Source organism: Pecten maximus, chromosome 13 (assembly GCF_902652985.1).
Source record: "Pecten maximus chromosome 13, xPecMax1.1, whole genome shotgun sequence".
NCBI lineage: Eukaryota > Metazoa > Mollusca > Bivalvia > Pectinida > Pectinidae > Pecten > Pecten maximus.
The window spans coordinates 19,492,974-19,565,062 of record NC_047027.1 but is presented as its reverse complement, the minus strand read 5'-3'; the positions used below and the strand labels follow the sequence as shown (position 1 = coordinate 19,565,062).

The window sequence follows — 72,089 nt, the reverse complement described above, 5'->3', positions numbered from 1 at the left end:
TCAGATATAGCAAAATACTATTTTCTGTCAGATATAGCAAAATACTATTTTCTATTTTCTGTCAGATATAGCAAAATACTATTTTCTATTTTCTGTCAGATATAGCAAAATACTATTTTCTGTCAGATATAGCAAAATACTATTTTCTGTCAGATATAGCAAAATACTATTTTCTATTTTCTGTCAGAGATAGCAAAATACTATTTTCATTTTCTGTCAGATATAGCAAAATACTATTTTCTGTCAGATATACTATTTTCTGTCAGATATAGCGCAATACCATTTTCTGTCAGAAATAGCAAAAAAAAAATGACGTTTGACATTTGATTGTTACAAAATTTTGTCTTTCAAGGATATGCATACATATCAATCATTACCAATCGGGTCTAGTACTATCAACAGGACAGTGAACTCACTTTCTCATATTTATAGAACGTAACATCCTACACGAGGAAACGACAAAATACTCCTTATTTAGTTAGTTCGTTACATCGTCATCAGACTGTCGGCAGGAATCGTGATCGAGGCGCCATATGTGACACACAGATCAGTATAGAAACATTGTTTCAAGCAACGATTTATTTTACTGAATGTATCTATGTTGTCAGGGCACTGTTTTAAGCAACAAAAGTCTTTTGCTTAATGTACCTATTTTGCTAGAGCACTGGAAACAATGCGTCAAGCAACACAAATCCTTTATTGAACATATTAAAAACTGCTTCAAGCAACACAAATTCTTTACTGAATGCACCCATTTTGTCAGAGTACTTGAAACACTGCTTTAAGAAGCAATTAAAGATCTTTACTTACTGTGCTTATGTAATGTATAGGCAAATATATTTCTATCGGTTCAAAGAGACGGTTAAATGCTGTTTAATTGTTTAATGTAATAAAACGATCTCTACACTAGCGAAGCGATCGTGTATGTGTGGTTTGTGTGAGCTTGTGAGTTACAATGTACTTTGTATTTGTATTGTATGTTATTTGTAATGTCTGCACTGTATATATATGCACTACTGATAAACCGTAAGGTTTAAAGTAATAAAAGAATTGAATTGAATTGAATTGAATGTTGTCAGAGCGCTTGAGATGCAACAATAATTCGAGGAAAAGTGATAAGCAGTACATAATTAATTCAACACTGAGTGTTATTATTATTAAAAAAGTCTAAATGTTGATACTCACAGCGCAGATGCATTTCGGGCATTTGCAGCAGGATCCGGCACAACCGCAGACACTCAGTAGGAGCCCCAAACCAGTTACGGCCCACACAACGTACAAAAACATGGGGAAGAGGCTGAATTTTGTGATGTGCCAGTCATCTTCAATAGTGATTAAACTGTAATTCTTCATTTCGGTTAGAATTTCGCCCTCGTACATGTCCAGCACCAGAGGGATATCGGGGTAGATCCATACTGCAGTAAATAGCAGCAACACCACGGAAAAGACCACCTGTGTCAAGGTTAAACAGAGAATCAGGTAAAATAAACATAGTAACAAGACATATTTTCAAAAAACGATAACTCGTAAAGATGTAATTGTCTAACATTTTGATTTTTTTTCTCTCGACAGTTTCGTCCATTTTGTGGAATAAGCACACGAATTCGACTGACTTTATAAAGTTGAAATGTGCTTTGAAATCTATGTTTATTTTAAACCGTTTATTGTTAATACGAATTTATTTCTTTTCAATTCCTCAAACAATACTGCATTTACTTAGATATAGATGCCTGGCGGTTCCGGTATCACCACCCTTGTTCTCATGTTGAGAATCTGACATAGGGGTTTACCTGGTTATTTCCCGTCATCGTGGTCACTTGGTAATATAGTTCCCGTTTTTAAAAAAGGTGACGTTAATAACACAGATAACTATAGGGGAATTACCTTATTAAGTTGTGCGGGTAAACTTTTTACTGCTATTATAAATGAAAGACTTGTATCGTTCGAAATGAAATATAATAAAGTAACAGACGCCCAGTTTGGATTTAGGAAAAACTCTTCTACTGTAGACGCCATTTTTGCTTTACAGTCTTTAGTTAATCGTACGTTAAAAAAGAAAAAACGTCTCTATTGTTGTTTTATAGATTATACAAAAGCATTTGATTTTATCAACAGACAGAATCTATGGTATAAAATGATAAAGGAAGGTGTAGAAGGAAAACTTCTTAAAGTTATAAGATCATTATATAAAAATGTGAAATGTTGTGTTAAATATAATGGTATTCTATCAGATTTTTTTGAGATAGATAACGGATTATTTCAGGGGGAAATATTATCACCCCTTTTGTTTGCTATATATGTTAATGATTGTGAAATGCAATTTATAGTAGATAATTGCCCATCTATTGAAATACAAGATATAAACATGTTTTTACTTATGTATGCTGACGATATGGTGATTATATCTGAAACACCAGAGGGTTTGCAAACAATGTTAAACTCTCTTGCCAAGTACACAAAAAAATGGGATTTGACGGTAAATACTGGGAAAACTAAAATTGTCGTGTTTAGAAATGGAGGGATACTAAGAGGGAATGAAATATGGACATACGAAGGAAATAGATTGGATGTTGTCGACCAATTTAATTACCTGGGTGTGCTATTAAATTTTAACGGGAAATTCAAACAAACTCAGAAGCAAGTTGCTGACCAGGGGAGAAAAGCATTGTTTGCACTTTTAAATGTTTGTAGGAAAAATTATTTTAATATTGAAACAAAATTAGCAGTATTTGATACTTATGTAAATAGTGTTTTAAATTATGGAGCAGAAGTTTGGGGCTTCCATACCGCTCCGGATATTGAAAAACTGCATGTGAGATTCTGCAAGCAAATACTAGGATTACATAATAAAACTAGTAATGTTATGGTGTATTATGAACTGGGAAGATATCCCTTACAAATTATTAGAAAATTTCGAATATTCAAATATTGGATAAAACTGAGAAATGTAGAAAATTGTATACTTAGGTCATGCTATGACGATATGCTTTGTAATAATGACATATGGTTAATGAGTGTAAAACAAGAATTATACAGAATTGGTCTTGGAAATGTGTGGGAATCTTCCAGTGTAAGTAATAACACTTTTTATATTATAAAAGAACGTCTTTGTGACATATTTAGACAAGAATGTTTTGAAAAAATTAAATCTTCTCCGAAAGGAGCATTGTACCAATATGTGTGTAACTTTGGTCTCCAGTATTACTTATCAAAATCTGTAAATATAATTTATTTAAAGCAAATATGTAAAATTCGATTGTCTGCACATAAGCTAAATATCGAGTGTGGCAGATATAACAGAATCGAAAGACAAAACAGATTATGTACATTATGTGACTTGAATGATGTCGAAGATGAGTTCCATTTCATTTTGAAATGCCCCTGTTATATTGACATAAGGATAAAATTGATTAAGAAATATTATGCAAGACATCCAAGCATGTATAAATTAATTCAACTTCTTACGTGTGAGAATTTGTCGGAAATAAGAAATCTTGGCAAGTATTTGTTACAAGCAAACAAAAGGAGATCTGAGCTGATGACTGCGACTTAGTGTTTACTCTCCACTGTATGTGATGGTGTGTGTGGCGGTGTGTGTGTGTGTGTGTGGCGGTGTGTGCGAGTGTGTGCGTACGCGTGTATAACTGTTGTTGTCTTTGTATTATGTTGTTCTGTATATATGTTATAACTGATAAGTCAGCTGACTTAAAGTAATAAAGAACTTGAACTTGAACCTAGATTTGTATGGCGGGTGTCGTCGTGACCTAGATTTGTATTGCGGGTGTCGTCGTGACCTAGATTTGTATGGCGGGTGTCGTCGTGACCTAGATTTGTATGGCGGATATCGAAGATGAAGCAGAAGACGTTTACTCTTCCAGACCACCTGGTCTTATTCACCTTGGACTTTTTCAATGATCTCCATGCAAATCTACATTTTGTATTTATGTTTTGCACTCGATAAATTGAATTTGAGTTTTACGGTTTCGTTATTTTGTTGATATCCTCTGCTATTTTCAAGTTTCACTATATTCGTTGTATATATACGTATTTGCGTGCGTGTAGTGTACATGTATGTGTGTGTTTTGGGAGAATGCAGTATGTTCGTGTTTGTCTCCTTGTGATAGGGCGAAACTGATGAAGAAATTGATAAAACGAAGAAGTAGGTAATATTTTGTCCATCATTGCCATACTTTGGAAATCATAGAGTTTTCAACTATTACTGATTTTCTTTTTCGTCAATGCACAACCGTGAACTCTGTTACTCTGACTGTTGAATGCTATCTATTCGTATCACTCGAATTGAATTAACGGAATTTATTACATCAAGACTAATTGTGTTTTATACAGTTAATTTTTTTAAAACAAATATCTAGCTAAATATGATTCAATTTTGTCTGTGTACCTTTATTCAACAAGGTTTAAGTTATTGGATCAACAGTATTGACGTGGAAAATACATATCCAGGTTTCAGGGACACAAATCGTAGGTGAATTAATTTAATTAACAACGATAAGAAACATTTTCATTAAGTTTAACATGTTTATTTTACTCCAGACATTTAAAAACACATCGATAAATACAAAATCCCGTGAACAACGATTACTCCGCTGACGTTACAGTCATTATTTATGTTATGAGATAATAACATAATTTTTGAGCCAATGAAAATGCTTGTTACAAGCAAAATTAAATTATTACACAATATACTTTACATTATTGTGTTGTCATTGTCCTAATCGTAATTAAAGAGATACTGACGATTGTTTTCTATCAACTCATTATTATAGAGCCGATAACAATAACCTACCGGTTATCAACAAACGATAAACACCTCTAACGTTATATTCGAGGTAAAAGAAAGTTTCTTATTTTACTCGTCATATAATTATATCAGTTAAAAACAGACGATGTTTTTGTATGGAAATATCGTAAATACAAAGATGTACTCTGTGTTTAGAAGTCAACAATAACTCTGTAGATTAGAGATAGTTTTGAATACTTACGATGAGTAGAAGGTTGATTAAACACACACAGCACCTCCCCAGACCCCCGAAACACCCCACACATCCCATTGTCAGTCCGGCTTTAGGTGAGACGTGTATCAGAAAACTGAAAAAAAAAGATAAAAACAAAAACAAAAATTGGTAGGTCTGTTATGGAAAGGTTCGGGATACAAACCTAAAGCAGACAAAACATTACAACTCACTTAAAATTTGCCTGGGTGGTTGAAATCCCTATTTACTATAAGAATGAAATTGATGCTGTCTTCCAGCCTCATTTTTAATATTTTTCATCTTAATCTTCATTTTAATCTTTAATATCATAAAGCATGCACTTGAGTCCACATGCTGATCCTTCTTACCAGATCCTAACCGAGACCTACCCCATCGAGACCTACCCCGTCGAGACCTACCCCATCGAGACCTATCCCATCACAATCTAAAGTCCCAATTACTATAGCCATCTAACAATAATCATCGATTCCTGGGGCTCAGATATTTTACTTGATTTTTTATGTCACGTCTCGTGCTTTTCTTATTGGACTCGCACAAATTTTAAGAACTAACTATATCTCTTAAAACTAAGACTCAAAATCATTTTAAACTCACCCGTAAAAAAAATCTTTAAAAAATTATTGACATTTATTTATACATAAGAATATAGTAAAACTTTCTTAAGACGAAACTGCTTGATACGAATTTCAAATTCAAATCCCCGGTTATGGGGAATTCTATGTTTTATGTATCTCTGTATCCGTTTCAGATATCTATATTAGTTTGAGATGTATCGTCTACCCAACAGAGTATCTCTAAAACGTCTGGCTGTATGAGATATTTAGATTTCCTTTTGTTAGCTGATTTAATTTCGATAATAGAGCTATGTAAATAAAAATAGGTAGAAATCCAAATCATTAAGAAATAAAGTCGAATGTCATTATTTAGAAGTCAATTGGGACATTAATTGAACTTCAAGATATCCTAGTATTCGAGTTAACCGAGTATCTTCTTGAATTTTCACTTCGAGTAAAGCAGTAACGAATTCGAGATAACGAAATGAATAATTATTGTAAAAATATAGTTGAATGTTAAATACGGTATCATTTAATCACATTGTAGACTATAGTTATATTTGTTTGCGGTAGTGTTAAGACATTTTACACCTTTAATATTCATTATAGTATTAGTGTAAGAGAAGGAATTGTATGTAAACCAGATAGAAATAGATAAACGATAATCGCTCTCCGGTCACACACCTACTTCATCTCATGTACAAGCTTTACTTTTTACCATCTTCATTAAAAATAATAGTCATTTACAATCCCTCAACTGACACCGTATCGCCATCTGGGACCATCATCAGAGAACTGTGGACTGTTACCGAGGATAAACCATAATCTTTACCACCCAAAACAGACTGTCAGAATGCTAGCATTGACAAATGGTAGGTTTAACTAATATGACCGACTTTGCTTAAAATCAATTTTGAAAATTGAGTTTTGTGAAATGTAAAACCGCGTGATAAACATATGATAAACTGTATACTTAAAAAACTAAAATATATAAATATATACTCACTCTTATATATGTAGATCCAAAGTAATATGATTATTCCATGTTGATGTAAACTCCAAATAATATTCAATGGCGTTCAAAACGAAGATGGCGGCGTCTTCCCTCAACTAAGCGTATTTTAATACACAATCATGTGCGCAATAACAGACAACATCGAATAGATATCAAACGCTCCAATGATTTCTCACTCGAAACAATGACAGTCCGTCTGTTTAAGATCCTGGACTGTAGATACTAAAATATAATGAGGCATTTAACAAATGATTTCAATGACAATAGTTGATATTTAGACGACAATACAGTCGTGTTGTGTATTGCTTCAGAATACAGAGTACAATCTCGTGCCAAATTAAATACACAGTTGGACTTCCCTACACTGGAAAGGCTGTTCAAGTGATTCGCCTTTTCGGTAGTTAGCAATATATAATGAGTTTGATAGTGTTCGCGAAAATTACATCCCTTTGACTGAAACATTTGGTAAAAAACGCCAAAAATACCACCATTAAGAAAACCTTTGCATTTTTGGTTGTTTCTTTTTACCCTTTTTATCCGTTTTCAGTTGATGACATTTTATCAAAGAAGAAGTATAATTAAAAAAGAAAACATATTGTGTTTTGCGTCTAAAGTATCCTTAATGTTACTTAGTTTTTAGTAGTACTTAGTAGAAGGGGCCGCGGTGGCCGAGTGGTTAAGGTGTCCCGACACTTTAACACTAGCCCTCCACCTCTGGGTTGCGAGTTCGAAACCTACGTGGGTCAGTTGCCAGGTACTGACCGTAGGCCGGTGGTTTTTCTCCGGGTACTCCGGCTTTCCTCCACCTCCAAAACCTGGCTGTTGATAGGACGTTAAACAAAAACAAACAAACAAACTTAGTTTTTAGGAATTTTGGCTTTTCTTCTTCTTCTTGTGTTTTTGTGCATTCTTTTCACCATATCCTCAGTAATACGTTCCATGTCGCTCTCTGCACCCCTGTCATATGGCAAAGTGGGGCCGCAGTCACCGTCACCGTGCGAATAAAAAACTGGTTTGTTCATTTGTTGCACATCAACCGAATCTCGAGGTCGACATACCGTTGAACTGATTGGTTTTGAACTTGGATAAATACATCAGCTTAGCGATTGGTCAGGTTTTTTCCTGGCATTATCAGATTGCTTCATATGTAGTTGTATGTCTTCGAATTTGTCATGACAGATTTCAGGGAGAAAGTGAATGCAAACCCTTTAGTATTGATAATGTTTGTATCTTAACACATTAAGCAGAAAAGTAAATATTATTTTGTTGCTTTGCAGTCTGTGAACCTACATTTTCGGACAAACATTTTAGCACATAACACTGCCCTTCATAAGCTGCTTAATACTTTACAGGTTTGTTTTATGAGATTTCGTTGTATTGAAGACATTGTTTTTCACAGAACAAAATTGCTTTTTTAAGGTGTAATTTTACGGTACATGTGTAAAAGACTATTTGCTTGCCTTTTTCTATACATTGGAGAATAGGTCCCTCTCTTGACCCTCCCTTGAAATTAACGAAGGTTGCTTCAAGAATTTGCCATTGTCAAATTGATAAACTTAAAAAAAAAAAAACGTTGTGAAAAAGAGTTTTCTTACACGTTTAAAGTACCAACAAGTTAAAATGAATGCATAGATTTTTATGAATGAAGTGTATTTTACAGATGGGCGAAAAGACTAGATGGCACGTCTACTATATTTGTCTTCATACTACTTAAAACCCGATACACAGAAAACCGAGACAAACACAAAAACATCTCTAAAAAAATTAAGATAGGAGACACACAGCTCACAGTCTTTAATTAACTTAATTAGCCCTTGATCTATATAAAATCATTTTAGTGGTATAATTATTTTGGATATCAAATATCGTCGATATGATTCTCCAATTTAGGAAATGTATGGCGGTCTACAATAACACGTTATAAACATAATTTCCGTTTAGATTGAAACTTGAGAAACGTGATGTTCAAGTAACGAGGACTTTTGTAGTCGTGAAATTTCTTCGGTGTAGACTGATTGTAATCTGGTAGGAAACCTTGGCTCAGCAATGCAAGATATGTTTCTACAGAAGCAAAACTCAGAACATGGTGAATCCATGTTGACAAGTGAAATAAGTAATCTGCTGATACATGTACTAGAATAATAAATACTTATACAAGGGGTTATTTGTATTCGTTGCTTAGATACTCATCATATGACCTATAGTTGATAGAATAAAATTGTTAAAGACACGCGATATAGAATGGTTATGCAGCAAAAAAACAACATGGATACAGAATGTTTACTATTTTATTACACAAATTGAGTTTCAATCAAACATAACAGAAAACAATAACAATAAAGATAATGACAAATTTTGTAATTCCATGTTCATGATTTAAACTCTGGTTGTTACGGTTTACACCACATATTAACAAGCAAATTATAATAATTTGATTTACAGTCGAACCTCAGTGTGCTGGGATCATGTAGAAACTGCGAGTTAAACAGGGTCTTCGAATTATCAGAGTTCGAAAAAACGAAATTCCATTCATACAGTAAGAATTATATATGAAAATAGTCTTGGTTATCTCAAGCATTAGGGTTATCTCGACCCAAATGACATCGAGATAGCGGGGTTCGACCATAGACATGTAGCAGTAGATCTTAGATGGAAAAGGGAGGATACATCTCTATTTACCAGCAAACTAAATAATAAAACGATTGATGAATGATGCGAAAGTTTTCTAATCTAAGATTACCATGTAGAAACATGAAAATAGGTGGAGCTGTACAGATGGAAAATGGTGGTAAATAAATGAAAATTATCCCTACGGCATAAGGGTGAGAGAAAGGCTGTCCGTAACCCTAGAAACCATTCTCGACCCAACACTGCGTAACTTATATTTCAAATTGCAATACAAAATTTTACTTCGATTTTTTTTTATCGAACTATAAAGATGATATTCAGTCTTGAAAATTCAAGACGTAAGATATTGTAAACAACATACTCTCTGCTTTAACTTTCAACATAAGTACGTTGTATCTGTTCGATCACATGGACGTTTAAAATAAGCATCAAGACGGAAATCATTGAGCTTGTATATTCCACTTATGTGCACTTTAAAGAATTCATTCTGGAAATCTTTTTTCCGATAATGGTCTCGGCGTTTTTGTAGGGTAGTCTTCCGGTTCCGGTTCCACTGTTGTCACTGTATACTTGTTGTCAAGGATGATCAGGACAGCACACATAATCAACACAAACTGAAAGATAACAGACATTAGTTGCCTCACAAAACATATTGACAGAATAATAGTATATATTGTAAAACATTCCCATACTTTCCCCAAAGTCAGTGCTGTTACTAAAAAACTAATTCATTTCTTTACAAAAGACGATCTGATAAAAAGATCAAAAGTCAGTGTAAAGAGAATTTGAGTTTAGTAGTGCTGTCTGCTCGCCTGAGGAATATTGACACATCTGTTGTGTCGCATTGCAATCAATATAGAAATGTTTAAAATATTTCAAAAGACTGCATATCAAAATGTGACACAAGCCACATGACCTCGGACGTGATGAGTAAGCTTCTTTTTTGTTCTAGGCACCTATTTTTTAAAACAACATTACATTTTCTGCAGCCAGTGGTAATAATGACAAGGAATCATTTATCTCATAAGAACAAAAAGCCTGATATGTTTTGTTTTTAGATTCATTTTTACGATTCATAATTTACAACAGCTGTGTTTTGGTTACACGCCATTAAAGGTAGATCTTTATTCCGGCGAATAAAATAAATGAATTCCTTACATATTTGTTTTCCAATCACATCAGAAGGCTAATGTGTGAATCACAATCGGGTATTTCCAATGGCTTCCTTTCCAGCTGTTCCAGTCAGCAATTTTCGTCAGACTTTCACTACTTTTTTGTGTTACATGTGACATTAAGACCTGGCTGCATTGATATGTTTTTTCTCTTTAACGTCCATGATTGTCTGACGACATCCAAATTACAACATTGTGGCCTTAAAGCTATATTGCCGGAAAATGCTTGTATATTTTTGCACTGTGTGCATCTAGCATTATACCAATCATGTGTGTGATGAGATTTTAAAAAGGATAATGTATTATTTTAACAAAATGTACTTGGTAAATAGAGTGATTCAAAAATTGTTAACATACGCAAAAAAAAGCAATTTTCATAAAATTCGAAAATACATGGTTCACAAATTAAAGTCATTGCATCTTACCTGAACTATATACACCACCGGTAAAAGTTTCCCGTAGCTCGAGGAGAGAATGGCATCGACTATGGCATCATAGCAATTCTATAAATAGAATAAGCGCAATTAATGAATGTCAAATTATTATTAAGTTATTTAATACATTAAATAACGCGTAAGGCATCTGGCTATTGAAAGCAATTATGTTATTAAATCTTATTCTCCTTTTATATTTCAAATTGTCTCATTACAGTTGTTTTCGTATCATGCTCTTATTTTATCATATTTAGTTTTTTGATTTATCATTCATGTCGGTAGACTGTATAGTTGATAATGTTATCGGAAGATTTATTTTTGCGATTTTTTCGGTAATTTGATATAGCGCAAAAAAAAAAAAATGTTCAATGAATATTTATATATATATATAATCCCACAAGTGTATAAGCCAAGTAAAAATTAAAATCTATACAGTCGATGGAATCGGATATACCAACATGTAACAGGAATCATCTGCGGGCTTATCCAGATAAAGATGGATTAAATTGTCTTGTTGTGTGACGTCATAATTCGATAGATATATATGGCGTTATCACAACATGACAGTAAGCACCACGTGCATATGTTAATAAAACAATGGTTAGTGAGTCAATATATCACCATTCTGTGTCGCTATTTAACAGTCATTTTCATCTGTTATATTTTGGAATCACTTTCATGTATATTCTTAATACGATATTATGATCCAATATGAGGGGGGAAATGCGAACAGATTTATATATTTGTCCCCTGAATAAGTAAGACGTGACAAAGACGAATGCTTATATTCATGAACTCATTATCATATTCAAGAAGTCATTCTCATATTCAAGAAGTCATTTTCATATTCGAGAAGTCATTCTCATATTCAAGAAGTCATTCTCATATTCAAGAAGTCATTCTCCTATTCAATAAGTCATTCTCCTGTTCAAGAAGTCATTCTCCTATTCAAGAAGTCATTCTCCTATTCAAGAAGTGATTCGCCTGTTTAAGAAGTCATTCTCATATTCAAGAAGTCAATCTCATATTCAAGAACCCATTCTCATATTCAATGGAAATTATACTGAAGAATAATCCCTTGATCAGTTTATAAATCCATAATGAAATCCTATTTTGTCAATGGTGTTGGGACACTTAAAGCCGAGTATTGTTTTCTTTGGGTACATGTGATCATTTGATATGCTTTGATTGACAGACAAGAAAGTTGGGATGAGAACAGAATCCATGCTGTAACATAGGAACTGTTTTATGCTTACGGGACCAGGTGTCACTGAAGGTAAAGACACAACTGATCACACACACGGTTACCATTTTGATCAAAGTACTTCATAGATTAATACAAACATTGTTACAGTGTATTTTGTCTACGATATTAACTTTTATAACTAGTCATGTTCGTTAAACCTATTTCTTTAAAATATTTCAATAATTTTGATGTAAATTGTGAGTACTGGTAAATCATACGGAGTTGTGTATTTTCACCTTATATATCAATGTTTGTTTTCTTATATTATATATATATATATATAGAATAAAGTTGAATTGTCCATGTGACGTTAAATAATAATAAAATAAAAAGCCAAACACAGATCTGCTGTCTCCCTAGTACTTTCGTGGCTACATTCTGCCGCTTTTCAGGGGAAATATATATATATCTTTATACTTTATTACAAACGTTGCCATTTGTAAATACCATTGTATACATGTTGATGGAAAAGGGCGTTAATGAGTTATACGAGTTGTCCAATTCCTTTTGAATATTTTCAAATAAAATATGTTTAAACTTATCATTCTAACGAAATGATAATTGTGGTATACCGATTTCTCTGAGGACTGAACATTATTCGGCCAGCAAGAATCGTTGAGATGTAGCTTCAGCTGATCCTGATCACAGCATATAATGTTTCCCGCGACCCTTATAGGTTTGTTGATGTTTTCAGTGAGTGTTTTATACTGCGTCCATCCATACACCCCACAACAGTCGTACTGAAACAAAAATGAGAGTCATTAAACTTCTCGTCAATGAAATACCTAATTCTAAAATGCTAATAAGAAAACTGTTATTTGAAAAAAATATGCATATATGTCCAGTGGTATCTGTCAAAGAGGGAAATATCATTTTCATTATTAGCCAATCGGAACACTAATTTCAATTCACTGCATTCAACTCTTCTGTTCGGATGAGAGTGGTGGTTAACGTTACCAGATAAAATGTTTATATCATTTGTATCCACTTCGACCAGACGACAGCAGAAAACGTGACAGTTACCTTCTAGACGACAGCGGCAATAGTGACTTTGTTAGAGAGATGTCATACGATCTGAGGAGATGTCAGGGTTAAGAGATGCCACACGATCTGAGGAGATGTCAGTGTTAAAAGATGTCACATGATCTGAGGAGATGTCATTGTTAAGAGATGCCACACGATCTGAGAATATATCAGTGTTAAGAGATGCCACGTGATCTGAGAATATATCAGTGTTAAGAGATGCCACACGACCCGAGGAGATGTCATTGTTAAGAGATGCCACGTGATCTGAGAATATATCAGTGTTAAGAGATGCCACACGACCCGAGGAGATGTCATTGTTAAGAGATGCCACACGATCTGAGAAGATGTCATTGTTAAGAGATGCCACACTACCCGAGGAGATGTCATTGTTAAGAGATGCCACACGACCCGAGGAGATGTAAAGGTTAAGAGATGCCACACGACCCGAGGAGATGTCATTGTTAAGAGATGCCACACGACCCGAGGAGATGTCATTGCTAAGAGATGCCACACGACCCAAGGAGATGTAAAGGTTAAGAGATGTCACACGATCTATGAAAGTGTCAATGTTAAGAGATGCCACACGATCTGAGAAGACGTCAGTGTTAAGAGATGCCACATGATCTGAGGAGATGTAAAGGTTAAGAGATGTCAGATGATCTGAGAAGATATCAGTGTTAAGAAAAGCCACACGATCTGAGGGGATGTCAGGGTTAAGAGATGTTACACGACCTGAGGAGATATCAATGTTTAGAGGTGCAACACGACCTGAAGAGACACCAGGGCTATGAGATTCAACACGAATATAGGAGATATCAGAGTTAAGAGTTAGTGATATGTTGGTCAGGTCAGGAGTTAGTCAGAGTTAGAAAGAGGTTAGTCAGTTCGAAAGTTAGTGAGGTCGGGAGTAAGTTTGATCAGGAATTGGAGGTTAGTCTAGTCGAGAGTTGGTTAGGTCGGAAGTAAATAAGAACTTTGTCTGGTCTTGAGTGTTTTGGAGGTTAGTCAAGTCGGAAGTTTGTCTGAGATGTTTCTAGTCGTGAGATAGTAAGGTTGAAAGTTAGTCTGAGATGTTTCTAGTCGTGAGAAAGAAGTCAGGTCGGAAGTACGACATATGTTTGTCACGTCATGATTTAATCAGAGTTTAGCCAGCAGTTGGTCAGGAGTTTGTCGAAGATTAGTAAGTTTGGAAGTTAGTTAGAGGTGAGTCAGTTCATGTGTTAGTCAAGGGTCCGGCAGATCGGAGTTAGTCAGTGGTTGATCAGGTTGAGACCCGAACAAACATTCAAAACAGAGTCGACAATTCTCAAAAACAACTGTTGGGCTAGAAAGAGATACCTTCAGCATTATAAACGACCAGCCGATACTGTTGACGTCTGTCTCATATACACCACCGTAACCTTGGAAACTGCTGTACATCGACCCCTGGATAGAGGTTTTTAATGGTATCTTCTTGTTCAAACTTTCACCAACCTGTAAGCAGAATAAATATTAGTTTCATTATTTTCATCAGCTATTATTACCTTACCAAATAAACTTTGTGGCCAATCAGCGAATAATAACATAAAAATATCTAGCCAATCAACGATCAATAACATAAGAATATCTGACCAATCAGCAAATAAAAACGACATGAAATTATTTGATTAATCAGAATTTGAAGTAAAAGGATTGGTTTACACGTGTTACGATGTAGCCAATAACTCGATTGAATTTAGAAAAAAAAGTGATATGAACGATGATTCCTACCGAACTGTCCGTGAGCATGCTGTAATAGGCTATCTCTACTATCAGAAGGATGGCAAGGAAGCCGCCGTGCTGTAAAAATGATGAAAATTCTCAACATTTATTGTAACAAAGAACGAAAGGTTTTACTGATATTTTGGATGTTAGCATAAGCACTGTACACGCACGTTAAAAGCGATTATTTTTTAAATTGTAATCAGTGCTGAAATTCCGTTTTGAAGTTGGTAAAGTGAGATTGTCGGAAATGAAACTTACCACCAGTAAGCCGCCACTACTTTTCTTTGCCCCCATGATGAGTCCTACAACGGAAATGATAAGGAGGATGCCCCCTCCGAGCCACATCGACAGGAAAAACGTGTTAAAGATATCGGCGTCCCTGATGTGCCATGAACTGATTGGGGAGGTATCAATGGAGGGGGTGTACCCGGACACAATCGATACCAGAAGGGCCTTCTCTGTTCTCTCATAGTCATTACCAATTGTACTGTCGTCGGGACTAACGCGGAGGTCACTCGCCAACGCGATCAAAAACAACGCCAGAACCTGAAATGGACATAAATCTTGCATTACAAAGTTACTAGGTATATGATTACAATCAGATCCTGTAATGGACATGAATCATGCGCTACAAAGTTATTTATTTACTTACCTATTTGTCTATTTATTCATTTATTCATCTATTTATTTAAAGCCTGCGTGACACCCTCTACTGACTTCATATAGTCAGTGTTCTGTCATCAATAGTAAGTTGCTGGTTTATCGCCTACATGACTCAGCCTGTTAGTAGGTTTCGTCTTTGTGACCATAGTCAGTGTTCTGTCGGCAATAGTAAGTTCCTAGTTTACCGCCTACATGACTCCGCCTACATGACTCCGCCTATTAGTAGGTTTCGTCTCTTCTGTGACTATAGTCAGTGTTCTGTCGGCAATAGTAAGTTCCTAGTTTACCGCCTACATGACTCCGCCTATTAGTAGGTTTCGTCTCTGTGACTATAGTCGGTACTCTGTCGGCTTTATGATATACCAACACACCACGAGATGAGTGCCACCATTTTCTTATTAAATACATTATTATCACACCTACCAGTCCAGATGTGTTGACAATGACCAGGATTACACGCGATATTCCACCGGAAAAACTTAGACAGGTTGCCATGGCTACCACTTGGAATATAATTCTAGATCTTCTTTACATGGTATAACTGTCTTTCACCTAGAAGATCAAAAAATGAATATGCAAACAGTCCTTTTGTTCTATTTGAAAGTGTAACTCAAGAGAACACAAATATCTATATTATTGCATACAATATTACAAAGTGATTTAATCTTGATTATAGCAAACATTTTCATTGGCTTAAAAATTCTGCTATGAGCCCATAAGGTAAAAAATGGAAGTCACAAATTGTGACGCTTTTGATTGGCTGTCCTGATACAGTGGCGTTATCATTTGTCAGATATTTTCACAGATATTATGTATGGTAAGATGAATTATGATGATTTGCTTGAATATCATTTTATGTTACGGATGTTGGCGATAATAAAAAAAAAAGAAATACTAAGTGTACTTCTCGTTTTTTTTTTTTTTATTACATCCGGGTTCTTTTTGTTTTTGTTTTGTCATATCTCCATAACATAAAAATGTAACCAATGTAATCCTTAAGTAATCTTTGTAAATCGAGTTTATTTACATATTCTCTTGTTTCTCCTCCAAGAACTACCGATATTCACATTCAATCATACACATAATACTTTCGTAGTTAGAAATATCATATTTAAGTGTTATTATACATCAAACATTCATTTTTATAATACAACATACAAATATGCAAATTATGCCAAGCTAGCCGGCCACATTTGCCTTATGAAACATTTACATCATTACCTATCAAAACATAAAAAAAACATTTTTTTAAACAAAAAAAAATGTAAATTGAGCAGCGGTGATGGGAGAAGTGAGAGAGTGGTTGGGCCAGTCCCTACGGACAATTCGCCTATCCCCTTCATCGTAATCTTGATAAACTGGCAAGTATACACCAAATGTCATTTACCAATAGAGTAAGTCAAACCCTCGTTATAACCCGAACACTCCACTAAACTCGGAGTGAAAATTCAGTTTCGACAGTAAAAATTACATATAAAATACACTAAATAATATTAACTCGAATACTCGGCTAGCCTCGAAGTGTTTGACCGATATAAATTACATTTGCTACAAAAAGAAAAAAAGAAAAAAAAAGAATGATATTGAATAGTGAGAGCATCAAAATGTCAGCAATAATAAGAATCAAATTAAGGGTCACATAGTCATTAAAACATTAAAATTTAAATACATCACAAGTTTTAAAAGGTAAAATTTACTTGACTAAGACAAACAACTATTGATATTTGCTTGATCAGTATGTGTTTACCGCATTCCCGATCATTTCTTGTTTTACCAGAGTCTGGGTCCACTTAATGAGTGAGAGCATTGATCATCGTCTTCAAAAGTACAAGAGTTCCACTCTAGAAATGACTTATTATTGAACTCATGGCTTTTGTCATGACAGAATGTACAACGATGTTTAAATTTCTCGAAAAGGTACAAATAGTGAAAAACAAGAGTTGGTCATACATGTCACAGTGGGTCATTAGATCTACTTTGGAGTTTTGTCCCCTAAATCAGAATAGGAAGAGGCACAGCTGTTATTTTGCATAGATAACATATTATCCATCTCTTTTAAAATCATATCATGGAGCTAGATATATTCCTCTTGCAGACTAGGTCCAATCAAAATGTGTTACAGGCTATGTGTATTTGCAAAATACAAACAACAATATAGATTTATATATAGAACCTTAAAAAAGACAATGCGTTCCTGAATGGGAGGCGTCTTCTCCTTTATTGACGACAGTGGTAATAAAAATCTAGCAAGGTAATCGTCCCTCGTCGTATTTCACATAAACTTTGGAACCTATCAGTACAACATGAATTAAACCACATCCAAATAAAAGATAAATGGCGGTTATAATCAACAGTTTGTGTCAATTCAAAGATCAGATAGAAAAGAGCTAGAAATATTGCGTGACTATTGGCAAATCAATAAAAATATTTAACAGAATATTTTCTCTTTAAACAAACGTTATGTTACACAAATGAGTTCAGTAGAGATAAAATTCAAAATGGCGGAGGTTCGATCTCAAGTACAATACAAAATTATGTTTGTAGTATCTCGGTACTTTGGCAATATCTAGAATATCGATATGATGTCTTATGTCAGAACGAAATAACCTTTTTATGATATACATACCTTGTTAGAATCTTTTATAATCACTTGGTAGACTTTGACAATTCACAGATTTTTCAAAACGAAATAACACTGCAAAAGGTAAACTCGTATATTTTGGCGTGGTTAAACGGGACATAATAAAGTTCCGTCACTGGAGTTGTACCCGTGAGGTATCTACGTTAGTGACAGACAATGAACAAGGTCTAGCCATTTAAATAGCGTGTGATCTGTAAAACAATGCCGCGGAACATGAGATATACTGGCATACACACAATGATTTGTTTTAAACATTTGTATTGTCTATCTTACAGCAAAGGATTATGCACAAGTTATTTAAGGATTAACATGAATGTATATATATTTATGTTATGGAGTAAAAACACACAATAAAAACTCTGTTTTTTGTGTTATAACTCCATAACATAAAAATATGTTCAAGCCAATCATTATGAGTAAATATACACCATGCAAAAAAATCACTTCATTGATGCACTATTTTTCTTACAAATCATTACGCTGCTCCATCCGCCAATCAAAAGCGACGTTATAAACAGCGACGTCGTTTTTTTACGTTATGGACTGAAAAAAGGCCAATGAAAATGCTTGATATAAATAAGATTAAATTATTTGGGATTAACTTGAATATATGTTTTATGTTATGGCAGTATAACAAAAAAATGGAATGTACTCCAAGTAAACCGCGAAGAGGTAGGTACGACTCATGATGAAAGGACACTCCGATTTTGGTGTTATTACTCCATGGCATAAAAATATAACAATCATTATTGTTTAATTTACTATACACAATCCCTGTGGAAATATACTTCTCTTGCCTTTATTTGACGAACTCTTTTCTCTTAGAAATTATTATGCCGCTGTTTGAGTCAATCAAAAGTGACGTTACAAATTTAAGCCAATGAATATGCTTGTTACAATCAAGATTAAATAAGACCATCTTATCTACCTTCTTCCAATATAAATTTTACACATCTGTCATTAGATTGAAAACATACATATTTCTACAATAAATATGATTTAAACAAAAGGCCCAGAGGGTCTGAAATGGCCACGTTGACATTTCAGTGACTATGTCTAAGCACTCGTTTCCGAATGTAAGTTATATCACAAATACTGTTCCCAGTTTTGATCTGTCACTCAGTACAAAACATTATAGCAAACACTTTTAAGGGTCATCCAAAAAGCCTGATATCGGTCAAATTTCACAGAAATTACTTACATTAGTTGTTATATGCTCATGGATAATCGCGAACCTTGCTTTTGTTGTCATGTAATTTCAATTCTTAACTGTTTAACAATTCTGGCAAAATGTGCGAAATATGCATGTTTCATGAGAAACTTCAGCTTATATGGATCACATACTTTGGAAAAAACCCAAACAAAACCTCCCAAAACATGCCGTTATGTTTAGAATTGCCTATAGGATGCAACAGGGGGTTTGTTTGACCAGCTTCATGTATGTCTCTATAAAGGCGTACAGATTACATTAGCTATCTTTATACATGTATGTATGTCTCTATAAAGGCGTACAGATTACATTAGCTATCTTTATACATGTATGTATGTCTCTATAAAGGCGTACAGATTACATTAGCTATCTTTATACATGTATGTATGTCTCTATAAAGGCGTACAGATTACATTAGCTATCTTTATACATGTATGTATGTCTCTATAAAGGCGTACAGATTACATTAGCTATCTTTATACATGTATGTATGTCTCTATAAAGGCGTACAGATTACATTAGCTATCTTTATACATGTATGTATGTCTCTATAAAGGCGTACAGATTACATTAGCTATCTTTATACATGTATGTATGTCTCTATAAAGGCGTACAGATTACATTAGCTATCTTTATACATGTATGTATGTCTCTATAAAGGCGTACAGATTACATTAGCTATCTTTATACATGTATGTATGTCTCTATAAAGGCGTACAGATTACATTAGCTATCTTTATACATGTATGTATGTCTCTATAAAGGCGTACAGATTACATTAGCTATCTTTATACATGTATGTATGTCTCTATAAAGGCGTACAGATTACATTAGCTATCTTTATACATGTATGTATGTCTCTATAAAGGCGTACAGATTACATTAGCTATCTTTATACATGTATGTATGTCTCTATAAAGGCGTACAGATTACATTAGCTATCTTTATACATGTATGTATGTCTCTATAAAGGCGTACAGATTACATTAGCTATCTTTATACATGTATGTATGTCTCTATAAAGGCGTACAGATTACATTAGCTATCTTTATACATGTATGTATGTCTCTATAAAGGCGTACAGATTACATTAGCTATCTTTATACATGTATGTATGTCTCTATAAAGGCGTACAGATTACATTAGCTATCTTTATACATGTATGTATGTCTCTATAAAGGCGTACAGATTACATTAGCTATCTTTATACATGTATGTATGTCTCTATAAAGGCGTACAGATTACATTAGCTATCTTTAGAACTTGAAATGGACGACTATGAACAATATTACACGAATATATAGCACATATATATATAAGGATATTTCACATATGAGAAAATGTTCCAATACCATGTGACTTCTGAGCACAGCAAGAAGGCAAATAACTCAACTGTGGAATTCGCGGCTTTACTCAGAAATCTACATTTTTACCTCAAACTAATCGATTGATTTTTTGTCATAAAAGCAGTTTCCTTGCTTTGATCAGATTCCTTAATATTGCTAGTATCTATTCAAATGCCTCTTCATGGTTTATAATTAGCATTTCGAGGTCAAAACAGAATAAATCAATTATAGAGTCATATCCGGTCAGACAAAGTGCCTCTACAACATCTTGAATATACATGTGGGCATAATGGAATGATTGTTCTATGCAAGATCTGTTACAACACAGGTTCTCCAGAAACATGCATTTTTTCACGTTTAGAAAAAAGAAAAAAAGGATTTCTCTTTTAAAGAGTCCAGCGACTGGCAGTCAGATCTATATAGGACCCATGAGGAAGGGTGCGTCACACAGATGCTAGAGGACATGAAACTTCAGACTAGGCATGTGAAAAAAAGTGTGACCTTCATGTACAAAATAGTTTAGACAATGTTACCATCCATACCCCAGACGAATACTTAATAAGGCAACGGCCAAAAAGAAGTATCAAAGCCAAATATTTCAAAAAATATATCATTTTGAACATAAAAGAAAAATGTCATAGATACACTTACAATACCAACACACAACTGTGATCAATACCAGAATTGATTCTTTGTACGCACAGTGATAGACTGGAACCATGATGATGGAATAGTGTGTACCCCATCAGTGGAGGTTTTCAGGAACGCATTCATACACCAATAGTCCCCCCTCTCTCTACTGTTATATTAAACCGTAAACGAGTACTACAATGTTTTAAGATAAAGATAGATGTATGTTCCTAATTACAAACTGTAGTAAAACTAAACCCGTGATATTCAATATCTGGATATACATGTACAAACCAATACAGCAATACGCTTACGTTAACTATATATGTTTATAAACCATTTACATTAATCTTATAAATACACACTTTTACATCTATATAGTGATATATATAAAGAAGAAAATCATATTCAAACGGTGACGTCATTTTTTACGTTACGGACTGGTAACATAAATTTCTATTTGGCATAGAAACAGTTTCCTTGCTTTGATCAGAATTCTTAATACTGCTAGTAAGAGTATATTTGATCATTCAAATGCCTCTTTATGTGTTATATTTGTGTGATATTTTTCAAAGCTGCCATCAGCATTTCGAGGTCAAAACAGAATAAATGAGTCCTCATTTAGAGAGTCACATCTGGTCCAATAAATGCCCCTTTATCATCTTGAATATACATGTGAACATTTAAGCATTGAACGACTTTCAGTTGGCATTCATATTGACTATGAATGCCAACTGAAAGCCGTTCAATTCTTATATTTACCATCTGCGATTTTTAATTTGTCATGCGATTTTTTTTTTTTTAATTTTCAAATTCAAATTTCCCGCGCTTACCAGTAGCAGAGATCACTTCCTGTTGGCAGTTCATAAGCTGGTGAACTCGCAACTGAATTGGTAGGGTTATATAGTGGCAGTGCCATACAATGGTAAATATAATGGAATGATTGTTCTGTGCAAGATCAGTGACCACATAGGTTTTCCAGAAACATGCATTTTTCACGTTTTACCAAATTTATCACACAGCTCAGCAAATTACATGTCAAAAGCAAGGCACATGGTGAGCCATGACACATTATAACACCATAGTAGATTAGACTAGACCCACACTTTATAAAAAAAAAAAAAACAGGATTTCTCTTTACCCACTCAGGCCCCCCTAGTTCAATTTTTGACAAAATGCTGACATTTGTATCGAAGAATTGGGCTCAACTTCAACGTTTATACAAAATCGGTTTGCCTTCACTTCAAGGATGTCTCAGACCAAATTGGCACCATATCCTTTCAATCCTACAGTATAAGACGGGTTATCAAAAACGATCATTATTCAACGTATCGGGCCATGTCTCTCATGTCATGCGATAGATGAGGGTCCACTATTCAAATCGAATAAGTAATATCCATGGCATAGTTGTAGGGAAGAAGTCGTTTATGGCAATATCGCTAAATTGCCCCCGTTTGGTCCCGCCCCGCAGCACCTGTGGACTGTCAGCCACACCATTTGTATTTGGTTTAAACATATTTATCGTTAAACTTCTAACAATGGATTGGGCACAAGTTAACAAATGTATATCAAAATTGAATTCAATATACGGAGTTAAAATTTTGGATGATGATAAATCCACCATTAATGGTACTGTTCTTTTATGCTGACAAGCCGTTTCGCCAGTTATTAAATGTAATATTTCGAACATAAATCTTGACGTACCTGGAAATTTTAATTCTTGGAAGTCTTTGTCAAGGCTCGTCTGAAAACAATATAAAATCACCAGGTCCGTCTTTATTTCATAACTGGCAACTGGCCCAACCGTTTGGACCGCAAAAACGAAAATTGCCCTGGTAATAATTTGGCGTGCCAATAGGTTACAACTTTTTTGTACAATGATTTTTCTTTCACTCTTTTTTTTATCGGAAAATGATTTTCTTTTTTTCTTTTATATGATTTTATATAAGATGATTTTTCTCGAAAACATACAATATGTAAATATTCATTATCGTGTGTACAAGTCACATTAAAATATTTTAAATGTTTAATTGCGTAAATTATTAGTATAACATGCATGCTTATATATAATACATTAATAAAATAGAACAAATAGTATCCCTTACTGTACTCCTACTATATCAACGTTGAACGTAAGCGTAAGAGCTAATATTTTTTATCAAAACTAACCAGAAGCAGACGCCTCACAAACGTCTCCTGTGATATAGAAACCGAAAGCACATCTATATTTAGCATTATCGAGAAAACTTCCTTCATTACTGGAGAGTTCCAAAAGAAGAAAACATGGCATCAGGATTCAAACGCGGTGCAGTTGCAGATCTGGAAGGGAACTGCAGGAGAAAGATGCGATATGATGATGATACTGACAGTATTTTTATAGAATTCCCAAACAAATTGATCAAACGATTAGCGAATATTTGCGAACATTATATGTGTTGTCCTGGCGACTACAACGAGCCCATCCTGAGATCACTCGAATTCACTAACTGTAACGGCGCTGACAGAAATGGCGGAGTTTCTTTCCTCGAAGCATATTACAGTGTTAAACCAATTAAGGGGACAAAGCAAGTCATTGGCAGTGTTTTCACGAAAGGCCTTGAAGTATTATTACGATATGTCGAAAAGCGAAAAGTACCAGAAAGTTATCCAGAAAGACTTGTACTGGGAAAGTTGCTTCGCTATCTTGTTAACACAGGTACATTATATTTGTAACAGTAAAACAGTACCGCGGCGCCCTAAAATACACACATGGTTTGTCTGATTCTGAAAGTACAGATACAAGCTAAAAGGTTATATATCTATAACAGAGTGCTGTTTACTGTCTCCACTAGGGGTCAAACCTTACTCCAACAATGTTACAGGTTTTACAAGGCGAGATACTTTTGACAGTCGGCAAAGTTTAATGAAGTAGTTTACAATGTCAGATACAGGAATGTCAGTGTCAGTTAGGGGGGGGGGGCATTCCAAATTATGGGGGGTACTCCTCCAGAAAAAAATTTAGCAGGCAAATGCAGAATCCTGCATTCTAGTGTATTTCACGATAGATTCATACATGCCCCCCCCCCCCCCCCCCCCACCCTTTAAATCCACCAGTGGTTTAAATCACCAACTCTACTAGGAATCAAACAAAGCTGGGCCTCCTGGATTACTAGCTGAAGAATGGTATATTGCAGCTTGTATTCACCAGGGTAGCAAATCACCCATCTTAACATCAGCATTTACTTATATTTAAGTTTCGTAATTCACTACTGAGCCCTGTAAAACAGCTAGCTAGATGCAGAAAAGAATATTGTTTACATTGACGGAGCAATTTATAGCAATGTGGCCCATCTAAAATATGCTTGACCTCGGATTTATGAATTCTCAGTTTTTCTCTGGATACTTAGGGTTTCCTCCAACATTGGGACCCCTTTTAATTACTCAAAAAAACATTTTTTGATTGAGAATTGAAGTTTGTTATCAATATTTCTTGAAAAGTACTGGAGGGATATTTGTCAAACGTGATGAATACAGTAGCCTCCCTTTGTCACTGAACCCAAGTGGTATTGTGGAGTGGTGGTTAATTGATATCAAATCACAAAAAATATGTAAAGTTGTGTTAAAGTTTACATTTTGTTGTCATTTGGATGTCTGAATTATAATATTGTTAAATATCATATTTTTAATACAAAATTAAATTGATAGAACCATCTAAATACAGGGTCAATAGCTATAATAAGTATGTTTTGTTTAATTTTTGCTTTCAGAAATACAAGCTCCTCTCCAAAACCTTGAAGAACTTAATGAGAAGGACCTTCCCATTGTGTTAGCTAATCACCTGTTTGGACAGCTATCAACTACATCAAGATTTGTTATTGATAAAAACAGCACTGGACCAACAACATGTCCTTGCAGACCAGGCTGTGGTGTTCCATGTAGTTACGGAGATACAAGTATAGGTAATGTTCAGGTTTAGATGAAGTATAACTCAATAACAACTTAATAGCTGCCTACATGTTAAAAGAACTGCATTTGATTTCCTTTCCCAAATTTTCATTATTTATTTTACAATATTTCTAGAGAACACAATAAATTTATTTCAATCTATTTGCTAGGTATCAAATCCATGACTTCTGGCTTACTATTCACCTGCTCAACCAATCAAGTGAAAGTTTTGTCTAGTCAAGCAGTATATTGTGGCTAGTATTTTTCAGGGTTACAGTTTTCATCATTTTTAACTCACCTTCCCACAGCACATTTTGGGAGAAAAAATAAGAGTTACTGCCCTTTGTTCATTACAATTGTAAAAGTTCAAGGAGTAGTAGTGTGCAGCCAGTCGGGATTGAACCCGCGACCCTCGGCTTACTGGTCCGCCGCTCTACCGACTGAGCTAAAGGGAAATTCCCCCTAGCCGAAAGCTAGAAGGCGACCATACAACTATGTACAGTATTTACAATTAAAACCCGGCCTGCTACACTACTCACTCCTTCAAACGTGTTCGTCCCCGAACACACCAACCCAGGTTCTATCTCCAAGGAAGCCTCTTGCTTTCACTTGGAGTGGTCTGCGGCACCAATGTAAAAGTTCAAGGAGTAGTAGTGTGCAGCCAGCCGGGATCGAACCAGCAACCCTCGGCTTACTGACCGCTCTACCGACTGAGCTAAAGGGAAATTCCCCCTAGCCGAAAGCTAGAAGGCGACCATACAACTATTTACAGTATTTACAATTAAAACCCGGCCTGCTACACAGTATTAACAGGGACCCATTCTCAATAATTAAATTAGAGCATAATTTCTGGAAAAAAATTCTCAATTCACTGATTTATTTCTGAAAAATGCCTCATCCCAAATGAGTGAAAAAAAGTGTTTTTATGATTTCTTATCCAGCAATTTATAGAATAATTTTACTTGTAACATTTCCCTATTTGATACATTTGATGCAAGAACCTGTAATATTTCAGTTTGGCAGACAAGTGTATGGTGTTCTACTCTGCGGTACTCTTGTTAAAAAAAGTTCTGAAGAATTCTCTAGAAAAATAACATTAATGTTTATTATGTCTAAGTGTAGGCCTTAACTGTGTATTCTAAATTTTGAGAAAATTTGTTATTTGAGTTGACTGTGAACAGCCATTTTAAATTTCAACATTATGGTATAGGTGTAACCTGCTAAAGGGATGTTTTGAGATATGTTCATAACATCATAGTTTTATTAGCTCACCTGCCCGAAGGGCAAGTGAGCTTATGCCATGGTGCGGCGTCCGTCGTCCGTCCGTCTGTCCGGCCGTCCGGCCGTCCGGCCGTCTGTCCGGCCGTCCGTCCGGCGTCAACTTTTTCATTTAAACAACTTCTTCTCAATAACCAAGAGGCCCAGGAACTTCATATTGGGCCTGTAGTATGCTTGGGTGAAGGGCTACCAAGTTTGTTAAAATAAATTACTTTGACCTTCATTCAAGGTCACAGGGGTCAAATACACTATAATCTTCAAACAACTTCTTCTCAATAACCAGAAGACCCAGGGACCTGATATTGGGCCTGTAGCATGCTTGGGTGAAGGGCTACCAAGTTTGTTAAAATAAATTACTTTGACCGTCATTCAAGGTCACAGGGGTCAAATACGCTATAATCTTCAAACGACTTCTTCTCAATAACCAAAAGCCCCAGGGACCTGATATTGGGCCTGTAGCATGCTGGGGTGAAGGGCTACCAAGTTTACTTAAAATAAATGACCTTGACTTTCATTCAAGGTCACACGGGTCAAATAGACTATAATCTTCAAACGACTTCTTCTCAATAACCAAGAGGCCCAGGGACTTGATATTGAGACTGTAGCATGCTAGGATGAAGGGCTACCAAGTTTGTTAAAATAAATGACCTTGACCTTCATTCAAGGTCACATTTGTCAAATAGGTTATAATCTTCAAACGACTTCTTCTGAATAACCAAGAGGCCCAGGGACTTGATATTGGGCCTGTAGCATGCTAAAGTGAAGGGCTACCAAGTTTGTTAAAATAAATTACTTTGACCTTCATTCAAGGTCACAGGGGTCAAATACACTATAATCTTCAAACAACTTCTTCTCAATAACCAGAAGACCCAGGGACCTGATATTGGGCCTGTAGCATGCTGGGGTGAAGGGCTACAAAGTTTGTTCAAATAAATGACCTTGACCTTCATTCAAGGTCACATTTGTCAAATAGGTTATAATCTTCAAACGACTTCTTCTGAATAACCAAGAGGCCCAGGGACTTGATATTGGGCCTGTAGCATGCTAAAGTGAAGGGCTACCAAGTTTGTTAAAATAAATTACTTTGACCTTCATTCAAGGTCACAGGGGTCAAATACACTATAATCTTCAAACAACTTCTTCTCAATAACCAGAAGACCCAGGGACCTGATATTAGGCCTGTAGCATGCTGGGGTTAAGGGCTACAAAGTTTGTTCAAATAAATGACCTTGACCTTCATTCAAGGTCACAGGGGTCAAATAGGCTATAATCTTCAAAAGACTTCTTCTCAATAACCAAGAGGCACAGGGACTTGATATTTGGCCTGTATCATGCTGGGGTGAAGGGCTACCAAGTTTGTTAAAATAAATGACCTTGACTATCATTCAAGGTCACATGGGTCAAATAGACTATAATCTTCAAACGACTTCTTCTCAATAACCAAGAGGCCCAGGGACTTGATATTGGGCCTGTAGCATGCTGGGGTGAAAGGCTACCAAGTTTGTTAAAATAAATGACCTTGACTTTCATTCAAGGTCACATGGGTCAAAAAGGTTATAATCTTCAAATGACTTCTTCTCAATAACCAAGAGGTCCAGGGACTTGATATTTAGCCTGTAGCATGCTGGGGTGAAGGGCTACAAAGTTTGTTAAAATAAATGACCTGGACCTTCATTCAAGGTCACATGGGTCAAATAGGCTATAATCTTCAAAAGACTTCTTCTCAATAACCAAGAGGCACAGGGACTTGATATTGGGCCTGAAGCATGCTGGGGTGAAAGGCTACCAAGTTTGTTAAAATAAATGACCTTGACCTTCATTCAAGGTCACATTTGTCAAATAGGTTTTAATATTCAAACGACTTCTTCTCAATAACCAAGAGGCCCAGGGAATTGATATTGGGCCTGTAGCATGCTTGGGTGAAGGGCTACCAAGTTTGTTCAAATAGATGACCTTGACCTTCATTCAAGGTCACATGGGTCAATTAGGTTAAAATCTTTAAACGACTTCTTCTCAATAACCAAGAGGCCCAGGGACTTGATATTGGGCCTGTCTGTAGCATGCTTAGAGCAAAGAGCCAAGACCCGATCTTAGGCCAATGGTATGCTGGAATGAGGGACTAAAAAATATATTGACATGAATAAACTTAGCTTACTCTGATATTTGAATAAAGTTGTTATCAGCATAGTATCTGTAGAAATGACCTCAATCAACTGCAAATTTGCTCTAGAGCCAGGTGAGCGATACAGGCCCATTGGGCCTCTTGTTGAACTAAAGCTCTTTCATTTACGACAAAATTTTTATTTTTAGGAAACGAAAAAGTATGGCATGGGAACATGGATGTGATTATCAACCAAGAAGTTGCCATCAACACAATAGAAGATGACTCCAGTCCTGGGAAAATGTCGGCTGATATCAGCCTTTCAAGGAATTCTCAAAATATTGCACAAACTGTGGTTTTCTCGTTTCTCCAAAATCAGAGCCACCCAGAGAGCAAACATTCTCTGTTTCCTTGTATTAGTGTAACAACCAATGATCTTGTGGTAGATTTCTATGACTCGGTTCATGATGTTCTTCTAGAAAGCTCTCCTATTCCATTCCATGTTACAGGAAAAGAGTCACCCTTAAAAAAAGTCAATCTAACAGCTATAGTTGTTTCTTGGTTGGTTGTGAATTATAAATATTTGTGTAGTGGTTTGCCAGAGTTTTCAAAATCAACAGCAAAAGCAGGTTTCTTCTTACAGGCCAGAGATAAACTTCAGGTTTACAGAGATAATTTAAAGTATGGAAATGTTGGAGATTCGGTACATGTTGATGAGGAGAGCGATTCAGATGTAGACACTCCAGATTTTTTGACGGAAGTTAGATCCAAGTTTTACAATGTTGCAAGGGGAAGATGGACGGAACGAGATGGAAATCGAGAGGAACAAAATGTCTCATCTTTTCAAAAATAAAGAATATATGACGAAAAAGACATCAATGCAAACTCATGAATTTTGTTTTGATTGACAGTTTTCCTTTGGTATTAGGGTTAAGATAAATGAAAAGATAGATGTAAAGTAGAAGAATAAGTTCTGAAAGTCCTTTGGGACAAAATCTCAACAGAAATACGTAATGCATGTGAGAAAATTTATGATGCAAATGTACACAAATGTATAGTTCAGCTGACAAAGGGCCTTCTGCATTTCTTCACAAAATAAATAATTGTCACTTTTTAATTGCTCTGTCACTGATAATATTTAACATTTCCAATTTTGAGCAACTGAAAACAAAACACAGACATGACAATTTGGCGGATTACAGTCTCCCAGCAGATGTGAAGTTATATGCTCAGATGATAAATTCATATGTAGAACTGCACTCTAAGTAATTGACCGAAACCCATCATATTCAATAATACCATAATTGTATTTTGGGTATAAAAGTGAAGGAATTCATGAATATCACTTTAGTTGGCAATACCAACAGGTCCATACAACTAAACCTATGTCCAATGTAACATCAATCCATGCTTCAAATTACTCTTTGATGTAGGTCAAAGGTCAAAATGTAGGTCAGAGTGACCCACTCTTGATTCATGTCGCACTGCCTTGCCTTCCAGGTATATGGGAATCCATGTCAAAAGTATTGGTTTCAGTGACAAGTAGTGTACATGTAGGAGATAGAGCCTGGACGACCGTTTTGTAGGTCAGGGTGGCCTACTTTTGGGACATGACACGCCGCCTCGCCTACGTTTAGGTGAATCTTTACCTTAAGAATGAAGTCTCCAAAAAGTGTAGGATGAAGGGCAGAAATAGCATTTTATTTGTAGGTCAAGGTCACAATGTAGGTCAAAGTCAAAATATAGGTAAGAGTAACCCACTTTTGGCGCACCGTCTCACTAACATGAACACATGCTTTAAGAATGACGTTAGTGATAAAAAGTGTAGGAAGTAGAGTCTGAACAAACTTTTACTTTGATGTTGGTCAAAGGTAGACATAAAGGTCAGTGACCTACTTTTGGTACATGACTGGCCACCTCACCAAGGTGAACCCATACCTTAGTATTAAGTTCCAGTGACAGGTCATATAGGAAATGAGCTCGAACAAGATGGCAGTACGTACATTTAGGACCGTGAAGGTTGGACCGGCGTACATAACGCAAAACTATTTGACGGACTTTTTGATATCGAGTCCATATCATTGATTGGATCAATGGCCTTGACCTCCTTTTGAAGTCACAAGGTACAACATGCTTAAAATGTTGAATGACTTCCTTACTCAAAACTCGGGACAATGATATTGGGCCATTTGCATGCTGGAACAAGAAGCTAATAAGTTTGTTCAAATAATTGACCTTGATCACAAGATTCTATCGGATGTGTAAAGAAATCTTTAATTGATCCTTTCCGATAACCAAGCCAGGTTCATGAAATTGTACCATAAGCATGTTGGGATGAAGGGACCTGTACTTGTTCAATTAATGGCCTTAAACTACTACTAAGTCATGGGACAAGCATTCAAACTTATGCTTAATAAGAAAACTTGCTATGGTGAAGGACTATCAAATTTCCTGAAAGAATGGGTATTAATTTGGGACCAACGTCAATGACATGAATCAACTTTTAAGTAACACTCTATTTTTCGTGTATACAGACCAGATGAGCTTTACATGCCCATTGGGCCTCTTATTTTGTCAATAATTTTTCGTTGTGCGCCAAATGGAAAATGCAGCGACCCGACCGGGACTCGAAGCTGAGACCTCTCGACTCTAACCATTTGATATACCTGACCACCGGGAGCCTTCAACCCCAAAGACACACTTGGGACCCTATATCACCTCCGTGGGTATTTAGTTGGGCACCACGTGTAACAGGAGATGAAAAATGTAACGACGAGACTGGCGCTCGAACCCAGGACGCTCTAACCATTTCCCTGGTCACCGGCGTTCAGCCCAGTCCAGTTCCACTACACAACCATGAGTGATATACATATTTCTGAATCAGTTTGACGATCATCAATAAAATACAATGCAATACAATACTATTTTATCAGCAGCTTATGATTTTCTGATCACCCAACAGGTGAGTTGATTTACCTGTGTTCTGATTTACCTGTGTTCTTACACTGAGGATATTTCTGCAACAGACTATAACTACCTATCAACACACCTAGCTCCTATGTCAACACCCCACCCTAACCAGAGTTAGTGTTCGGGGAAGACCCCCATGCAGTCATCTCTTCATTACACAAATTAAGCATGATATCTTTTTAATCAGATCGGATATACATGTAGCTAGGTCAACAAGATTTATTCCTTTAACACCGTACAAACACAGGCGTCTTCTTCTGGTTAGTATCGATAGAAAAATTATCAGACCCTTTGAGTCGGGGATAATATGTTCTACATGTATTAAGACTAACCAGAAGCAGACGCCTGTGGAACAAATTATCTGTACTTAGTAATCCCAGCTTATTTTTCCTAATACGGTGTATGAATTGTATCAAGCATGATGTCCCACAGAATTTTAAATTGAAAATGAATAAATAGATAGATAAATAAAAAAAAATCTTTATTATAGTAGTCGCCATTCCGGACCTCACAAATTTTTCATATTTCAACGTACTTTGAGATAAGAAAACTTATATTTGATACCTGTGATAGAGTTTGACGTAGCCTCAATCCATACCTTGTCAACAAAAGATATACGCCTTGTTTTATGTGTGCTTATTGCCTTCCGTACTAATGATCCGTAGGGAAATATCCTAATTTTGAATAACCCTGTGCAGTTTCATTGAAACTGGCTTACAATTTTTGGAGGAGTGGTCAGGACAAAATTTGTCCAATCAAAGGATAGGTCTTTTGGTTTCTATAACAACCGTTGTTTTAGAAAATGGTACGTGGATAAATAGGATTTGATTACATATATCCATTAACATTCAAGTTTGAATAAAATTGATAGAAGGGCTGTTTAGCTACGTATACAAGAACCTCTGTATAGCGATTATAATTGGAGTTTTTGAAGGAGTTGTTCAGTAATTTTGTTTCCGACAGACACACTTGAACAAACTTGCTGATACCAGCTTTCATGCCCTGTCCACCAACTTCGTAAAAGGGATTGGTGTTGGTTATTGTTCATAAGGTTATTTATATACCCAATGATATGAAAAAAATACAAAATAAAAATGGGTTTACCGTGATGTCCCTTTAAAGGATGTTCAAACCGCTTGATTCAACAAAACGTAAATTTCACATGTCTGCTATCGCTTTTTTTCTGTAGAATTGGAAAGGATGAAATTTTCTTCAGATATGATAATCATATACATTGGTATTCCTCGTGATCAGTCTACAGTCAGTCTTAAATAAAATGTCACGTATGAGAACATTTACACTATATTATGTTTAGGCATAGGGGAGACCGGGGCTAGTTCGGCCCCGTTTTAGAAAAATCGCAAATAACAACTTACAAATTAAGATAGACATCTGAAAATGTATATTTATGTCAATAATATTTGGGCCTATTAAGTCCCATGATTCCTTAATTATTTTCTCTGCCGACAAATGGTTAATATCTGCCCAAAGTGAGTTGGCCAAGATGACCGAACTTGCCCCGCACTGGGGCTAGTTCGGCATCCACCGGGGCAAGTACTGGAAACTATGAATTGGAAACTCGATATATCGCTTTATACCAAGTTGATCGACAATACACCAACCATTATTAAAATCGGCATATGAGGGTGTGGTTTGGTTGGGAATATAACCTCCCGGTCCTTTTGCATCCTCAGTATTAGCCCAATACCAAATTATCTCCTCCCCCGGTTCCCTCATTCCTCTCTCCGGATTCCGGCCCCTCCCCATGACTCCCGACAATCCTGTCCCGACCCTTTTATTCTCGACTCCCGCCCATCAAGTCCAGGCATCCGCCCCTTTATCATATTAAGTTTTGAAGTCTCGTTCTAATTAATTATTCATTATACATCCTGATTTTTCGGGCTGTTTTGGAAACTACTATTGCTCAATATTTCATTTTGTGGAACCTAGTTGTAGATTGAATGACCTCAACACATGTATGTATAACTCTATAATAATAATTTAATTCAAAATACAATTCATAAATTCATTCTAATCTATATCAGAATCACAGTTATGGCATGTGTAAAATAGCATGCACCTTGTGTCCGCACATTCCTCATGTGACCACATTTTACAAATCGTGCACTCGATCCATTTCTCATTTGGCCTACTGTTGGCCCATGTCTCTAGACAAACTAAACAAAAACATTCATCTTCACTTTCGGATTGTTCGTCTCGGATTGCTGGAGATTTCCTTTTTGAAGTTTTTCTGGTTTTGTTTAACTGTTGTATTGGTTTGTGGGATGTTTTGCGTGATTTGGTTTTTGTATTACTTGTCTTCTGTTTCGATTTACGGTTGTTTTGCTCCTGTCGTAAAGCTTCTTTTTCTGGTGTATCGGTAAGTATACATGTCTTTCTACGCTTTTTGATTCCCAATGTCTTGCGAGAGGGTGCCTTTGGGTGGGGTTTTACTAGATCAGGGGAAAACTTCTTTTTCTTTGAAATGGGCGAACAGGTATACATCAACTTACGACGTGAGCTGCTTGCTATACTTTCTTCCTGTGTATTACAACTAAAACCACTGGCGTTGATGGATGTCGAGTTATCTTCTATTGGATCATGGAAGCTGTTGCTGATTTGTGATACCATTTCACAATCAGTTGAGGTTTCCGATACTTTGTAAACAGCACCACTGTAATGCGCGTTAGAGCCAGAGCCTTGCAGTATATCAAATGTATAGTGCGTTGAGGTTCTACTCCAAGCCTGCAAGGGAGCAACTCCAGTTTACTTATCACACCATTCATCTCTCGAATAACAATTACTTTCATGATCATTGCATTGCATAGAGCACTAAGGAAAAGGTCACAAATGTTATTGTTATATTGTTTTTCTTGTATGTACCTCTGGATTGCAACCAATATGTCCACGTCGCCCGTTACTGCGAATTCTCTATAGAATGACTGGTGCGTGTGAATTTCAGCTGATAGACTCTTTTTCAAATCCTCATCTGTAAAAATCTCATCTCCAGCAGCATACAAGGATGAACTAACGGCATAAAGGAGGCAATGTCCGTCACCGCTTACGGATATGGATGAAATATTCTGTTCTTGAAGATAGCAATTCATGTTAGTATCTCTGTCAATTTGGGTGTCATCTACTAGTACTTGTTCCGAATCTATATCTCTGTTACTGGTAGTGGACGTGTCAAAAACTTGTTCTACTGGGGCAACCGCGGGCTTTACTGGTCCCGATTCTAATGGTCTGTCCGTCACGGCTGATGGCATGAAGTCTTCTTCTGTGAAAACTTCTGTGTTTAATGGGAAAATCCCAGCCTTTTGGAAACCACTACAAATGTTGGACATAGTTAGTGCCTCCTTCCATGGGTTACATAAAATGCCTGCAATATCATATATAGATATTGGCTTCCCTGGATTGTTACGAAGCCAGTTACTTTGCGACACCGACAGTTTTCTTTTCAGTGGTCCGAAGACCGACAGGTCCAGTGGCTGCAAGCGATGCGAACAGTGCGGTGGAAATGATAACATAACAATCCCGTTCTCCTTGGCGTAATCAAGAGCGTCTATGGAGAGATGAGAGACATGATTATCAAGCAAAATGAGAACTGGATTATTCACGGTTGGTTTGACATGTTGAACAAAGTGCTGCAGAAAGAGAAGAAAGTTATCAGCTGTCATCCAACCAGATGGATGGGCCGTTCCCTTGGAACCCGCTGGTGCTCCAATTAGAAAATGGTCTCTGTAGTTAACACGAGGATAAATAAGGAACGGTGGAATTGCTTTCCCGCCTGCGGATACACCAGCACACAGTGTGACTAGTTGTCCCCTCTCAGCTGATGTTAGAGATCCTATTTGCTTAACACCAGTACCTGCTACAACCTTTTTTGGTTTTACCACTGTCACCACTCCAGTTTCATCGACATTCCAAATGTCACATGCCTCAAACATATGTCTCTCCGTCACTTCCGTCAGTTTGGTAAAGTATTCAGATACATTTGTTTTGTTAAAGGCTGTCGCTCTAGCGATGCTTGTTGCTTCTGGGGTCCTGAGTGAAAGTTCCGAATGACGTTTTAGAAAGGAAGAGAACCAATCGGCACCCGCTATTTCCTTTTCCGACCACGATGCTGGCATTTTGATGTTAAATTGCTTGCCGCATTCATATGCTAAAAGTCTTACTTCACGTGGACACAGTCCAAAGTAAATGGTCGACGCGTGCTTTAAGTACACAACAAGTGCAGTTTCATCTCCATCTGAGAAAACTTGTCTAGGCCTTTGGTATCCGAAACGCATATTCGAAATTGATCTTTCTGATTCGGGCATCTTGTTTAGTTTTTTCACATTATCTTGTAGCGTTGAACGAGGTACGCCAAACAACTGACTTGTTTTCTTGTATCCATCGATAGTATTCTTGTAATGAGCTAGCGCTCTTTGCAACACATCTGTTGATACTCTGTCCCCTCTGTTCTTTTTGTACGTACGTACCATGTTGTAATTCTAAAATAAACATGAAAAAACTTGCATAAGGTTTGGAAAGTATCAAATTATGGTGACTGATATCGGACATTTCGCAATGTCGATAAATCGCTCAGAAGAGTGCGACATAACGCACGACAGATATTGCGACAGTATGAGAAAACGGGCGACAATGCGAAAGAAATTTATTGTTGCTATCTCGCCCGTTTTGTCGCACTGTCGCTCTCACTCTCAGTCTGTCATGCGTTTTGTCGCACTATATATCGTGCATTTTGTCGCCGGTTTTGTCGTTATCTCGCCCATGAAAGTGCGCCAAAACCGGCGAGATAGCGACAGTGACACTCTCGCCCGTTTTGTCGTACTGTCTGACGTGCGTAGGCCTATAATGTCGCACTGTGACGTGTCGCTCTGTCGTGCGTTTGTTTTAGCAATGTCTTGGACGAGATAGCGACCGTTCAAACTGTCCGATATCAGCCATGCAACATATCAAATAAACAAACAATTCTGCCATATACCTCACAACGGCATTTTCCGTCCAGAATGCCCCGATAAAAATAATTGCAGCTAATTATTGTTCGTTGTCCGCAAGTTACAGCTGTGTGGGGCACGTTCGGCCTTGTATGGGGCAAGTTCGGCCCAGGCCGAACGTGCCCCTACTCTCAGGGCCGGACATGCCCCCAGCAGTTTTTTCCGAACACTTCGCTTTGCACCTTATTTAATGGTATATGGGATGAAGTAAACATAGTGTAATAGCAAAGCCCAGTATCTTACCTTCATATTTCATATTTAAGTTCGTCCGAATTTCTTACGGTTCTCGGTGAAAATAAAAACTGAAAAGAATGTTGAAAATTTACTCACCAGGCTTAAAAATAAACATTCGCCACCAAAACGCCCAAAAACTTCACACTGCGGCCATCGTTGTACTGACGTAAACAGCGTCGTCATAAGTGACGTCATAGTATAAATGACGTCTCTTTATTCTTAATTACGCGCGAGATATAGCAATTAGCCGAACATGCCCCGAGGCCGGACTAGCCCCGGTCTCCCCTACCGATTTCTGGATCATTCAACATATAATGTTTTAACGCCACAAGCATGATCGTTAAGGATTCTTGGCTTCGGACTTTTTATGAAAACAAATAAGTCACCGAGCTGTACATCCAATTAAAATAGACAAAAGAGACAACGGTTCTTTTTTTTATGTTATGACCATATAACCTCTTAATTTATTTTTCATTTAATTTTTTTTATAAACAAGCCCGAAGTTGTTTTTTTCCGTATTATAACAGACAGCGGATATTTAAACCGGAAATCGTTACATTTATTATAACTTAGACTTCATTTCCGGAACTTTTTGTGAGCCATGCAGAAGGGCATTGTAAAAATTCTGCCTGTTCGGCAACTTCAATCTTTCTTGTTATGTCGTAATTACGCTGTTAAAACTTTCAAACACAAAACTCATGTTGAAAAGAGAAATCAGAAGAGGGAGGCATATGGTCCAGTGACAAATCCAAAGGATGTGTCCGTGGGCAAAATCGGAGGGTCCAAGGAAATTACAGAGAAGGTTCAATATCCAATTCACGAGCGTAAGTTTTCTGAGCTTGATCAGATTGGATAGGTGGTGCCGTCTTATACTCTTGTGTAAATTAATTAACAATTATTCTGTTGACATTCGGTTTTGACTTTTGAATCTTTTGATCATAAAACTAAAGATGTATATTTAAAAAAGCAAAACCCACAAATTTGGCACAATGAAAATATAGGAATAATGAAAAATACCTTGCTGGGCTTCGAACTAGAGACCTTTTGCTCTCCAGGTAAACATCCTAACACTAGGCTAGATGGAAATTCCTGCTAGTCTAAGCTAGTGATTATAATAAGATATGACCTCATACTCTCTACTTTTACACATACTCACTGTACAGATATGCATATGAAATATATATATATATACATGCACGCTGCCTACTCCAACAATGTTAGAGGTTTTACTCGGCAAGATACTTTTGACAGGCTAAAACTGGCGAGATACTTTTGACAGGCGCCGTGTAACAGTCGGCAAAATCATAAACGATAGAAAAAGAGCCGACCAGCGGCCTCTTATGTTAGGAGTAGCATGCTGCCCTATATGCACATATACATACATATGCATTGTATACTGGTAGCTATATATAGTGATACAGCAGGTATTTCAATAGCAGACAACTTTCTTTTTATAAGCATCTGATACTATATTAAGGTAGCAATGCCCAAGCAAAGGGGAGATAACTCTAATTGGAAATTTGGTATTGAAGAAAATTATGTCACGAATTAGGTCTTCGGAAGTACGGTGATTTTATCGTACATGGAAACAGTAAATCAATGGATGGTGGGTGACATTCATTCATTCGATAACCCTCAATGACTTACTATCTACAAAACTGAAGAAATGGCGTGTAGGTAAAACGTGTGAGCGTTGTCAAATTTTTACGAAGTGCTCATTTCCTTATTTATGCGAGTTCATCCATCAAAAACATCACAATGCTAAGTTATATTCATTTTAAATAGTTAACTATACAAATCAAAGAGACATAACTGTTCTAGATGTGAAAATGAGGTGTTTATCACACCGAGAAATTTACTGTTAAGCTAACGGTAAATCAAAGATGGCACACAGATGCTGTTTTAGTACTGTATAACATCAATTCACATAAAGATGATGACCTTTTGAATTTATTTGAAGATAAGGTCCGTAAATCTACCCATTTAGGCCTATCGTTTAAACTGAGTCAAAGTGAGTGTAACTTCTGCAAGTTCTGCTAAATTCTGGAGTGTCACGAATTAACCGCGGGTCCTGTCCCACTCGTCAGGGACACCTATTCAAACCCAAGTTAAGGCCATGTCTCTTCTTCCATGCATGTGGTTAAATCCTCGGGCATAGTCTATAGATCTAGACTACAAATCCTTCTTTTGCTTTGTTTGTAATATAAGATGCACTGAAAAATCATCAGATTCAAGCAACTTGGATGAATTTCACTTGGATTTTCCAAGACAACAAACACATAAGCACAATATTTTTAGCCCACCATCATCAGATGGTGGGCTATTCAAATCGCCCTGCGTCCGTGGTCCGTCGTCCGTCCGTCCCTCCGTCCGTCCCTCCGTCCGTCCGTCCCTCCGTCCGTAAACAATTCTTGTTATCGCTATTTCTCAGAAAGTACTGAAGGGATCTTTCTCAAATTTCATATGTAGGTTCCCCTTGGTGCCTAGTTATGCATATTGCGTTTTGAGACCAATCTGAAAACAACATGGCCGACAGGCAGCCATCTTGGATTTTCACAATTGAAGTTTGTTATCGCTATTTCTGAGAAAGTACTGAAGGGATCTTTCTCAAATTTCATATGAAGGTTCCCCTTGGTGCCTAGTTATGCATATTGCGATTTGAGACCAATCTGAAAACAACATGGCCGACAGGCAGCCATCTTGGATTTTGACAATTGAAGTTTGTTATCGCTATTTCTGAGAAAGTACTGAAGGGATCTTTCTCAAATTTCATATGAAGGTTCCCCTTGGTGCCTAGTTATGCATATTGCGATTTGAGACCAATCGGAAAACAACATGGCCGACAGGCAGCCATCTTGGATTTTGACAATTGAAAATTGTTATCGCTATTTCTGAGAAAGTACTGAAGGGATCTTTCTCAAATTTCATATGAAGGTTCCCCTTGGTGCCTAGTTATGCATATTGCGTTTTGAGACCAATCTGAAAACAACATGGCCGACAGGCAGCCATCTTGGATTTTGACAATTGAAGTTTGTTATCGCTATTTCTGAGAAAGTACTGAAGGGATCTTTCTCAAATTTCATATGAAGGTTCCCCTTGGTGCCTAGTTATGCATATTGCGTTTTGAGACCAATCTGAAAACAACATGGCCGACAGGCAGCCATCTTGGATTTTGACAATTGAAGTTTGTTATCGCTATTTCTGAGAAAGTGCTGAAGGGATCTTTCTCAAATTTCATATGAAGGTTCCCCTTGGTGCCTAGTTATGCATATTGCGATTTGAGACCAATCAGAAAACAACATGGCCGACAGGCAGCCATCTTGGATTTTGACAATTGAAGATTGTTATCGCTATTTCTGAGAAAGTACTTAAGGGATCTTTCTCAAATTTCATATTAAGGTTCCCCTAGGTGCATAGTTATGCATATTGCGTTTTGAGACTAATCTGAAAACAACATGGCCGACAGGCAGCCATCTTGGATTTTGACAATTGAAGTTTGTTATCACTATTTCTGAGAAAGTACTGAAGGGATCTTTCTCAAATTTCATATGTAAGTTTCCCTTGGTGCCTAGTTATGCATATTGCATTTTGAGACCAATCTGAAAATAACATGGCCGACAGGCAGCCATCTTGGATTTTGACAATTGAAGTTTGTTATCGCTATTTCTGAGAAAGTACTTAAGGGATCTTTCTCAAATTTCATATGTAGGTTCCCCTTGGTGCCTAGTTATGCATATTGCGATTTGAGACCAATTGGAAAACAACATGGCCGACAGGCAGCCATCTTGGATTTTGACAATTGAAGTTTGTTATCACAATTTCTGAGAATGTACTGAATGGATCTTTCTGAAATTTCATATGTAGGTTTCCCTTGGTGCCTAGTTATGCATATTGCGTTTTGAGACCAATCTGAAAACAACATGGCCGACAGGCAGCCATCTGGGATTTTGACAATTGAAGTTTGTTATCACTATTTCTGAGAAAGTATTTAAGGGATCTTTCTCAAATTTCATATGAAGGTTCCACTTGGTGCCTAGTTATGCATATTGCGTTTTGAGACCAATCCGAAAACAACATGGCCGACAGGCAGCCATCTTGGATTTTGACAATTGAAGTTTGTTATCACTATTTCTGAGAAAGTACAAAAGGGATCTTTCTCAAATTTCATATGTAAGTTTCCCTTGGTGCCTAGTTATGCATATTGCATTTTGAGACCAATCTGAAAATAACATGGCCGACAGGCAGCCATCTTGGATTTTGACAATTGAAGTTTGTTATCGCTATTTCTGAGAAAGTACTGAAGGGATCTTTCTCAAATTTCATATGGAGGTTCCCCTTGGTGCCTTGTTATGCTTATTGCATTTTGAGATCAATTGGAAAACAATATGGCCGACAGACCGCCATCTTGGATTTTGACAATTGAAGTTTGTTATCTCTATTTCTCAAAGTACTGAATGGATCTTTCTCAAATTTCATAAGTAGGTTCCCCTTGGTCCCTTGTATTGCATTTTTGGACCAGTCTGCCCTGAAAACAACCTGGCAAACAAACAGCCAGTATCGTTAAATCTCAAATTTCTTATATAGCTAGGATTCCCTTGTTTGAAAAGTACTGGAGGGATGTCTCAATTTGCACAGATTAGTAAAATGAAGGGAAAAGTAGAGAAAAGATCAATCTGACATGGAACCTATGAAGATCATTCAATGGTGGGCGCCAAGATCCCTCTGGGATCTCTTGTTTCATTTCATTTCAAAATATTTTATTGTCAACACAACAAATATAAGACAAAGTATTCTTACAATACACATAGAAAATTATCAAAACTTAGTATTGACAAAGGGGACTAAATAACAGGCTGGGTTTAATTTTATAAATCCCTTCCTGTAGATTATACAAAAATATTGTGACATAGTTGGAAATACTGTTTCTTGTTTTAGATTTATAGCTAGAAATTGAAAAAGAGTTTCTTATAAGAGTTATCAAGAGAGTTCCAGTGATTATAATTGTTATAGTTCTAGTAGGTGGAATATTGAAGATTCTTCCATTTCTAAAATTATATTTGTATTTAAGAATGGTTGGATGATTTCATAGAGATAAGTGTAGTTTTGTGATAATGATGTAATTGTTCTGTTTCTAATTTTCTTCTGAATAAAGTATATGGTGATATGTACATCATATGCATCTTATTAGACCTGTTGTAATCCTTATGGCTCATAAATATTTGATATATGATCAGACCAGGTACCCTTTTTTTTATTAAAATTTAAACCTTAATGTTTGTGACAGTCCTGTTGTGTTATTGGATGATTATTAAAGAAAATAGGAGATTAGGATTTGTTTGTTTATGAGTTAATGTTATTGCTGTTTTATGAGAATTAAAAAGGATTTGACAATGGTTATACATGTAACAAATGCCTTACTATATAATGCCACAGAAAACAAAAAGGTAAGTTATTTATAACTTTATCTAGATTAGAGCTTACTTCATCAAAAATGTCACCAAGTTGATTGACAGTTAATCATGAAAGTCTCTAGGCTGAAATCTAGAGTGGTTTTCACTTAGCATGTATATTTCAAAATATAACTATTTCAAAATATTTTTTCCAACATTTTAATAATAGGTAGTAGCTCAGGATCACACCTTGTTCATAATATTTCTGGCATCTCTTCTTTTATAATCTGCCGATTATTTCTTCATATTAACTTTAGACTATCATATAAACATCATCAAATTGTAATTAATATCTGACAACTGCATGCACATCCTATGTGTTTATAATTCTTAATCCCATGCATATGCATGCTATTTAATATTAAGTTTGAGTATATTTATCAAAAATGTTGGATTTGTAAATGGTTTTTTTTATTAAAATGAACCAAGTTATATATATATATAATTAGTAAGTAGTACATGCACATGTACGTTTAAAAGGAATTTCATTTTAAATCATTTGAAATTTTCTGATAACAAATCAATTATATATGTGTATAATAAATTAGATTGAACTAAACATATCTTACAGAACTACACATAGGAAAGGAATCTACACACATTGGGAGTTGTTTGTCCATTTTGCACAAAAAGGCATTTTAATTAATGTGTTTCCTATGATATGGACAAGTTTTTGTCAGGGGAGACAACTTTGTAAAATAGTAATATCTTCAAAATCTGTGTCTATAATATTTAGCATGTATTTGTTGCTTTTTATATTAGAATATGATGTTATTTAAATTATGGTTGAAATACTTTTTCTGAATCATAAGTATTATTGATTTTTATTGATTTTTCGGAAAAGTGCATGGTGTTTTGAAGATCAAAATTTCCATATTTCAAAAATTCACTAAAAATTCAATTTTGATGATAAACTTGTTCTGATTGCTGTTTTGCAATCAGGTGGTGATACTCTTCAAGAAAATGACTCCAAATTACTTCTTATAAAAAAAAAATAAAAAAAATAGGTTGGGCATTGCTAATTAAGGCACATTCTTATATTTACTAGAACTACTCAGTTACTTTGAAATAGAGAATAATGAACCTTACTAGTTTATCTGACAAGATTTGTATCTATTTATTAATGATATAATGTCATGACATTTAATGGACAGGGCTTTACAGCCTCTATGTCCATATCAGTATATATTTCACAAATCATAATGCTTAAACATCAATGATTATATATTACATCCTTGACGTGACCATCTACTTGATTTTCATTATTTTTTTTTATATTGGGTGGAAAAAGCAGAAGGTCTCTAGTTCGAAGCCCAGCATGGGCAAGGTATTTTTCATTATTACTATATTATATTTACCATTTACCACATCAAGTGAAAGCTATGGGAGATTGCGCTTCCTTGGAGCTATAGAACTTGGGTTGTGGTAGTCTTTGGATGTGAAGACTTTGTGAAGGAGGGAGTAGTGTAAAAATAGAGAGTATAAGGTCACCTTACTAGCTCAGACTTCCCTTTATCCTAGTGGTAGGATGAATGTTTCGTTAGTTCCATGCCTGGTGCGGTATTTTTAGCCCACCATCATCAGATGGTGGGCTATTCAAATCGCCCTGCGTCCGTGGTCCGTCGTCCGTCCGTCCCTCCGTCCGTCCCTCCGTCCGTCCGTCCGTCCGTCCGTCCCTCCGTCCGTAAACAATTCTTGTTATCGCTAATCCTCAGAAAGTACTGAAGGGATCTTTCTCAAATTTCATATGTAGGTTCCCCTTGGTGCCTAGTTATGCATATTGCATTTTGGGACCGATCGGAAAACAACATGGCCGACAGGCAGCCATCTTGGATTTTGACCATTGAAGTTTGTTATCGCTATTTCTGAGAAAGTACTAAATGGATCTTTCTCAAATTTCATATGTAGGTTCCCCTTGGTGCCTAGTTATGCATATTGCATTTTGGGACCGATCGGAAAACAACATGGCCGACAGGCAGCCATCTTGTATTTTGACAATTGAAGTTTGTTATCTCTATTTCTGAGAAAGTACTGAAGGGATCTTCCTGAAATTTCATATCTAGGTTCCCCTTGGTGTCTAGTTATGCATATTGCATTTTGGGACCGATCGGAAAACAACATGGCCGACAGGCAGCCATCTTGGATTTTGACTGTTGAAGTTTGTTATCGCTATTCCTGAGAAAGAACTGGATGGATCTTTCTCAAATTTCATATGAAGGTTCCCCTTGGTGCCTAGTTATGCATATTGCGATTTGAGAGTTACTAATCGGAAAACAACATGGCCGACAGGCAGCCATCTTGGATTTTGAGAGTTGAAGTTTGTTATCGCTATTTCTGAGAAAGTACTGAAGGGATCTTTCTCAAATTTCATATGAAGGTTCCCCTTGGTGCCTTGTTATGCATATTGCATTTTGAGACCAATCTGAAAACAACATGGCCGACAGGCATCCATCTTGGATTTTGACAATTGAAGTTTGTTATCACTATTTCTGAGAAAGCACTGAAGGGATCTTTCTCAAATTTCATATGGAGGTTCCCCTTGGTGCCTAGTTATGCATATTGCATTTTGAGACCAATCTGAAAACAACATGGCCGACAGGCAGCCATCTTGGATTTTGACAATTGAAGTTTGTTATCGCTATTTCTGAGAAAGTACTGAAGGGATCTTTCTCAAATTTCATATGTAGGTTCCCCTTGGTGCCTTGTTATGCATATTGCGATTTGAGACTAATCGGAAAACAACATGGCCGACAGGCAGCCATCTCGGATTTTGACAATTGAAGTTTGTTATCACTATTTCTGAGAAAGTACTGAATGGATCTTTCTCAAATTTCATATGTAGGTTTCCCTTGGTGCCTAGTTATGCATATTGCATTTTGAGACCAATTGGATAACAACATGGCAGACAGGCAGCCATCTTGGATTTTGAAAATTGAAGTTTGTTATCACTATTTCTGAGAAAGCACTGAAGGGATCTTTCTCAAATTTCATATCTAGGTTCCCCTTGGTGCCTAGTTATGCATATTGCATTAGTTATGCATATTGCATTTTGAGACCAATCTGAAAACAACATGGCCGACAGGCATCCATCTTGGATTTTGACAGTTGAAGTTTGTTATCGCTATTTCTGAGAAAGTACTGAAGGGATCTTTCTCAAATTTCATAAGTAGGTTCCCCTTGGTCCCTTGTATTGCATTTTTGGACCAGTCTGTCCTGAAAACAACCTGACAAACAAACAGCCATTATCGTTAAATCTCAAATTTTTTATATAGCTAGGATTCCCTTGTTTGAAAAGTACTGGAGGGATGTCTCAATTTGCACAGATTAGTAAAATGAAGGGAAAAGTAGAGAAAAGATCAATCTGACATGGAACCTATGAAGATCATTCAATGGTGGGCGCCAAGATCCCTCTGGGATCTCTTGTTCATTACACCTACCTATTACACTTGAAAACCATTTTTTAAAAACTGTATACAACATTATACCTAACTGACTATTATACATTTTATTTCCAGGTGTGGCACTGACGGGAAGGTTTGATGATAACACAAAGCAGTATAAACATATTAAAGAGATGGTACCAGAATTTGTTGTCCCCGATTTGAAAGATTTTAAGGTAATCAGCAGGTTCATACAGAACTTAAACATGGCTTTATTTAATATATTTTGTTAAACAAAAATAGATTGAAAATCAATATGTGTTCTTAGCTTGAATGAATCCATCAAGAAACATTGGGTGAAAACCTGGGGTAAGATACAAGTTCAATCAAAAACATACCCCTAAGGATCCTCTGAAATTGCCAGAGACTATGAGTGTCCTGAAATAATTAGAAATTAAAACAAAGCCTCTTTTCTAAACATTACTTTTAGTCCAACATCATCTGAATTCTGAAGTAGTCCAAATGATTCTGCCTCACTATCCACGTTGATATACTCCCTGGTACTGATTTAGATGATATCATTCACTACCTACAATAAGGCTACAAATCTATGTCCCTGGCTGTGGGTGTCTCCATGACATTTGCCCTCATATGACCCTGGCTGTTGGCGTCTCCTTGACATTCGCCCTCATATGACACTGGCTATTGGTGTCTCCTTGACATTCACCCTCATATGACCCTGGCAGTTGGTGTCTCCATGACACCCATCCTCATATGACCTTGGCTGTTGGTGTCTCCTTGACACCCGCCCTCATGTCCCTAGCTGTTGGTGTCTCCTTGACATTTGCCCTCATATGACCCTGGCTGTTGGTGTCTCCTTTGCATCCGCCCTCATATGTCCCTGGCTCTTGGTGTCTCCTTGACATTCGCCCTCATATGACTAGAGCTGAAACGACTAGCAGATTTTGGCATTCGAATATTCGTTTGGTATATTCGAATAGTATTCGAATATTAGGTAGTGTACTGTCGATACTTAAGAAAATGTAATTATTTCTGATTTACTAAGCTTGATTGACGACTGAAAAGCTTTAAATAAGTAACAGTGATATATACAACTGAAGAATGGCCAGAACTAAGTCGGAAGCTTTCTTTAATAACCGTAAAAAAAATCACCAAGTTGGCGAAAGTAAACATGGCTGGCCTACCTGATTGACGAGCTTGTGTCTGTCATATTGTCAATGTCAAGAGAAGGAATATTTGCATTATAAGACCAATAAATAATTTAAAAAAATCAACGTTCACTACATTGGGTTCGCATGTAATATAACATGAAATAAAAACAACGCAAACTTTCCACATGGTAAATTTTCCTGTCGGTTGAGCGCTTGTAACCAGGAATGTTGCTATTGTTTCAAAGTGTTTTATTGACACTGACGTAATGCATATGGCGCACCACATAGCTGACAGTACTGTACACAGTACGGATATGAAAGATAGCAGCACTGTACCTTATTTACGATGTCATGTCAGAAAAATGTTTACATCTTTTCATTCACGCGTTTTGGAACCTATTCATGTCAAAATAGTTGTATATACATGTATTTTTATGTTAAACTGAATGCTGGATTGGAACGGAAATCTGACGTTTGAACACGTTTTCAATGAGTTTGGCCCGGAGCTGATTTGCTATGTTGGATGTATAGTACCTTTGTACGTTAAAACCCCTAAACATAGCTTACATTCTGCTAAAGCATTATTGGAATTTAGCTGGAAATGCTCCCAAACTCAAATGGAACGTTTGTACATGTTTCAGATCAAAGGACTAAGGGAAGTAAATATCGTACCGAATATTCGAGTACCATTCCACTATTCGAATATTTGGGGAATTGGTATTCATTCACGAACATTCGAACATTCGTTTCAGCTCTACATATGACCCTGGCAGTGGGTGTCTCCTTGACACATGCACCTGTCCTCATATAGCCCTGGCTGTTGGCGTCACATTTACGCAAGTCCTCATGACTGTGGATATTGGATACACAAGTCCTCATGACTGTGGATATTGGATACACAAGTCCTCATGACTGTGGATATTGGACTCTCCTTTACACAAATCCTCATGACTGTGGCTGGAGACTTGGTGTCTCATTGCATGGCACCCTTCTTCATATGACCCTAGCTGTGGGTGTCTCCCTGACACCAATCCTCATATGACCCTAGCTATGGGTGTTCCACTGACACCAATCCTCATATGACCCTGACTGTAGGTGTCTCCTTTACACAAGTCCTCATACCTAGCTGTTGGTGTCTCCTTGACACCTATCCCCATATATGACCCAGTACCAGAATAATTTGTCAAAATTTAATTTTGTTACCAAAAAATGAAAAACAAAATTAAGGTATTAAGTCTATATATTGACTAAGGGACTTGCATGATTATAAATGTTATATTTTTGTTGACAGATGAAGATAATAATGTCAGGTCTATTGACTGGGATGACCTGATTACAAATATATCTTTATATATTTTTTGTTGACAGCTGAAGGCGTACGTGCCGTGGGGAATAGAGGATGTGAATCAGACAGAGTTTACACCACAGGATCTGTTTTTTGCAACATATGCAAAGGATATAAAGAAAGATTTTACAGAAAACCGATTAGAACCTGAAAACTCAGAGAAAGGAAATTCCTGATACCTGATTTACTGTACATAAATTAGAAAAACCTTAAATCTGACATTGAAATACTTGTGTAGAGTCCTGCCAGACTTGCTTTATGCCGAGTCAAAATCATATTAACTCATTATGTCTGTCGTCATGCTGAGTCATGAACTCCGGAAGACCTTTCAAGTTTGAGTGTTCATAAAGAATCTGGAAATATGGGCAGATAACTCTTAATTTACAGATTCCAGACCCTGTTATTCAGCTTCTCAATACCTTTGCATTTATTGATTTGTTGTCTTAATTAATGGATTGATATGTATACACTTTTGCTATATTTTCACAAAACTTTGATGTGTGAAAATTTCAAGATACAGGTTGGTTTGTTTGAGATCCTCAAAATGACTTTAACACTAACATAATTATTTCACTTTATTTGAAAGATTAAAAAGAAAAAAGGATGTGTATGCACAATTTGGCGGAGATTTGAGAATTTTGAAAAAAAAACCCATTTTGGATTGGTGTGGTTGTGTAGATTGCATTATGAATCAAACTTATTCTATATGTAAGTAAGGTACATATTTTAAAATTATACAATATTATCACATTACTTTGTATTGGAGATTCATTAAATATTTTTGTGGTTAATGATCTACTTTTTTTTATCAATTCCATCATTGTGTATGAGCAGAAATATGCAACTGTGACACAAAGGTCTTTAGCACACTAAATAAACAAATGAATAATAATGAAAATATGAAATAAAAAAAAGTTATAAAAATATTTGCTACTGTGACACAAAGGTCTTTAGCACACTAAATAAACAAATGAATAATAATGAAAATGTGAAATAAAAAAGTTATAAAAATATTTATTTTTGGAAAAATTGCAGAAATTTGAATGATTGAAAATTCAGTATTTACAGAACTTTTCTTAATTAGCTTTACTTTGAAAGATATACATGTAATTACATCTGATTTAGTAATTTTTCTTTTGGGTGTAAAGATAGAAAGTTTCTCCCAGAATACCTGGTACACAATTTTTTATATTGTCTAGGTTTATTTCACCAGTTTAAGTAATTAATATTGTTTGAGAGTGAAAATGGAGAATTGAGAATTTAATTGTGTTGATGATATTTGTCACAGAAGTAATGTTTTTCCTTTCTAAGGATATTAAATATTTGTAAAACACTTACTATTATTTTGTTATAGTTTGGCCTCCATTAATCCTTGAATCATCAATAATTTATTATCACAACACTCAACACTTTATAGCATCGGGGCGGGGCACAATAGACAAAGTCAAAATTGGTTATTAAAGTTGAACGCTTTTCAAATACAGTTTCTTTGACTCGTTTTTGAAGCCAAAAAAATGATGTTATTTAAGGAAAGAGTTGACTTTCATGCATGTTACTGAGAGAAAAAATATCAAAGCAGGGAAAATACTTGATAATTTCAGTTGTATTGCCATAATCCTTGAAAAACCAGGTGGGCAATGTAGGTCCTCTGAGCCACTTATTGACTGTTAAGTCAATAGAAAATGACAACAAGACTTTCAAACAAAAGTAATGACTATTTATTCCACACAAACACATTTCATGGAAAAACCATCCAAAGAGATTTGGCACAAGTTCTTACAACTTATACTAGGCACTCTCCCTTAGTACTACAAACCAACTTTGTTCGCGGACTTATACTAGGCACTCTCCCTTGGTACTACAAACCAACTTTGTTCGCGGACTTATACTAGGCACTCTCCCTTAGTACTACAAACCAACTTTGTTCGCGGACTTATACTAGGCACTCTCCCTTAGTACTACAAACCAACTTTGTTCGCGGACTTATACCAGGCACTCTCCCTTAGTACTACAAACCAACTTTGTTCGCGGACTAGTACTTATACTAGGTACTCTCCCTTAGTACTACAAACCAACTTTGTTCGCGGACTTATACTAGGCACTCTCCCTTGGTACTACAAACCAACTTTGTTCCCGGACTTATACTAGGCACTCTCCCTTAGTACTACAAACCAACTTTGTTCCCGGACTTATACTAGGCACTCTCCCTTAGTACTACAAACCAACTTTGTTCCCGGACTTATACTAGGCACTCTCCCTTAGTACTACAAACCAACTTTGTTCGCGGACTTATACTAGGCACTCTCCCTTGGTACTACAAACCAACTTTGTTCGCGGACTTATACTAGGTACTCACCCTTGGTACTACAAACCAACTTTGTTCGCGGACTTATACTAGGCACTCTCCCTTAGTACTACAAACCAACTTTGTTCGCGGACTTATACTAGGCACTCTCCCTTGGTACTACAAACCAACTTTGTTCGCGGACTTATACTAGGCACTCTCCCTTGGTACTACAAACCAACTTTGTTCGCGGACTTATACTAGGCACTCTCCCTTAGTACTACAAACCAACTTTGTTCCCGGACTTATACTAGGCACTCTCCCTTAGTACTACAAACCAACTTTGTTCCCGGACTTATACTAGGCACTCTCCCTTAGTACTACAAACCAACTTTGTTCGCGGACTTATACTAGGCACTCTCCCTTAGTACTACAAACCAACTTTGTTCGCGGACTTATACTAGGCACTCTCCCTTAGTACTACAAACCAACTTTGTTCGCGGACTTATACTAGGCACTCTCCCTTAGTACTACAAACCAACTTTGTTCGCGGACTTATACTAGGCACTCTCCCTTAGTACTACAAACCAACTTTGTTCGCGGCGATTTAATTTCATGATTTATAGCCATTAAAGGCGTGCTGTACCCATGATTAAAAATACTAATCGGCGTTTAATTTTCCCGAAATACGCGAAAATTCATCGCCCGCGAAAATAAGTTGGTTTACAGTTATGTATTGTTTTTCTACACGTCACTATTAAACAATTGGACCTCATTGTAAAATTAATGCAATTATGAGTAAGTATTTGAAGAGGAGTTGATATCTTGAATTGCAAAGTCTATTAAGTTTTGCATTTAAAGTACTGTACTGAAATTTCGATTAGGTATTTGACAGAAGATCTGAACTTTTGTGTTGTATTTCCATGGATGGTTTAAAAGACACACACGATATTGGCATCATTTAAATCAAATTACGAGTCGGACACAGAAGTAGAGCCAAACATTTGATTAAACTGCACCAAAGAGCTATTTCGTCCTTCTAGGATTCGTCAGTGATGCTTAGGACCTAAAGAAAGCATTGGAGACGACCAAATACTCGCCTCGAAATAGATAAAAAAAAAAAGTCAGAATCTGGATGGCGAGATGCACAAGACCAATAATTTTAATCAATGTCAATAAACTTCATAATGTTCAATATTGGATTTCAAAAAACGCTAAGAATGGTTTCATTTGAAAACAAAGGCCTGACATAAAGTATATTGGATTGTCATTGGAAAGGAACGAGGCATTTCAATGTCTCCTTGGGTGAAAATTGAATTCCTGTATAATGTTAGAAGGCAGGTCAGCTCGTGGAATATTATTGGAAGGTAATTTGAATTGAATTGCATTTAAAAATCCATTTCTTGGGCTCCTGTTAAATTTGACAGCATTCCTTTTATTGAAGTGTGTGTATCGTGACAATTTCCTGTAAATTGATTGGTCTCTCGGTATAATATTAAAAGAATTTTCTAATGTTTCCAACTCATTTAATGAATACAAGTTCGTACTGTTTGAATTATACAGCGGTGAATTTTTATCAATCCACTTTAGATACTTTGTATCATTAAGTAACGAAACAAGTTTGTGGATAGAATCTTCAAAATATTTCCCAAGAATGGCTTTGGTCTGTGGCAGCATGGCTCCCAATCTGGCTTTCAATGGTGAAACGTACTGCTTTTGTCGACTTGCCACCTTTACCAGATCCGGGTATGGCATTTGATCTACAAGAGATTAAAAGGCTGTATCAGTATACAATTAATAATGATATTATGACGTCACAATAAAGGACGTCACGCGACTGTCATGTTATCCAGAGCTGGAATGCTTCTGTCGCAGACAGACATTTTACTTACTTTTTTTTATTAGCGCAGTGATAAATACTCAACCACGGCGATTCTTTTTTTGATAAAATTCGTCCAATGATTTCAATTCATACTCAAATATAGAAATATAATTAGCTTAATCAGTCCAATACCCAATAGCATGTATGTTGACACCGACCAATATTTAGGCCGATAGTTTATGTTGACACCGACCAATATTTAGGACGCCAGTTTATGTTGACACCGACCAATATTTAGGACGCTAGTTTATGTTGACACGTCATTGACTTTGCCTGAGAGAGGATTCTAAACCAACATCAGCTGACAAACATGGAACGGAATATCCTTGAATTACACAGACTGTGCACAAATTAAGTGTTACTGTCTTCCCCAAAATCAGCTGTCATTCATGGTACGAAATCTCCTTGACTTACCAAGATATAGAGATCGAGGTACCTATACCCAAAATCAGAAGGCAAAATTGTAACGAAAAAAAATGTTACGCGAAATCTCCTTACCAGGATGGAGAGACAGAGAAGTGCCTTTACCCAAAATCTGAAGACAAAACATGTTACAAAAAAAAATAAATAAAATACAAAAAAAAAAAAAAAAAAAACCGAAATGCCCTTGAATTACTAGGATAAAGAGAACTAGGTTCCTATACCCAAAACCAGAAGACATGTTTCGAAAAATAATGTTACGAAATCTCCTTACTGAGAGAGAGAGAGAGAGAGAGAGAGAGAGAGAGAGAGAGAGAGAGAGAGAGAGAGAGAGACGTGTATATATACCAAAAATCTGAAGTCAAACATGTTACAAGAAAAATATATATATATACGAAATGCCCTTGAATTACTAGGATAGAGCGATCTAGGTTCCTATACCCAAAACCAGAAGACATCTTTCGAAACAAAAATGTTACGAAATTCCTTGACTTACCCAGATTGAGATGTCTAAACACAGTACGAAGTGTACCCGCCGTGTCCCTATGGTAGTCCTCGTTAGTCAGTAGGAGTATCTGGTTCCTAGGGAAAACTTTCAGCCACTCCGTCAGGTGAAGGTAATACAAACTAGCGTGCAGTGGGGCCTACGAGTAATTTATATTTGAAAGAAACAAAACAGCAAAGAAAATTGAATGAAGACAATACATGTTTAATTATCCAGGTGTTACGTTCAATTTTGTTCTCCCTACCCTCCGAATATTTCTTCATAAAATCGAAAGATCAGCCACTACGATTTCGTGGATAAAACAAAAAAGAATAATTTTATGCTTTGGTGTCTTGTTTTAACAGAAAAATATTTCAGGGGTACAGAGAGCGAAAGTGAACGTAACCAATGGAGTATCGAGAATGACCTACATTATACTTTAAAGAAACTATCCAAAAGATCTATATATACTGGAATTTTAAAATTGTGACGTCATTATGTAAAAGTTGGAGTCATATCCTTTTATGACGTCACAATAGAAAAATGAACGATTTTACATTATTTAAGGGTTATCTGTAATATTTTTTTTACGTTATTGAGCAATAACACAAAAAACTGGGGTGTACTCTGAATAAACCGCGAACGTTATTGAGCAATAACACAAAAAACCGGGGTGTACTCTTTTCATAAACCGCTTCGCGCTTTATTCAGAGTACACCCCAGTTTTTTGTGTTATTGCTCAATAACGTAAACAAAAATATTACAGTTAACCCTTATAATTTAATTAACAACGATAAGAAACATTTTCATTAAGTTTAACATGTTTATTTTGCACCAGATATTTAAAAACGCATCGATAAATACAAAATCCCGTGAACAACGATTACTCCGCTGACGTCACAGTTTATTTTTTTTATGTTATGAGATGATAACATAATTTTTTGAGCCAATGAAAATGCTTGTTACAAGCAAAATTAAATTATAACTTGAATAATGTTGATTTGATTAATACGATACATGATGTACGCTGGTTAAAAAAATCTATGTCACTAACAGATGATCATACAATCTATACCGTACAATAACTTCAGGTAAGCAATGACATGTAATCTGTTAAAATTAATGTGATTGTGGTGAATATATCAACTTCTATAACATAAAATGCGATATACATGTATACAGAAAACCAATTCTACTACTACCCCCCCCCCCCCCCCCCCCCCCCCCCCCCCCGAAATACAACATGTAAATAAAAGAAATCGGTATTTACAACTTATGTGCTAAAAAAATATACAAATGTATAATATCTTACTGTACCTTGATTTTTTTAAATCCTGGTTTATACACACAGGCCCTCAGTCGGCCATATTTCTCGCATTTTTTCAGATAGCTAATGGTCTGTAGCACGTGGTAGTGAAACGACTCCTTTGTGTCACCATAATGCAGATGTAAGTAGTGAGAATACGCCCTGAAATGTTGACTGTCACTGATGAAAATAGTCACATGATCATGATATGTTCAACAATTCATTCCAACCTATACGTCTCATTTTTCGCTTTCATACCTCTAAAAACACGGCTTTAATGCTATAAATGACATTATGTCTTTTTTTCTTTTGTATTTCTCCCCTTTGTTTCTAGCAAATATCTAAACACAAACAAACATTTATTGTAATTTACAGGTTTACACTTAATTGCTGTAACAGAAATATTACCATTTTGACATAGATATAGATACAATTTGTTTTATTTAAAATTTTCAAAGTAAATATACTAGGAAAGAAGCAACTGGAAGAAAAGTAGTGTGTAGCATTCACACAGAAAAGGGCGACAAGCTTAAATGTTTACTGAAATCCACCTCTCAGCAGGTTCTCGTAGCAGAGCAATCAGTTTGATATCAGGATTCACGTGATGAATTAGATGCGGTGTCGTCACTTCCGGTTCCAGTGCCATTGGGTTGTTTTGTGATATATTACGCCATCTTGTGAAATCCCAAATATCCATTGGATCACCGTGACCTGAAATAAAGTTCAGATGAAATTTACGAATTTGTTTTTAGATATATCAAAATGGATGTGCGTAGACATACAACAATAAAATAACGAATTTGATCCGTAATTATTAAAGAGGCTTACCCGCAGACGGACCGGTAAACGGCATATCTCCGATCACTAAATAAACTTCAGTACACGTTTCTATGTGACAAAATTAGAGGCTTTCCGACTTTATTTCTTGAAAACAATTACAGAATATGTATTTAAAAGACGTTTTAAAACTCAACCTGAGAGGGAAATGTATGGAATATAACGGCAAATCTTCTTTGTAAATCGCCGCTGCCTTTGAAGTTATCACTGTGCGGCACTGTGCACGTGCTTGTTTCTTTGATGTGTCAATCAAATTAGACTCCACTTTATAGCGGGGACTTATTGCGGGTTGCGATTAAATAAATAATATTTAAAAAATGAGGTTTTAATATCACTTTTCAGCGTTTTATAAGGAAAATAAAATGAAAAACTCAACAATTCCAACAATCTGTCATGTGTAAAAAATCTTTTTCTATTAGCCAATTTTTCTGATCTCTCTGCGGGCAAGCCTCTATAAGTACTTGTACTGTAAAATTATAGTGATCAAAACTAACCATATTCGATTTTTACAGTTTGCTAAAAAAGAGATCATATTCAGAAAGCCTATGTTTATTTTAAGTACCCATGATGTTGATATGTGACTATCACATCCATATTAATATATAATAATATAGCTACCCAATACTTTAAATGTGGTCATTTACGCGAGGGGGATTTATACGCTAAATTCGCGAAGGTCATTCGACCACGAAATATTCCCTGACGTGTATTGTTTTGAAATTTATTTGATATTTTTGGAACATGTGCATAATTCAAATGGCATATCGATGGCGGAATAACCCCCAAGTGTATAGTTCCCCTATTTAAATCCCGCGGAAATGACCATGTTAAAAAGTAAGTATATCTGTGGAATTTCTAGAGAGTGCGATCAGAAGGAAAGCAAAGGTAAACTTCTATCTTAAGCTACATATTCACAGTGACCCTTTATTTGTGTCTGCAAGTGCTCATGTTTCAATTTGTAAAACGCCTCTTGTCGCACTAAGCATCTGGAATTTATTCTAACAATTTGGCGATTATGTAGGATAAACTTTTTAAACAGCAACTTCTAACTCAAAATTGATAAATGGGAGCAAAATATAATCAAAATAATGAGATCGCATGGAGACCATTTTAGAAAGGTACATTTAGAATAAGACTAGGTGTTCCGTAAGTGTACATTTTGTAAGCGTTGTATGCCTGATCGACGACACCGCCATACAAATCTAGGTCACGACGACACCGCCATACAAATCTAGGTCAAATCGACGACCCCCGCCATACAAATCTAGGTTACGACGACACCGCCATACAAATCTATGTCAAATCGACGACCCCCGCCATACAAATCTAGGTCAAATCGACGACCCCGCCATACAAATCTAGGTCACGACGACACCGCCATACAAATCTATGTCAAATCGACGACCCCCGCCATACAAATCTATGTCAAATCGACTACCCCCGCCATACAAATCTATGTCAAATCGACGACCCCCGCCATACAAATCTAGGTCAAATCGACGACCCCCGCCATACAAATCTAGGTCACGACGACACCGCCATACAAATCTATGTCAAATCGACGACCCCCGCCATACAAATCTATGTCAAATCGACGACCCCGCCATACAAATCTAGGTCACGACGACACCGCCATACAAATCTATGTCAAATCGACGACCCCCGCCATACAAATCTATGTCAAATCGACGACCCCCGCCATACAAATCTAGGTCAAATCGACGACCCCCGCCATACAAATCTAGGTCAAATCGACGACCCCCGCCATACAAATCTAGGTCACGACGACACCGCCATACAAATCTAGGTCAAATCGACGACACCCGCCATACAAATCTAGGTCAAATCGACGACCCCCACCATACAAATCTAGGTCACGACGACACCGCCATACAAATCTATGTCAAATCGACGACACCCGCCATACAAATCTATGTCAAATCGACGACCCCCGCCATACAAATCTAGGTCAAATCCGGGTGAGGGTGGTGATGGCGGAACCAAGAGGAACATCAACAAACATCGACCACGTCTGACTTTATATCACACAAGGAAATAAAATATATTGATGACGTCCATAAAATTTTCCCACGGTCTAAATTTTACTTCCATCATATAAAAAAAAGATGTGTATTAACGTCAAAGGCTTGTTAAAGCATAAAATGATGTAAAAATTGACACAGAAAAGGGTGACTAGAGCAATAAATAGGCAACTGATTTGATCATTAAATCACCCAATCAGGTTATAATATAGATCATCACTTCATAGCATAATTTTTAGCAATGACCTTTATTTCAAGTAGACTGAAAAAAAAGGAATTCATAACAGAAAAAAACCCTTATCTGTCAGACAGTTTTTGCGCATAACCATTTAACCTATCTTTTCTCGAAGAAAAAAAAACTTCACGAATTTTATTTTCACTGATTTATACTAAAGTAACGCTAAAATTACAGTTTAATTCCCCCCCTGAACCTCTCTTCAGTTTTTAGGTAGAGTATACTCCCCCCCCCCATGTTCATTTCTTTTTTCCTTATTTGGGCAGTCCTTAATACTTCACGAGTTAAATTAGCGAAAGTGATCATGACCCCTGTAGTGCCGAGGATATATTTGACCACGTTGTCGACAGACTGCATAATGTATTGTCGCGATGTTAGATAAGCCAATCAGTTAAACAATCTGATACTAGTATTATATAATCTGTTAACAAGTAAGTGAAAAAAAAGTTTTCTTGAACGTACCCGTGACAAGCTTATGATATGAATTCCGTCCATCTGGGAATTTTACGCCATGTTCAATCGTTTTTGCATCAAAATAATCCGTAAAATTTTGAAGAGTCATTGCCAGACCTGAAGAGATAAAATAACTTGTTAATTGGATTAAAATGCATAATATGGCCACAGTTTCATCAACATTCCTAAACCTCATGACATTCGTTAACTTTAAAATATCTATAGCGAAGTATTGGGACAGTCATCGTAAATATGAAAACAGATTCCGTTCAAACAAATAATTTTGCGTACGGTTGAAGTATATTATGACGTGGGAACCAAATAGCACTGCCATCTACGTTCCAGTGTATAACTGTACAAAGTTCATACCATGTGAATTATCCGTTCACATATGTCTTTCAAATGCAAAACAGTCTGGAGGGGTAATGTAAAATGTTTCCTTAACCTGGATGTGACGTTCTAGGGTGAACAGGCAATGCAAACTATTTCTGTAACCGGATATGACATTCAACGGTGAACGGGTAAGGTAGAAAACGTATGCAAGACACAACATTCACAAGAGCTGAACACAAGGAGATCGGCTAAATCTTATTGTATGTTACAATAAGAGTCATAACCGCCTCCTCGGCCCCACCATAGGCTTACGTGCAACCCCTTGCGAATTCGATAATTTCTTTATTATCTCAACTTAATTATTTGTGTCCATGACAAATTCTGTTATCATCTCTCTGGTGTTACAGACCCGAGCGAAATCAGAAAATCAACTTACGTGGAATAGTTCTATTGTGGCGGAATCCGATACGTTGGTCTGTTTGAAAGAGAAAAATTAATAGATAACGATAAGAAAAGAAAAATGGAAAACATATAAACATAACACATCTGCTGTGTATCTACATGTAGGGGATAGTTTTATCACTCCTAACCAGCGGTCGAAATTCTTTAAATCCACATTAAAGATAATGAAAAAATAAAAACAAGCTATCCTTCAAAATCTACAAAGTTACATCAGGTCATAAAAGCTAGGTAAAAATTCACGTGCACATTTAACAATTCGTTAATGAGATGATAGAACTAGCCGACGGTTTAGTTTTATATTTACGTTGCTCTATACATGTACTGATTTTCAATTTGTTTTGGTCCCAACTCACCATACCGTTTCCAGCTCCAGAACCAAGTCTCCTTGGACAATATTCCACTGTTAGGAAGAATTTGCGGATGGTGGATCATACGGAGAAATAAATCTGTTGTTCCGGATTTGCAGGTCCCAAATATGTGGAAGTAAGGTAGACATCTTAACACACCCATTGGACCGTCTCGCCAACATGGGTTTTTGTAATTAGGAAGGAATTGTGGTTTGTCCTTGAAGTGGAAAAGAACACGATATTGCTTGATGTCAGCTCTACAGAAGCCGAATGGGACCACATAAAAAAAAAAAAAAAAATTGAGTTGTAACAGCTCCAATGAACACAATTCTTTCTCGTTAAAAAATGACTTTTAAAGTCGCAATTGCGGCTTTTAATCTCGTAATAACGATTTCCTATCTCGTTATAACGAAGTTTTACGTTAAAGACGTTATAACGAGGGGTTATTTTCATTGTACAACTCAAGTTGTTTTTTTCTTTGTGGTCCCATTCGACTTCCACACAACACAGAAGAACAGATCGACAATTAGTAGGCGGCGCTTTTATTGATCTGAAAAATTGTAAATTATTTTTGGCTTACTTGAAAAAAACGGTATAAAAGACAGAGAAAGATATAATACAAATGTACTCAGTTTTGAATTATCATCTCTTTTTGTATCAGTAGGCTAAAACGATTTCGTAATTTCGAAAACAAAAATCAACTAGCGTGCAAAAGAAAGAGTGAAAGGCGCCAAAATGTGATGACTTCTTAAAAACAGAACATAACGACTTCTAAACGAGGCCCTATCTCAAAATCGCGAAAACAGGGGCAAAATAGGAACAAAACAAGGGTAAAACAGGAACAAAACAAGGACAAAATAGGAACAAAACAAGGACAAAATAGGAACAAAACAAGGACAAAATAGGAACAAAAACAGGGTAAAATAGGAACAAAACAAGGACAACATAGGAACAAAACACGGAACAAAACAATGATGAAATAGGAACAAAACAAGGACAAAATAGGAACAAAACAAGGACAAAATAGGAACAAAACAAGGGTAAAACAGGAACAAAACAAGGACAAAATAGGAACAAAAACAGGGTAAAATAGGAACAAAACTAGGGTAAAATAGGAACAAAACAAGGACAAAATAGGAACAAAACAAGGACAAAATAGGAACAAAACAAAGGACAAAATAGGAACAAAACAAGGGTAAAATAGGAACAAAACAAGGACAAAATAGGAACAAAACAAGGACAAAATAGGAACAAAACAAGGACAAAATAGGAACAAAACAAGGGTAATATAGGAACAAAACAAGGACAAAATAGGAACAAAACAAGGACAAAATAGGAACAAAACAAGGACAAAATAGGAACAAAACAATGGTAAAATAGGAACAAAACAAGGACAAAATAGGAACAAAACAAGGACAAAATAGGAACAAAACAAGGACAAAATAGGAACAAAAGGAACAAAACAAGGATGAAATAGGAACAAAATTAGGGTAAAATAGGAACAAAACAAGGGTTAAATAGGAACAAAACTAGGACAAAATAGGAACAAAACAAGGACAAAATAGGAACAAAACTAGGACAAAATAGGAACAAAACTAGGACAAAATAGGAACAAAACAAGGACCAAATAGGAACAAAACAAGGGTAAAATAGGAACAAAAAAAGGACAAAATAGGAACAAAACAAGGACAAAATAGGAACAAAACAAGGGTAAAATAGGAACAAAACAAGGACAAAATAGGAACAAAACTAGGGTAAAATAGGAACAAAACAAGGGTAAAATAGGAACAAAACAAGGACAAAACAGGAACAAAACTAGGACAAAATAGGAACAAAACAAGGACAAAATAGGAACAAAACAAAGACAAAATAGGAACAAACAATGCTAAAATAGGAACAAAACAAGGACAAAATAGGAACAAAACAAGGACAAATTAGGAACAAACAAGGTCCAAACAAGAACAAAACAAGGGTAAAATAGGAACAAAACAAGGACAAAATAGGAACAAAACAAGGGTAAATTGGAACAAAACAAGGGTTAAATAGGAACAAAACAAGGGTAATATAGGAACAAAACAATGACAAAATAGGAACAAAACAAGGACAAAATAGGAACAAAACTAGGACAAAATAGGAACAAAACAAGGACAAAATAGGAACAAACAAAGACAAAATAGGAACAAAAAAAGAACAAAATAGGAACAAAACAAGGACAAAATAGGAACAAAACAAGGACAAATTAGGAACAAACAAGGTCCAAACAAGAACAAAACAAGGGTAAAATAGGAACAAAACAAGGGTAAAATAGGAACAAAACAAGGGTAAATTGGAACAAAACAAGGGTTAAATAGAAACAAAACAAGGGTAATATAGGAACAAAACAAGGACAAAATGGGACATCAAGGGCAAAACGGAAACAAAATAAGGGTAAAATAGGAACAAACAAGGACGAAATAGGAACAAACAATGCTAAAATAGGAACAAAACAGGGGTAAAATAGGAACAAAACAAGGACAAATTAGGAACAAACAAGGTCGAAACAAAAACAAAACAAGGGCAAAATAGGAACAAAACAAGGACAAAATAGGAACAAAACAATGACAAATTAGGAACAAACAAGGTCCAAACAAGAACAAAACAAGGGTAAAATAGGAACAAAACAAGGACAAAATAGGAACAAAACAAGGGTAAATTGGAACAAAACAAGGGTAAAATAGGAACAAAACAAGGACAAAATAGCAACAAAACAAGGACAAAATTGGAACAAAACAAGGGTAAAATAGGAACAAAACAAGGACAAATTAGGAACAAACAAGGTCCAAACAAGAACAAAACAAGGGTAAAATAGGAACAAAACAAGGACAAAATAGGAACAAAACAAGGGTAAATTGGAACAAAACAAGGGTAAAATGGGAACAAAACAAGGGTAAAATAGGAACAAAACAAGGGTAAAATGGGAATAAAACAAGGACAAAGTAGGAACAAAACAAGGGGAAAAAAATACAATCAGGAAATATTAACAAAATAAGGACAAAAAAGAAATAACAGATACCGATATGCTTGGAAACTCTTGAAAAAAGTAAAATTAAAATAAGACCAGGTGTTTCGTCAGGCTGAGCGTATCCCAGTGACAAAACAACACCCTTTAACAAAGTTACTGAATTGTTAGTGTATGGATACCAATTTGTACCCCCAAATTTAACATCGTCGGATACACACGGTTGAATGTACATATGTACTACACTACGCTAAGTGAAACATATAGGGTAGGCTTTTTCAAGGGTGTTCATATCATTAAACAATACGTACCATCATCTTCTGATTACGTTACACTCCACTTGTGAGGTGTAACGTGTTCAGATACCTTGGCTAGCGAAGATGTCGTACCATATATACCATATATACCATAAAACCATACATACCATACTATAAGACTCAATCACACAAAATGTGGTAAAACCCGAGGCTCCGCCGAGGGTTTTACCACATTTTGTGACCAAGAGGGTGAAATATCCCTATCCTACATGAACCACATATGATTGAGTATATTTCTCTCATTCCCAAACCAAAAATATGCAAAAATAGGCACTATCTGTCGATAGCTTTCTCAGATAGACGCCATTTTTTCTCAATCCAAACTTTTCTTCTACTGCATATAATAAAAATAGAACAGCGCCAATCGATTTACCATACCCCATATATGCAAACGGCGTTTGCTGTTCTAAAAACGAAGGAAACCATTCATTTCCACAGTCTAACGTTGTTTCAGCAGCCCTGTCATTGCAAGCGAAGCCAAATCACTTGATGTCGGCCAAGCTAGTGTGTCCTTTCGCGTGAAAATATAGTTCCATGTTTTACTTTATTAATAAAAAACAATAAAAGAACGTGTTTTTTTTTTACATAATTTATATCATAAATAAAAAAAAAATTAGATCTGGCCTAGCACATGGAGCAGACGATGTGTTTACAAATCTATAGATAGATCTACTTTCGGTTCGGCGACCTACTTTTGTATTATTGCGCGCGCGTGGCTATCGTACACCGGAAGCGAGGTAATACACACACAGCAAGCATGGGTGTATTTACCTGGACAGACCAGTATGATACCGGTAGGGATGAGAGAAATACTGTATATACCATAATACCATACATACTGTATATACCATACATACCATATACTGTATACCATAAAATCATACATACCATACACAAAATGTTTTCCACATGTGGGACATGTCTTGGATTTTCACAGTCGTAGGTTGTCTGTGTTCTGTTTTCAATATTTTGCTGTTCATATTGAGGAGGTGAATGGGTATTGCCAATCCGATTGGTTTGGACATTTTGCTGTTCATATTGAAGAGGTGAATTTATTTCACCAATCCGATTGGTTTGAACATTTTGCTGTTCATATTGAAGAGGTGAATGGGTATTGCCAATCCGATTGGTTTGGACATTTTGCTGTTCAGATTGAAGAGGAAAATTGAGGTTGCCAATTCGATTGGTTTGGACATTTTGCTGTTCATATTGAAGAGGTGAATTTATTTCACCAATCCGATTGGTTTGAACATTTTGCTGTTCATATTGAAGAGGTGAATGGGTATTGCCAATCCGATTGGTTTGGACATTTTGCTGTTCATATTGAAGAGGTGAATTTATTTCACCAATCCGATTGGTTTGGACATTTTGCTGTTCAGATTGAAGAAGTGAATTAGTATTGCCAATCCGTACTGAATCATCTACATTATTTACTTCAATTGTAGAAATGTTGTTAACCGTTTGGTCCTTGTTGATGACATGGCCGTCCCCCTCTAGAGCATCATTCCTATTTTCCTCTGGCATATCGAACCTATCCTCCACTAGTTGGTCATGAAGAATGAATTGGTTGTGGGCCAGGGCTTCCTGGTTCTGCATATACACGTGTTGTATTTGATTTAGCCTACTCGCTATGTCACCAGGTAAACCGGCATTGTTTAGACTGTTTATACTGCGATCTACAAAGTTATTGTCTGTATATGTATTAGGATCCTGACTTTCAATGTGTAATTTATCAATGACGTCATTCCTGATTGTTCTATTTGATTCACTTCCATTAAGTTGGTCTGCTGATTTTGTCGTTGAATCTTTCACTAGTTTCGGAGATTGCAAATCATGAACAATATTTTCCTTCGGTGGTGATATTGAGCTTTCTTTAACTCCGTTGACGCCAATTTGATCATTAGTTGAACGTTGGATATTATGCAAATGCTGTTGTTCTTCTTCTGAATAAAATTTCTCTTTTATTTTGTTAAAATTCCTCATATATTCTATCGTGTTAAATATGGAAGATTCCAGTTTGTGGGACTGAACTGTTGACTTTAAAAGATGAACCGTTTGTGTTTCATATGAACTGACTGAGTTATTTTCCACATGACTTTGCGTTGTAAAGTTGGAGTCGCGATCAGACGTCCTATTTAAGACGTCCGTTCTGTGAACGCCATACTTAGCATCATTGCGTTTAATGTTTGCTTGGAACGTAATCAAGTGTCGGGAACTCAATGTAATATCATAATTTTTAAATATAAATGTAACTGTCAAGGCAAGACACACTCCTAGTAATGTGGCAATACGCCGCCGGCCGCTGTAACGAAAAAAAAGGAACAAATTAAAACACATATCTAAAATAGAAAATCAAATATTATTATCAACAGATATTAACGTGGCGCCAAAATCAACAGAAAATACTGATATGTAAACGAAAACGATAAACGAAGTTAAAGGCAATTGATGATATCCGCATATAGTTACCATTTTCTAGATAGTAGCATTCCTGCTTCCCTTATCTATGGTATGTACATGTCCCAGTTAAATCAATAATCAAGCACGTGTCCCCCTGTGAGGAAGGCATGTCCTATGACCGAGAAATACCAGAGTCTAAATAATGGTAATTTTAATTCAAACATAGTTTATTGTCCATAAAAAGACAAAGAAATCTTAACTACTATTTCCACACGCTCAAGATTTTAGGAGTGGGACTCTACTTCGCCAGTTGTAAGTATAATGTGATCGGGTAGGGTGTCCTGCCTGGTGGTGCTGTACGCATGTGGGTTAATGTTGCGTCCCGTTTTGTTGCTCATTAGTGTATTCATGTAAAAAAATACATTGTTGTACATTGTTGCAACTTGTACATTCCAATGACGTCACATTGTTTACAGATCCCGCGTTGTGTCTGCACTGCCTGACACGAAGGCTTCATTCTGTGTTTTTTAGTGTTTTGTTAGTTTTCTTACAATTCAATTGATCAGAAATGATTAAACAACCCCAATCAATATGAGGTGTGAATGTAATTTGAAGTTTAAACGGCATGTTGCGAAAAATACTTCAACTTTCACTTTGACAGTGCATTCGTGATCGGAGCTTCGATCGGCTGCCATGGCAACGACGAGGACGGTAGTTTTATAACAGTGTCGAATTTACAAACTTGCATGTACAGCCGAAAACGTCTAACTATACCTTATGTCTTTGGAAATCATCTGTAAATAATTATTTGAATTAATTACGATCCATTGCATTCGTTTATTAACGTTTGTTCTTTTCTATATGCCGATTTCGATACCTAAAACACTGAAGAGTTCCAATATTGGAGAATGAACATTAACACTTGCTCTATGAATCGTCCTAGAGCACCCGACTACCCTAAATCAATAATTATGAAACAGGTAAGAGCGTGAAGGTAATTGTATGAGAACAACGAAAAGTGCTGTACATTCTTACGAAAATGACAAACATCGTCAAAATTACTTAAAAAGTAGTCAATTAATCGGCACTTCGTCAATTAAGACCAGTTTATAACGCCGTTATGTAACCATACTTGAATAAATAGAAGAATGTACAGCACTTTTTCTCGGTTTTTTAGCACGATGAATAAGTGCATCATATTTGTTTGTACGACAAAATACGTTGGTCGGGTGCTCTGGCCATATTTACCGACCAAGTGTTAATGTAGTCCTTCGTGCCGGTCACGTGACCACGCGAGAACAGGAGGACCGACGAAAACATCCCGATAAAGACGTTGGACACCTTACATTAAAATCCGATCAAGAAAACAAACAGAACTTACCGGGAAATCATTAAATATTGAATTTATATAAAAACATGACGATTTTTGTTCTTTTTAATTATAAATGCAACATTAACCCACATGCGTATACAGTATACTTCAGTGAGATAGCACTACAAAGGGGGGGGGGGGGGGGGGGGGGGGGGGGGGGGGGGGGGGGACATGTGGGACTTGTCTTGGATTTTCACAGTCGTAGGTTGTCTGTGTTCTGTTTTCAATATTTTGCTGTTCATATTGAGGAGGTGAATGGGTATTGCCAATCCGATTGGTTTGGACATTTTGCTGTTCATATTGAAGAGGTGAATTTATTTCACCAATCCGATTGGTTTGAACATTTTGCTGTTCATATTGAAGAGGTGAATGGGTATTGCCAATCCGATTGGTTTGGACATTTTGCTGTTCAGATTGAAGAGGAAAATTGAGGTTGCCAATTCGATTGGTTTGGACATTTTGCTGTTCATATTGAAGAGGTGAATTTATTTCACCAATCCGATTGGTTTGAACATTTTGCTGTTCATATTGAAGAGGTGAATGGGTATTGCCAATCCGATTGGTTTGGACATTTTGCTGTTCATATTGAAGAGGTGAATTTATTTCACCAATCCGATTGGTTTGGACATTTTGCTGTTCAGATTGAAGAAGTGAATTAGTATTGCCAATCCGTACTGAATCATCTACATTATTTACTTCAATTGTAGAAATGTTGTTAACCGTTTGGTCCTTGTTGATGACATGGCCGTCCCCCTCTATAGCATCATTCCTATTTTCCTCTGGCATATCGAACCTATCCTCCACTAGTTGGTCATGAAGAATGAATTGGTTGTGGGCCAGGGCTTCCTGGTTCTGCATATACACGTGTTGTATTTGATTTAGCCTACCAGCTATATCACCAGGTAAACCGGCATTGTTTAGACTGTTTATACTGCGATCTACAAAGTTATTGTCTGTATATGTATTAGGATCCTGACTTTCAATGTGTAATTTATCAATGACGTCATTCCTGATTGTTCTATTTGATTCACTTCCATTAAGTTGGTCTGCTGATTTTGTCGTTGAATCTTTCACTAGTTTCGGAGATTGCAAATCATGAACAATATTTTCCTTCGGTGGTGATATTGAGCTTTCTTTAACTCCGTTGACGCCAATTTGATCATTAGTTGAACGTTGGATATTATGCAAATGCTGTTGTTCTTCTTCTGAATAAAATTTCTCTTTTATTTTGTTAAAATTCCTCATATATTCTATCGTGTTAAATATGGAAGATTCCAGTTTGTGGGACTGAACTGTTGGCTTTAAAAGATGAACCGTTTGTGTTTCATATGAACTGACTGAGTTATTTTCCACATGACTTTGCGTTGTAAAGTTGGAGTCGCGATCAGACGTCCTATTTAAGACGTCCGTTCTGTGAACGCCATACTTAGCATCATTGCGTTTAATGTTTGCTTGGAACGTAATCAAATGTCGGGAACTCAATGTAATATCATAATTTTTAAATATAAATGTAACTGTCAAGGCAAGACACACTCCTAGTAATGTGGCAATACGCCGCCGGCCGCTGTAACGAAAAAAAAATGAACAAATTAAAACACATATCTAAAATAGAAAATCAAATATTATTATCAACAGATATTAACGTGGCGCCAAAATCAACAGAAAATACTGATATGCAAACGAAAACGATAAACGAAGGGGGGGAGGATCCTTAAATGACCGTAGCTGTTGATAGGATATTAAACAATATAAAACCAATTTAATGTAATAAGAGGTCAGATGTGTAATGTGCTGGTAGATATACCGCGTGTTTATATCCGTTGTGTGACTAACTCGGATTAGGCCTAGATTAGTATGGCACGTGATGTCCATGAAGTATATCGCTTACTCTTACGGAACACCTGGTCTTAATCTCTCCTTGTATATTTCCAATGATCTCCATCCAAATCTATGTTTTCTCTGTTGTTATTAATTATGATAAAGTCCACCTCATGATATACATTATGGTGTCATTTTTGTTCCGGACCAATTTGGATTTTTCTATATTTGATTATATATTTCTACACTAAATTTCAACTCTAAATAACCATTAACATCAACAAAGAGTCTTAAAATGTTAAAATGTCGACACACATGATATTCAGTTTTATTTCGTCTCGTTACTTACATATATTGCAATTTAAAGGTGTTATTTCACACACATTTTAGTAGACCGTATAGCGTCTAATTTTTAGCGAGATGTAAATTTAAGCCGATTTAGCGACAAGTTTTCAATTGCTTAAATATGAATCTCGAAATATGTAATGTAGAATATTCTTACCTGGAACATTCCAAGGCAGGGAATCATATGGAAAATATACACATATACCTGTATATTAGTATGCGTGTGTGCTAATTCAGAGTGAGACTGGCCTCTAATGAGATGTTTTACGAGACATGACTAATAACGACATTCATGCATTATAATAATTACTCCTGGGTTGCTCGTGTATACTGATTTAACATTTACTGTTGTGACATATCTTAGAATATGTAATCTGTAATATACACAAAGAGATCACGGTCTTTTGAAATGGTCTGATAGTTAAACAAGAAGTATATTTAAAAAGACAAACGGCATAGTTTTAATGCCGGTGGTTATAATGTAAAACTGCTGGTGGAATACATTAACGAACTAATGCGTTTCAGCACGGATAATAAAATTATATCAGTTTGAATCATTTTTGGTGATAATAATACTACATTTAGTAATATAATTTTATTAATGTGTCATTTGAAAAGATAATCCACTTATTTAGCTTGCATTCAATCTCAACTTTGTTTCGTTTTTAACTGCATGTCTGCAGTTTGCATTTACCGCTACATTGACCAATCATATACTTCATCTTGACCAGTAACGCCACTTGTTGCGTCATATCCGGGCCAAAAGAATAGTATACGGCTATGCCACAACAATCTGTTGAATAATTCATATGTAAATTAAGAACAGATTACCAATACCAATTTTTAGTACCTTTGATGCGGTCACGGAAAGTCTATTGTCACACACGGCTATTAGTGAATTTATTGTCACACAGCTATTAGCGAATCTATTGTCACATACAACTATTAGTGAATGTATTGTCACACACAGCTATTAGCGAATCTATTGTCACACACAACAATTAGCGAATCTATTGTCACACACAGCTATTAGCGAATCTATTGTCACACACAGCTAGTAGCGAATCTATTGTCACACACAACTATTAGTGAATCTATTGTCACACACAGCTATTAGTGAAGCTATTGTACACACAGCTATTAGTGAATCTATTGTCACACACAGCTATTAGTGAATCTATTGTCACACACAGCTATTAGCGAATCTACTGGCACATACAGCTTTTAGCGAATATATTGTCACACACAACTATTAGTGAATCTATTGTCACACACAACTATTAGTGAATATATTGTCACACACAACAATTAGCGAATCTATTGTCACACACAACTATTAGTGAATCTATTGTCACACACAACTATTAGTGAATATATTGTCACACACAACAATTAGCGAATCTATTGTCACACACAGCTATTAGTGAATCTATTGTCACACAACAATTAGCGAATCTATTGTCACACACATCTATTAGCGAATATATTGTCACACACAGCTATTAGTGAATCTATTGTCACACAACAATTAGCGAATCTATTGTCACACACAACTATTAGTGAATCTATTGTCACACACAGCTATTAGCGAATCTATTGTCACACACAGCTATTAGCGAATATATTGTCACACACAGCTATTAGCGAATATATTGTCACACACAGCTATTAGTGAATCTATTGTCACACAACAATTAGCGAATCTATTGTCACACACAACTATTAGTGAATCTATTGTCACACACAGCTATTAGTGAATCTATTGTCACACATAGCTATTAGCGAATATATTGTCACACACAGCTATTAGCGAATCTACATACAGCTAATAAACTATATTCATTAAATATGTTCTCAGATGTAAGATATTTTATTTTTGGAGACGTAATTTAATCCGTTAAAAACACAGAGATTTGGCATGAATTATCAAGTCACGGTACATAAACTTGGCACGGATTCTCAAGCTATTGTACATATACATGTTAATGTACATGTTAGAATATGTAACATCAAACATGGTAGTTGAGTATAAATTTCACTGACGTTTTCAGGCGTCACGACCAACTTCAGATGGTTGTTTTCTTTCTATAACACATGCAATATTGACCTTAGGTTTGGAATTCTCCTCAAGTCCCTGTGTTCATAAATACATATAAATCATACTTACTGGATATATTTTAATAACGTCCGGCTCATCGTCGTCCTAACAGGTGTAACACGGCATAGGTAAAGCACTGTTTTCTTCCTTCAAATAATACGAAAGTGGTTCTTGGTTAAAAACATTCCGATAGAAACGTTAATTTCACAATGTCATATGACTTTGATTCCATCCATTTTTAAAAGTCATGAAAATATGACAGAATACAGTATGAAGTTTTGTTTATACCTGTTCACGTGCTCAGAACATAACACTCCACACATATGCGTCGAACAATCACAACGTTTGTAATAGCATCTATGAGGCCCAAACGGGGAAATTATGTTTTTAAAAATTGATGCTCTACTACCTAATACATGAATATGTTAATGACAAAGACACCTTTTTGATGTATTTTACAATATATATTGCCTTGCACGTGAGATTTGCCTGTAGGCGTAGATATTTGTATTAAGTATAGTGTTTACCCTACGTTAGAATGAAGGTCACGACGTGACGCTACATGAAGCTTTCTCGGTCAATTTATCACTCTGTCAAGGAAAGACAAACTACAGAAGTATGGTTATGAAATTGATTGTTAAAGGAACCTAGGCACTGTAACATAGTTTTATATACGTGACCTGTTTTATTTCAGTGAAAATATGAAAAAACATAAATCTACACTATGGCAACAGGAATGTGTTAATTAAGAAATCACACCAAGTATAGAAATATGTGTATAATTAGGAACCCGAGGTTTCATGATTTTCGTAGGTTTTCGGCAGAAGAAGATTCTGAAAATATAATAGTTACGACCGTATTTCCCTGTGCCAAATGGCAATGCTCGTTGACAAGCCTGGTGGTTCCATTATCAGCAGCTGTTCATTTTAAACAATGATTTAATATTTATTTAACTTAGATTTCCTTGGCGGGTGACATGCAGTAATCAAGTAGAGGACGCTAACCCTTCCGGAACAGCGGAACACCTGGTCTTGTTTTCCTTTTAAAATAATATTGATTCAAGAATTACATGTTATGCAAATTTTGACCCAGTTTTATCGAATTATTTATGAATATATTTTATTTATTAATAAATATTTATTCATCTATTACAAATAAAATGTATTTCATTAACTTGAATTCCTTTATAAGTCATTATTATTTTATTTCCATGGGTTATCTCCCTTAAGCGAAATATTGTTATTCAAGCTCTGTTTGAAGGTGACGGTATTTAGCTGATAGTTGTCAGAATGCGGTGCAAGCTCGATATATCGAAGTCAGTAGCGGCAATGAAAACACTTCTAGACAAAATGAGGTTTCGAGATAACCGTGCTATATTTCATGCAGAATTTTTACTCTCGGAACTGAATTTCTGAGTTTAAGAGGGCCTTCGAATTATCAGAGTTCGAGGTAACGAAGATCGACTGCATTTCATTGTGA

The 72,089-nt window shown here is 36.2% G+C and overlaps 4 protein-coding genes across 5 annotated transcripts; 2 read left to right on the top strand and 2 right to left on the bottom strand.

Annotated features, from left to right (window-relative positions):
• Positions 1–8,865: 8,865 nt before the first annotated feature.
• On the bottom strand, positions 8,866–16,048 carry LOC117341161. The gene is made up of 7 exons (XM_033903006.1): positions 15,920–16,048; positions 15,092–15,379; positions 14,840–14,908; positions 14,429–14,563; positions 12,637–12,804; positions 10,810–10,887; positions 8,866–9,826 (listed from the first exon to the last, which is right to left on the bottom strand). Exons 1-7 carry the CDS (start codon positions 15,989–15,991, stop codon positions 9,695–9,697), a joined length of 942 nt encoding a protein of 313 aa, XP_033758897.1. The 5' UTR covers positions 15,992–16,048; the 3' UTR covers positions 8,866–9,694.
• Positions 16,049–23,594: 7,546 nt separating this feature from the next.
• Positions 23,595–29,511, top strand: LOC117341276. Its single transcript, XM_033903134.1, has 3 exons — positions 23,595–24,018; positions 25,070–25,261; positions 28,836–29,511. Exons 1-3 carry the CDS (start codon positions 23,607–23,609, stop codon positions 29,477–29,479), a joined length of 1,248 nt encoding a protein of 415 aa, XP_033759025.1. The 5' UTR covers positions 23,595–23,606; the 3' UTR covers positions 29,480–29,511.
• Positions 29,512–37,408: 7,897 nt separating this feature from the next.
• LOC117341113 (39S ribosomal protein L41, mitochondrial-like) lies at positions 37,409–49,514 on the top strand. Of its 2 annotated transcripts, XR_004535550.1 has the most exons (4): positions 37,409–37,654; positions 45,796–45,896; positions 48,201–49,034; positions 49,124–49,514. XR_004535550.1 is itself a non-coding variant. In XM_033902950.1 (3 exons), the coding sequence occupies exons 1-3, from the start codon at positions 37,432–37,434 to the stop codon at positions 48,351–48,353; spliced, it is 477 nt and encodes a 158-aa protein (XP_033758841.1). In that variant the 5' UTR covers positions 37,409–37,431; the 3' UTR covers positions 48,354–49,514. The 2 variants fall into 2 exon arrangements, 1 of the variants encoding a protein (XP_033758841.1); XM_033902950.1 differs by having other exon boundaries at positions 48,201–49,514.
• Positions 49,515–49,877: 363 nt separating this feature from the next.
• LOC117341175 lies at positions 49,878–64,873 on the bottom strand. Its single transcript, XM_033903019.1, has 8 exons — positions 63,466–64,873; positions 59,269–59,479; positions 58,890–58,928; positions 58,130–58,237; positions 55,105–55,264; positions 54,565–54,715; positions 53,260–53,407; positions 49,878–52,221 (listed from the first exon to the last, which is right to left on the bottom strand). Exons 1-8 carry the CDS (start codon positions 64,558–64,560, stop codon positions 51,752–51,754), a joined length of 2,382 nt encoding a protein of 793 aa, XP_033758910.1. The 5' UTR covers positions 64,561–64,873; the 3' UTR covers positions 49,878–51,751.
• Positions 64,874–72,089: the final 7,216 nt, after the last annotated feature.

What these genes read in the sequence shown, in the direction of transcription:
- LOC117341161 (XM_033903006.1), bottom strand. Translation starts at nt 15,991, where the DNA reads ATGGCAACCTGTCTAAGTTTTTCCGGTGGAATATCGCGTGTAATCCTG. An exon ending in TTGTCAACACATCTGGACTG is followed by an intron (nt 15,380 to 15,919) that starts GTAGGTGTGATA and finishes TGTCCATTTCAG; the next exon opens with GTTCTGGCGTTGTTTTTGAT. An exon ending in GTAGTGGCGGCTTACTGGTG is followed by an intron (nt 14,909 to 15,091) that starts GTAAGTTTCATT and finishes TCATTTTTACAG; the next exon opens with CACGGCGGCTTCCTTGCCAT.
- LOC117341276 (XM_033903134.1), top strand. Translation starts at nt 23,607, where the DNA reads ATGGCATCAGGATTCAAACGCGGTGCAGTTGCAGATCTGGAAGGGAAC. An exon ending in TCGCTATCTTGTTAACACAG is followed by an intron (nt 24,019 to 25,069) that starts GTACATTATATT and finishes TTTTGCTTTCAG; the next exon opens with AAATACAAGCTCCTCTCCAA. An exon ending in TTACGGAGATACAAGTATAG is followed by an intron (nt 25,262 to 28,835) that starts GTAATGTTCAGG and finishes TTTTATTTTTAG; the next exon opens with GAAACGAAAAAGTATGGCAT.
- LOC117341113 (XM_033902950.1), top strand. Translation starts at nt 37,432, where the DNA reads ATGCAGAAGGGCATTGTAAAAATTCTGCCTGTTCGGCAACTTCAATCT. An exon ending in TCAATATCCAATTCACGAGC is followed by an intron (nt 37,655 to 45,795) that starts GTAAGTTTTCTG and finishes TTTTATTTCCAG; the next exon opens with GTGTGGCACTGACGGGAAGG. An exon ending in CCGATTTGAAAGATTTTAAG is followed by an intron (nt 45,897 to 48,200) that starts GTAATCAGCAGG and finishes TTTTGTTGACAG; the next exon opens with CTGAAGGCGTACGTGCCGTG.
- LOC117341175 (XM_033903019.1), bottom strand. Translation starts at nt 64,560, where the DNA reads ATGAGGAATTTTAACAAAATAAAAGAGAAATTTTATTCAGAAGAAGAA. An exon ending in CAGGATTTAAAAAAATCAAG is followed by an intron (nt 53,408 to 54,564) that starts GTACAGTAAGAT and finishes AATTACTCGTAG; the next exon opens with GCCCCACTGCACGCTAGTTT. An exon ending in GTTTAGACATCTCAATCTGG is followed by an intron (nt 52,222 to 53,259) that starts GTAAGTCAAGGA and finishes AATCTCTTGTAG; the next exon opens with ATCAAATGCCATACCCGGAT.